General features: G+C 38.6%; 1 pseudogene; it reads right to left on the reverse strand.

The window, feature by feature from the left end:
* Positions 1–37,646: 37,646 nt before the first annotated feature.
* LOC114667479 (tigger transposable element-derived protein 1-like) lies at positions 37,647–38,476 on the reverse strand (annotated as a pseudogene).
* Positions 38,477–72,089: the final 33,613 nt, after the last annotated feature.

The raw sequence follows: 72,089 nt of genomic DNA on the forward strand, positions 1-72,089 counted from the left end.
TTTAAACCTTTTAAGTTCGTATGCATAGCCCCATTTGGCTGTTTTAGTTTTTTTTTTTTCTTTCTTCAGTAATATTTAATCTCCTTAAAGAAAAACAACATATGCATTTTACTTTTTTTGTATCTCTTTAGTAATATTTTAGTGTAAAAGGATATCCAGTATTTAAACCTTTTATGTTACTTTATAAAGTTTTTTTACACAATGTTGAAAAATTAATAAGAAAGCTACATATTTTGGCAGCTGCTGCTTTAATTTTCAATGAAATGAAAGAGAAAACAAGAGAAAACCTCAATGAAGAAGAAACAGTTTGCACTATCTAAAAAGGAGAAATCCTCATTTATAAAGGTTTGCTGCAGATGACATAACTGAAAATAAATGAATAGTTCCTATGTGTATAGTACATATTTATCTATTTTACTTATGCCTTTATTCTAGCAACTTGCAACATCTGAGGTACAATTTGTTACATTACTTTTGTTTTTTGCAGCACAGGCAGGTGAAGTGACTTCCTCAGGGTCACACAGTGGTGTCAGTACCAGGATTTGAACTGACAAGCTCCGGGTTTGCTGAAATATTACTGAAGAAAGAAAAAAACGAAAACGGGCAAATGGGGCTATGCATACAAATGTCCATCCATCCATTATCCAACCCGCTATATCCTAAATACAGGAGCCAATCCCTGCCAACACAGGGCACAAGGCAGGACACAAACCCCGGGCAAGGTGCCAGCCCACCGTAGGGCGCACACACCCACACACACCCACACACCAGGGACAATTTAGAATCGCCAATGCACCTAACCTGCATGTCTTTGGACTGTGGGAGGAAACCGGAGTACCTGGAGGAAACCCACACAGACACAGGGATAACATTCAAACTCCGCGCAGGGAAGCGAACCCGGGTCTCCTAACTGGCACCTTTCACTGCGCCACCATGCCGCCCGCATACAAACTTAAAAGGTTTAAATAAAACAGAAATATATACCTTTATTTTTACTTCCTTAACTTGTGGAGGGTGTATCCTGTAGCAAAGCCCTAAGTTTTTTCATGAAAGCCCCTTTCAGTCAATAAGCCTTAAAAACAGGTGTAAAGCTAAAGTTGCAGCACCACTATTCAATTACACTTGCCAACGCCTCTCCTAAGGGGACATACTGTGGGATCTAGGCATCAGTCAAAGCACCAATCACAGGCCCGATTAGAAAGCGGGAAGCCAATTCATTTTTTTCCTCAGAATTCTACACACAACACCCCATAATGACAATGTGAAAAAAGTTTACTTGAGGTTTTTGCAAATTTATTAAAAATAAAAAAATTGAAAAAGCACATGTACATAAGTATTCACAGCCTTTGCCGTGAAGCTCGAAATTGAGCTCAGGTGCATCCTGTTTCCCCTGATCATCCTTGAGATGTTTCTGCAGCTTAATTGGAGTCCACCTGTGGTAAATTCAGTTGACTGGACATGATTTGGAAAGGCACACACCTGTCTATATAAGGTCCCACAGTTGACAGTTCATGTCAGAGCACAAACCAAGCATGAAGTCAAAGGAATTGTCTGTAGACATCTGAGACAGGATTGTCTCGAGGCACATATCTGGGGAAAGTTACAGAAAAACTTCTGCTGCTTTGAAGGTCCCAATGAGCACAGTGGCCTCCATCATCCGTAAGTGGAAGAAGTTCGAAACCAACAGGACTCTTCCTAGAGATGGCCGGCCATCTAAACTGAGCAATCAGGGGAGAAGGGCCTTAGTCAGGGAGGTGACCAAGAACCCGAACATCACTCTGTCAGAGCTTCAGAGGTCCTCTGTGGAGAGAGGAGAACCTTACAGAAGGACAACCATCTCTGCAGCAATCCACCAATCAGGCCTGTATGGTAGAGTGGCCAGATGGAAGCCACTCCTTAGTAAAAGGCACATGGCAGCCCTCCTGGAGTTTGCCAAAAGGCACCTGAAGGACTCTCAGACCATGAGAAAGAAAATTCTCTGGTCTGATGAGACAAAGATTGAACTCTTTGGTGTGAATACCAGGTGTCACGTTTGGAGAAAACCTGGCACCATCCCTACAGTGAAGCATGGTGGTGGCAGCATCATGCTATGGGGATGTTTTTCAGCAGCTGGAACTGGGAGACTAGTCAGGATAAAGGGAAAGATGACTGCAGCAATGTACAGAGACATCCTGGATGAAAACCTGCTCCAGAGCGCTCTTGACCTCAGATTGGAGCAACGGTTCATCTTTCAGCAGGACAGCGACCCCTAAGCACACAGCCAAGATATCAAAGGAGTGGCTTCAGGACAACTCTGTGAATTTCCTTGAGTGGCCCAGCCAGAGCCTAGACTTGAATCCGATTGAACATCTCTGGAGAGATCTTAAAATGGCTGTGCACTGACACTTCCCATCCAACCTGATGGAGCTTGAGAGGTGCTGCAAAGAGGAATGGGCGAAACTGGCCAAGGATAGGTGTGCCAAGCTTGTGGCATCATATTCAACAAGACTTCAGGCTGTAATTGCTGCCAAAGGTGCATCGACAAAGTATTGAGCAAAGGCTGTGAATACTTATGTACATGTGATTTCTCCGTTTTTTTATTTTTAATAAATTTGCAAAAACCTCAAGTAAACTTTTTTTCACGTTGTCATTATGGGGTGTTGTGTGTAGAATTCTGAGGAAAAAATGAATTTAATCCATTTTGGAATAAGGCTGTAACATAACAAAATATGGAAAAAGTGATGCGCCGTGAATACTTTCTGGATGCACTGTATATATATGTATATATCCATCCATCCATCTATTTTCCAACCCGCTGAATCCGAACACAGGGTCACGGAGGTCTGCTGGAGCCAATCCCAGCCAGTACAGGTACCCCAGGGGGGGGTAAACGTTAACATTATATAAAGTTATTGTCTATTTTTACCTGCATTATTATCAATCTTTAATTTTATATTTTTTTTTGTATCAGTAAGGTGCTGCTGGAGTATGTGAATTTCCCCTTGGGATTAGTAAAGTATCTATCTATCTATCTATCTATCTATCTATCTATCTATCTATCTATCTATCTATCTATCTATCTATCTATCTATCTATCTATCTATCTACAGGGCACAAGGCAGGAACCAATCCTGGGCAGGGTGCCAACCCACCGCAGGACACACACAAACACACCCACACACCAAGCACACACTAGGGCCAATTCAGAATCGCCAATCCACCTAACCTGCATGTCTTTGGACTGTGGGAGGAAAGCGGTGCGCCCAGAGGAAACCCACACAGACACAGGGAGAACATGCAAACTCCACGCAGGGAGGACCCGGGAAGCGAACCTAGGTCACCTAACTGCGAGGCAGCACTGCAACCACTGCGCCACCATGCCGCCCTATATACAGTATATATATATATATATATATATATATATATACAGTATATATATATATATATATATATATATATATATATATATATATATATATCTGTCTGTGTGTGTGTTTGTAACGCATATCAGTGAATGAGTTCCATTCTTCACTTTGGCCTTCAATGGATAATGGAGTTAACTAGACTGTATTTGGAGGCATGTATAGCTTACAAGTGTACGTGAAGCTTAAAAGAATAAATTAAATTGAATATGAAATCAAAAAACAAAAGTGCTTTGAATAAGCATTGAGAGCACTGACAATTATATGTAGGGGAGGTGGTTTTTGCTGAAACAGTGCACATTGTCTGTTTAGGTTAATACTTGCAATTGTTAAAAATTTTCTTTTTGCCTGGGTTAAGGTTGTGATTTAGTGAACATTGCTCCACAATGTCTTTTTTATTCTTTGACTCCTCCAGTGTAGCTTTGGCTATATAATTTTGAATTTTTACAATCAATCATCCAGTTCAGGGTTGTGGAGACCTTCTTCTACATTGCTTCACCAACTGCAAAGCAGGAATAAACTCTGGATGGGAATCAGTCCATCACAGAGGGCACTCACACAGGGCCAGTTTAGACTTGAAAATAAACTTAAAAAATAAAAATATACAGACATCTGGGAAATGAACAGGGAAACCTGAAATACCTGAAAAAATTGTGCAAACGTGGGGATATTATGCAGAATCCACAGGGATAGTTTTCACCTGATTAGAATTTTAGACAGACAGACAAACAGATAGATAGATAGATAGATAGATAGATAGATAGATAGATAGATAGATAGATAGATAGATAGATAGATAGATAGATAGATAGATAGATAGATAGATAGATAGATAGATACTTTATTAATCCCAAGGGGAAATTCACATTTTAGTATACTGAAAAGGATTTTCTGGCAGTAAATATACTGTATCTTGTTCTGTCTAACTGCCCTTCAGTTCTGACTAGGTTTCCCAAGAGAGAAAGTAGTTGAAAAGAAGTGTGACATTTTAGCCATCATACTTACTGAAGACATATTGAAAGTCTAAGTCATAGTCATAATACTTCCATGTATTATTAAATCCATTTTGGCCAAGTCACTCACAGTTTACATCATCTGAAAATAAAGTGTCTCCTAAACCCTTAGCGTGTTCTGTCTCTGGCCATATAAAGTAACTTCAGTGGAACTTTTTTTTAATTATGGCCTTTTTCTGTCATAATATTACACCAATATTCATTTTTTCCTTTATTCTCAAAAGTTATTTATTGTAGAATAGTATTGCAAGAATCACCATGATAGTTTTGCAGCTTGTCAAGGGTTTTCCATGCAGTGCTGACATCCTGTGATCCTAAACTTTAAAAGGGTGGTTGAAAAATGAATGAGTGATGAATTGGAGCTTATCTCAAATGCCTACCTTCAATATTATTTGATCAAAACAGTGACTATTAAATAATTCTTTCATCCATATGCAGAACCCCTTCATACCAATGCAGTTCAATGCTCCCAGTCTTTCTCCAGAATTATCCAAACGAAAGTATTAAAGAAAATACCATTTTAAAATACTTGGAGTTTAAGTAACCATGACTCTTGCCAGGAAAAGCAGATGAGAAGATAAGATGAAGTTTAAATAGCTTTGCAAAGCACTATATGTACTCTATACGTGCTATGTAGAGTCGCAGCAAATATGTCATGTCGAGACACAATAAATTTCAGATGCAACCAACATATTTAAATTTTTTACTGTTTTATTAACATTATTTAAGTAATTGTGTTGTAAGATTTTGAAGAAATTTCTTTAATATAAACAAATATAGCCCAAGATAAGCATTTGAAGCAATGTTACCCCATATCTGAGTATTATTGCAGGACAGCTCTCTCCATTATACAGAAGAAGTGCTGAAATTACCCCTTGGTTATGTGGTGGTATTTCTCCTCTGCAGAAATCCTCAAAAAGTAATGCTTTATGAGGCAATACTAAACAAAATTGCCAGTCCATTGCCAGTGCTCTCTGTCTATATGGAAATTTTTACAGTTTTTGTAATGTCTTCCACAGAGCTGTGATTAAAGAACACAAGTAAGAAAAGTTTTTGATGATGGTCTGTCATTTAGCTCTGCACACTAGATCATTACTGATGATCACTTAAAATAATGAAAGACTTCATCATCTAAAACACTGTTGCTACCAACACCATACTGGTTGTCACATTCCTCTATTCACACAACGAGGTGCTATTTCATGTATGATAAATATGGAGAAGTGGTGCACCTATGAGCCACCGGTATGGAGTGGAGGCCTCAAATTAGATTGTAAAAAACGTGCGTTTGTGTGTATGTGTGTGCATTTGTGTGTGTGCGTGTGTGTGTGTGTGTGTGTGTGTGTGTGTGTGTGTATGTGTGATTTCCAGTTGTACATTATTCTATGGTACATATCGTTATCATTATTTATTTCATTATTTTTCAGTGATTTCCCTTTGCAGGCACTTTTCCAGCTGTCTCATCTGTCTGAAACTCTGTCTTGGAAATTATCCAAAGGGATCCTTGCCCTTCATTTCTTTGTGCTGTTTTTAAAATATTATTGTTTGTTTGCTTGCTGTCCTGAAGCCATATTGAAAAGCGGAGCCACTGCGCCAGAGAAGAACAGAGCGGCAACTTTGTTTCTGATCTGTAGGTTGAAGGGGATGAGAGGGTCAGAAAGGGAGAGTGGAAATGTTTTTAAATAAAGGATCACAGCAATTCCCAGTGAGAGAGGAGAACAGAAAGGTGAGCGTCAATCCCAGGAATAAATAATACCATAACAAAAAAAGTAATACCACGATACCTCTGAAATACAGATACAGCACAATGGTATGCCTGATAGAATTTTAATAGATTTAAACTCTAGCTTTGAGTACCAACTCTTTTCTTTTTAGCCATACCATACATTCATTCAAATTGATTTAATTACACATTTAACCAAGTAAAATCTCAGGCAGTGTCTGAGTGGAAAGTAGTTTGGGCCAGTCACATACTGGTCGGGGTACCAAGGCATGAAGGCCAGATATCATCAGGGCTTTGGAATTGCATCCATGTATCATCCAACTTGCCTAGTCCAGTTCAAGGTTGCGTCAGGCATAAGACAAGAATCATCTTTGCACAGGAGATGCCCCAAGTTACTCACAGCCATGATTTAAATTAACCTGCTTTTTTAGTTATGGGATGACAGTACACAGAGACGTAGGGAGAAGTAGCCAGTTCCAAATGGATCATGACCAGGTTGGGATTCAAACAAAAAACTGCTGTGCCCTGTCATTAAATATTTTAGTAAAGCCTGATTGAAAGGGGCAGCTGAGCAACAGACAATGGCCTTTAATAGACATAGGGTCTTTTTCAATTGTTTCTCACAGGCCACAGTGCCTTTCTAAGCAATTGCTATCACTGGGAGCACTGTAAGCAACACAATGCAATTAAAAGTAGGCCCAGACACAGGCACAATTAATGAAAGTAACCTTTAACTGTGATTATACCATATAAAGTATCTATCCATTTCTGATCTGCTTCTTCCATTTAGAGTTGAATGGAGTCGGAGCCCATAGTATCTCAAAATCTTTGGGCTGAGTGTAAGTACCACCCAGAGCTGAATTGCTAACCCATCATAGGGCACACTTATGTACATAGAACAATCCAACAAACTGGCCCAATTTACAGTTTCCAATTAATACAACTTGCACTTTGGGATATAGGAAGAAAACTGAAATATGACAAGTAATTGGATTTGAACCTAGGCTTCTGGACATCTAAAAAATTATGTGATCAAACAAACGTTCCAAATTACTTTTAAATATAAGTAACCATTGTGAAAGTTCAGCCAGTTAACACAGACAGACACAACACTAGATGTCCAAAACACGCACTTTTAATATCCCCTACTGGTTTTACAATATCACACAACATACTCAACAGCCACAAATTGCTCACAGTCCCTTCTTTCCTTTACTCTCTCAATTCTTCTGTCTCCTCTACTCCTCTCCTTGCAAGCTCCATCCTCTTGCTCCCGACTCCGGCTCAACTAATGAGTGAGGCGGCCCCTTTTATAATGCCCCGGATGTGCTTCAGGTGCTCTGTGACGATCTTCCGGCAGCACTTCCTGGTGTGGAGAAAATGCTGCAGTCCAAGGCTCTGTAATCCTCCGAGCCCCAACAGGGTTGAGCCTCTAAGTTCTGATCCCGTGGCCCTGATGTAGACCAGAGCGGCTGCCCTCTTGTGGCCCAGGGGAGGTATTGTCCCCCTCCCAGTCTTTCCACCTTTCAGGCGTCCCACCTGGGCAGGATCCCCAGCTGTCCGCCACACCATTTAGTAATTTTGGAAAACTGGAAACACTCTGGAAGTCTGGTAAAATCAGACCATAGTAATAAACAATAAAATCTGCTGATAAAAAATACATTAGCAATAGGAAGTTCTTCTTCTTCTTTCTCTTCATCTTTTCTCACTTCAGTGTGGGGTTCATGTGTTTGATCAACCTTCTCCATACAGCTCAGCCCTGCACCTCCTCTCCAGTCAGACCCTTTCTCTTCAGATCTTCTTGTACTTTATCCATCTACCTCTGCTTTGGCCGCCCTAACTTTCTCCTCCCCTGTATTTCTATTCACATCTCTCTTTTGCCCACATATTCTATTCATCACATGTCCATAACACTTCAACCTACTTTCCTGTGCTTTCTTAGATATACTTTATCTCTCCCACTTATTGTTGTATCTCTGATTGTCTTATTTCCTATTCTGTCCTTTTTTTCTAATTCCACACATTCATCTCAGCATTTTCTATAGATTTCTTCCACATCTAACTTCTAATCCTGCACTCCCTTTACTACCCATTTCTCAGCTCCATACATCATTGCTGGTCTTACCACTCTTTTAAAAGCCTTACCTTTAATCTTCACCTTAATTCTTTCATTATGGCATACTTCTGATACCTTCTTCCAATTGTTCCATCCACGCTGTGCTCTATGGGTTATCTCTTCATCTAATTTTTCATCTTGGACTACCACTGATCCAAGATATTTAAATGTATTCACTCTTTTCAGTATCTCTCCCTGCAGGCCCTGCTAACCCTAACCCGAACCCTAATTTTGAATCCTGATCATTATTAAACCTCATACATTCTGTCTTCTTCCTATTTATCATCAATCCTTAATGATGAAATCAATTCAATTACTTTCAGAAAATTAGCACTAAGAACTGATAAAATACAAAACAAATTCAAACAATTAATCTAACCCTGTATGATGTATTATTAAGTGTAGTATTTAGTGCACCATGGGGAAACTTCCTCACATAATGGTTTTTATTTTATTTGCTCTCCAGACAATTTTGAAAACCTTTCTGCACAGGCTTCCATAATTGTTATTGGAGCTCAGTAAAATTAAATAAAGTCTTTGCTTTATGTTTGAGAAATGTTTACATGATGAGCATCTGTAAACCTTGCCCTTAAATAAGATGACATGTTTAACGCTACCAGTTAACACATTCAGAGGCAAACTTTCTATAGCAAACATATCTAGATACCAGTGCGATGTTAACGCAGGATGAAGGTGCCTAAATGAGTGTAAGCAATATATAAAAACTAGCCGAAGCCCGCCGTAGCATACGGCGGTGTAAGAATAGGAACGAAAAAACGGTGAGAAAGGAATTCAGTAATCAAGAAGAAATAAATACTTCTTGAAAGATGCAGTTGTGAATAGGTGTTTTGATGGAGATGACAGATAATGAGTCAAAAGATCTACTCGTACTACAATATCAGGTCTGTGCTCTGGTCTTTGGGTATCCGACAGTGCATGTAGAATTTCCAGGCCAAGCAGGATTACATGTGAAAGTGATAAATAAATCAGGCTTTCCGAATTTACATACTATGGCCATGGCATCCTGATAGTTTTGTTGCATGTATCTTGGACTTCCTGGAAATGTGGACAGTCATATGATCATTTTGCCTACACGTACGTTGTTATTTTTAGCGTTTGCTTGCAGTGCGTCTGATAGTCCTTTGTATTGTTCCGCGCACAGATCTTGTTGATGTAATCTGAGATAGCTGAGACGCGCGCCCTCTGTTTTAACATACGCATCTACAACGTACTGTTGGAATAGTTTGCTGCAGGAGTGCAAAATACTAAATGTATTCCTCATTGCTAATCTGTACGCGTAAAATTGGCATTGAATAAGCCTTATTCGCTTGGCGGTTCTTTTATCGGGAACATGTTGTAAATCTTTGTGCCAGCCAATGTCTCCGTAAGGGAATAAAAGTGGGTAAACCATAGGATCGCAATTCATATTGAGCATGGAAATCTGTTTACAGGAGTTGCCTATGGGATAGATGCAAATGTCCCTTTCGGCAGGCAGTTCGCCATCTTCTCCAACGAAAATCGCTGCAACATCGGTGTGACATGTCAGGGCATTGTATCGTCGTAAATCCTGCCTAGGGTTTTCCTTGAAAACCATTCGTATAGATGCTGTTGGATTGGACTGAGCGATTTCATGCATGTGTTTGTATGATTTAGCGAAGGGGTTGATGGTTATGAGCATGGAATCTAGCTGGAGAAGTAAATTTTCGCTGCATGCAGAGTTTGCTTTATTTTGTAAACATACTTCAGTAGCTTGCGCTGTGTCAAAAACATTCAACTGTCCATATCCTGGAGAGGTAGAAGTGTTAGCGTATAGTGGAGAGATTTGGTGATAAATTTGCCCGTGTATTTTAAAACAGTATGGTCTGTGGCCAGGAGTTTGAGTTATCTGTGCACCCATGGAAGCAAACGCTAGAGAAGAGTTGAATTATCAAATGTCTTCACGATAATTTTTAGCTTCTGATGTTTGCTGTGTAAGAAGCTGTTGTAAAGACACAGGTGGCTCCCACAAAGGTGGTAAAGCTACTTTACCGTTGTGGCAGCACCTCGAGTACTTGTTGGATGTATTACGCTCAGCAGGCCAGTATAGTGCATGACAGTGTTTGCACTGCTGGTCTGGAGTCCCAATGTTGTACTCTTGGATGGGAAGACAGGAATTAGGTGAAGAAGTACCTGTGGTAACGGGAAGAGGATTGTGTGTATGTCTACTGAGACTGCGCTGGTTTGAAAATGTTGCTTTGCAGATGTCGCATTGCAAGAGTTGTGAATGAGTTTTGTTGTGTTTAGTCAGACAATCATTTCTGGCACTGGCATTTCTGGCACTCATATAGTTGTTGGGAAGAATGCCTTTTCTTGTGTTTAGCAAGTGAGGTTTGCGTTTGAAAAGTTTTGTTGCAGGAATTGCACTGGAGGAATGTGGGGAAGGGTTTGGAGGAGGACGAATAGGAATCGAGAAATGCCGTGTCGGCTGCATGTGGGCAGGACCGGTTTTGAAGAGGAACCACAGGCAGTGTGGGGAAGGGTTTGGAAGAGGACGAATAGGAATCGAGAATTTCCATGTCTGCTGCATGTGGGTGGGACCGGTTTCGAAGTGGAAGCAGGACGAACCAGGAGAGAAATATATATAAGAGATTTATTTTTATGGAAAGAATACAACAATAACAACAATTTATTTCTTGCATAGTCTAAAATCACATGAGGAATACCAGAATGGGCTTTAATGGGACCTGTTTTTGACAGCCTCCCCAACGTTGATTCCTTAAGAAGACAAGAAAAAACTTCCAAAGAAGCCCCTTGTAGGGAAAAAAATTGGAAGAAGTCTTGGTAAAGGGAATTCAAAGAAAGACCCCCTTCCAAGAAGGCTAGGCATGCAATAGGCATTAAAAAAAAATGGGGTAAATAAAACATACAACAGAGAACATAAGTAATCATCTTCAAGAGAGCTAGATGGCGAATCAACCTTTGCCACCTCAGAAATACAATAATACAAACTACCAAGCAAAATGCAAGAAGAGATTAAATCACTCACTAAATACAGAACTATAATATATGAGGATACAGATTTGTTTAAAAACATTAACAACAATATCTGTCCATCAGTTAATTGTATAACCACAGTCAGATTTTATAAAAGGAGTCAGACAAGCCGGACACAGTCAGAGTCCAAGAGATTTCGGCCAACAAGACTCCTCCCTTCTACTGGCCCTTCTACAGCTGAGTCACTGCTGGGCCTGTTGAAAGGACCTTTCTACCCCATGATGTCAGTGCTCCTCGGGAAACAAAACTGCCCAATATTTTCAAAAATGTACTTAAATTATCAGAGGTCCAGGCTGATTGACAACTTTAAATTGTGGGTTTGTACATTGAATGTGCTCTTTACTGGCATTCCGTCCAGAACAGTCTTTTATCTTGCATCTCACATTGCCAGACTGAACTCTGGGTGACCAGCTACACTGCTGATAAAACCTAGCTTTTCACTGACTTTAAAAAGTTGTGTTCCGCTGATCAGTGTCAACAAGGCCAAATTAAACCCACTGATATTCAATGACATATATCAGTAAAATGTGAAAACTTCCAAAGGTGTGAATACTTTATACAGCCATTGTACTGGAGAATGTATGCTGATGTAATAGCTACAATATGGCAGTGACCTTCAGTGTCTAAGTGTGGTGGAGACACAATCACATGAGAATAGTTAAGACTAAGAACTTCAACATGGTGAAGTAAAATATTTTCTCATGCAGAAAATTGCCTAAAAATAGTGTCAGGTATTAAAGAAATTGAATTTTAATTTGCACTGGTGCTGTTCTCCTTGAACATTTCACAGAAACTATAGTGGGGTGACAGAGTTGAAACAACCTATTCTGAACACCCTGTTTATATAATTGCATCTGTACTTGCAGTTATTCTTATTATATAAATAAAAAAATATGGACAATGAAAACCATGAATTTGATATTTTTCTGTGCAATCTACTACACGACCATGTTCCATTTATACAATTCATTCTAAACAGAATGATGCTTTGAGTGTTCCTGCATATGAAGGGTGTAAATATATCTCATCTGTAAATCACAGCACTTGTGAAGAAGCTTTAAAATGTATTGAAAGAAATACGGTAAACTGTATTAACAACTGGCAGGCCTCCACAATGAGGTCTTTTATTCGTATAGTCTGTTATTTTTGAAAAGTAGAAAGAGATAAAATATAGTCTTTAGCCACAAGTGCTGTACTCTGTTTATCAGTGGTATACTTTTATTGTTGGGAAAATGTGTAAAATTGTAAGTGGAAGAATAATGTCAGCCACACTGCCCTGTGGATGGGTTCCCAAACTTCTTGGTTGCTAGGATACCCTGGCTAAAAGGGACCTTCTGCATAAATCTGAAAATAAAAAATGTTAACTTACTGCAGTAATCCCAATGATGGAAGGTTAACAATTTATGAACAAATGAAAGATGTAACTTTGAAATTTCCGTTTAGCCATCAGTCCTTTCATTTTGTCAGCCTCATTTTTCCTTTTCAGGGCCACTTGGAGTATCAGTTTCAAGGCAAGAACTGATTTTGAATGGAAGAGCAGTCCATTGTAGGATACTCTACTACACATTGATAAGCGCTTATGCATATTGTGGCAATCTGGGATATGGATGAAAATGTTAATATCTGAAAGAAAAACAAACAATCAAAACATTATGAGAATGTGTAAATACCACACAGACAGTGACCAAGTAGAAAATGGAAACCATGTTCTCGAAACTGTGAAGCAGCATCTGTGACCAAAATGCCTTTCTCTTTGGGTTGGATAGGTTGTATAAAATTTAGTTCCATCTAGAAATTTTGTCACATATTGCATACTAGTAAATTAATTTTATGTATTGCTTTTTTTAGCTGTTGTGTTGATGATGTCATTCTGTTTTTCGTTTGGTATTGTGGGACACTGTTCTATTCCCAAGTGTCATGACACAGGGGTCAATTGATGACGTGTAAGATGTCATCTTATTTAAGAGCCATCATAAAAACAGAAATGGGGAAATTTCATTCTATTCATGACTGGTTTTCAATGAAGTATTTCAAAAATATATTTAAAATTTTAATTTGTGTTTTCAGAGGGTATCCCTTTCCTGGCTGGCTCCTGCCACAACCCAGAACCAAAATAAGAGCGTAATAAATGGATTCATTTTTCAGGAGGTCCCAACACAGCATTTCTTTGTAAACCAGAAAGGAGACAAATTGTGCCGCTCTGTGGGCTGTAATGTATGATCAATTAAAGATTTCTAGGCTTTAATAAGAATGCTTCAGTCACAAAATAACAAATTGGTCAAAAAGCAGACAGAATTTGTGGTAAGCTTACTGCTTAATGCATGTTAATATATTCCATTTGTTTCTTACACACAATCATAACTCAATTGTTATAATCTGGTAACATTGTATTTGTGTTATTTTTTAATGTAATAGGTTTGTGTGTCCATCATATTTAGAAAAGGTTAACATGTAACTTGAACAGGCAGTTACCTCAGCAAAAGTGACACTGGCACTTAAAGATGAAAATAAAATACAACCTGGAAACCAAGCAAGTAGAGTAATAGAGGAAACCAAAAATAAAAGAAAATATATCTGTTTATTAAGAAACTTTATTATAGTGATTGATATCAAGGGTCACACATTTCAAGATTCTAATTCATCCATCTGTTTTCAAGCCTGTTCGCTCCAATTCAGGGTGGCAGTGTTGTTGGAAGCAAGACATTAAGAGACACACTAAGCCACACCAGGTCAGTTCAGAGTGTTCATTCATATTTTTTTGGATGTGGGGTGAAAACCAGAATAACCAAAGGAAAATTGACACAACTACAAAACGGCAACTTGCAAACTCCATACCAGACCAGACTTGAACTCCCAGAGCTGTGTGACTGCAAGGCAAACCTCTGTGCCACTGTGTTTTTCTAAAGTTTTACTAAATATACCGTAATATAATTATAAGACGCTTGATCTCCTCTTTTCCATTACTTTTTACAAGCCACCTGAAGATCTTCTATCATTAAAAAACAAGCCAGCCAGCAGCCATCTTAACAATCACAGGCAAAGCATCTTTAAACTGCTGTTGGCAATCCTTTAAATATCTTTGTATTCTTCTCAAGATAAAATGCTGGATATTACATTAACTGGATGAGCCTATAGCTGACTAAAATAGAAAATTGATTCAAATAATAAAAATAAATGATTATTTTTGTTATATTGTACCTTTTTTGATTTTACCTTGAATGACATTATTATCTGACAGTATTTCTTCCTCAGTCTGGGCTGGTGTGTCTCTTGTAAGGACTACACATTTTAGAAAGTAATACATTTTACCAACAATGCAACATTCAATCCAATAAGCAGATATGTCTGCCAAATAATGCTACCAAAAATGTACAAGAGTCCTGGGTGTCTGTTTCAATGTCTTGATTCTGCAGATCATTCCAGATTTTCTTAACCCTTTGTATAAAAAGCCTTCCTTTTTGCAATCTTCAATGCACATTCTTTTTATTTCCACTGATGTCCTTCATTTTTATTTTGCTGAAATTGGGTCAGCTACATCAATGCCTTTCAAATTTTTGAAGCCATGAGTTGTTCCCTATGGAGCCTTCTCCTTTAAAGACTAATAAGTTCCAGTTCTCTTAACCTGTCACAGTAGGGTGTCCCACTTGAGTCCTTGGATGTACTTTGTTGCTCCTTTCTGCTTCTCTCTCTCGTATTGTTACATCTTCTTTGTAGCAAGGTGACAAGACTGCACAGACTACTGCAGATGCTGTCTCACTAGGACGCTATGGAGTCTGTACATAATGTCCGCTAAATTATACTAAAGGTTCAACAGTTTTCTTACTTTTAATTTTTTTTCTGCTTAATACCTGCATGATAAGAATACTTTGTTCAATTCACTGTAAATCTTCTCTGAGTGTGCTTGTTGTAGGTTACAGTCATCCACTTTCTAATAATGTTCCTTTTCCTGCATGTAGCAATTTGCATTTATTTCCAATAAAGCACTCTTTTGAAGATGGTCTTTCTAAATTGCTTTTGCTTCCTCCTTGTAATTTGTGGTTGTGCATTCTTATGTGCACCCTGAGATAGATGAGTGTCCCTTCCAGCAGACACCTGCTTGTTGCCATTGCTTGAGGCTCTTCTACTTTATAGCCTTGACCAGGGTAAGTAATTCATGAAAATGGATGCAGGCCATGAAGGTTTTACATGGCAGCCACAAGACAACCTCACCACATATTTCCAATTTTATATATACAGTATATATATACATATATCCATTATATATATATATATATATATATATATACAGTGCATCCGGAAAAGTATTCACAGCGCATCACTTTTTCCACATTTTGTTATATTACAGCCTTATTCCAAAATGGATTAAATTCATTTTTTTCCTCAGAATTCTACACACAACACCCCATAATGACAACGTGAAAAAAGTTTACTTGAGGTTTTTGCAAATTTATTAAAAATAAAAAATTGAGAAAGCACATGTACATAAGTATTCACAGCCTTTGCCATGAAGCTCAAAATTGAGCTCAGGTGCATCCTGTTTCCCCTGATCACCCTTGAGATGTTTCTGCAGCTTAATTGGAGTTCACCTGTGGTAAATTCAGTTGATTGGACATGATATGGAAAGGCACACACCTGTCTATATAAGGTCTCACAGTTGACAGTTCATGTCAGAGCACAAACCAAGCATGAAGTCAAAGGAATTGTCTGTAGACCTCCGAGACAGGATTGTCTCGAGGCACAAATCTGGGGAAGGTTACAGAAAAATTTCTGCTGCTTTGAAGGTCCCAATGAGCACAGAGGCCTCCATCATCCGTAAGTGGAAGAAGTTCGAAACCACCAGGACTCTTCCTAGAGATGGCCGGCCATCTAAACTGAGCGATCGGGGGAGAAGGGCCTTAGTCAGGGAGGTGACCAAGAACCCCATGGTCACTCTGTCAGAGCTCCAGAGGTCTGCTGTGGAGAGAGGAGAACCTTACAGAAGGACAACCATCTCTGCAGCAATCCACCAATCAGGCGTGTATGGTAGGGTGGCCAGACGGAAGCCACTCCTTAGTAAAAGGCACATGGCAGCCCGTCTAGAGTTTGCCAAAAGGCACCTGAAGGACTCTCAGACCATGAGAAAGAAAATTCTCTGGTCTGATGAGACAAAGATTGAACTCTTTGGGGTGAATGCCAGGCGTCACGTTTGGAGGAAGGCCAATACCATCCCTACAGTGAAGCATGGTGCTGGCAGCATCATGCTGTTGGAATGTTTCTCAGCGGCAGGGACTGGGAGACTAGTCAGGATAAAGGGAAAGATGACTGCAGCAATGTACAGAGACATCCTGGATGAAAACCTGCTCCAGAGCGCTCTTGACCTCAGACTGGGGCGACGGTTCATCTTTCAGCAGGACAACAACCGTAAGCACACAGCCAAGATATCAAAGGAGTGGCTTCAGGACAACTCTGTGAATGTCCTCGAGTGGCCCAGCCAGAGCCCAGACTTGAATCCGGTTGAACATCTCTGGAGAGATCTTAAAATGGCTGTGCACCGACACTTCCCATCCAACCTGATGGAGCTTGAGAGGTGCTGCAAAGAGGAATGGGCGAAACTGGCCAAGGATAGGTGTGCCAAGCTTGTGGCATCATATTCAAAAAGACTTGAGGCTGTAATTGCTGCCAAAGATGCATCAACAAAGTATTGAGCAATGGCTGTGAATACTTATGTACATGGGATTTCTCCGTTTTTTTTATTTTTAATAAATTTGCAAAAACCTCAAGTAAACTTTTTTCACGTTGTCATTATGGGGTGTTGTGTGCAGAATTCTGAGGAAAAAAATGAATTTAATCCATTTTGGAATAAGGCTGTAGCATAACAAAATGTGGAAAAAGTGATGCGCTGTGAATACTTTCCGGATGCACTGTATATCCATTTCTTTGGCAGATATGAATAGAAATGTAGTTTTATTGAAATCTAGACTTGAAATCTAGATCTCTTTTTTAAACTTTTTTTCCCAAGGAAAAGAAAGATCTATCCACCTTCAGGTAATTTATGACTTTGAAAAGGCTTTAGGAATGCCTTTATGCATCTGATAATTTCATTGCTTTTAATTACAATAGTAATGATTAATTAGCTTTTGTATTAAACATTTAATTAATATGCAAGACCATGAAATAATTAAATGGCTGGTAAATGTTGATGTAAACAAAAATGCACCCTGGGTCATTTTTAATACATTTTTAGCAATTATGTAACTTTTATTTGTGACAGTTTTATGGCAATGAAAATATAGATAGACACAACTGAGATTTAATGAAAAATAAATTAAATATTTTTTCAAGGTAGATTTTTATAAATATTAAATTCCTGTCATAAAGTAAGTGGGCAAAATACGGAATGAGTTTGGTTTCTTATTAAACTCAAATCAGTATTAATTAGAGTTTTTATGAGCATGCAGGACTAATTAATTGATAAGGTTTAATTAGTAAAGCTTTGATGAAGAGTGATTCTCTTTGAGATGTTACAAAACTGATATGTTTCATTCCATTTAATGGGTTTAATGTGTTACCGGAAAACAATTTTGCTAAACATGATGCTAAAATATGCTTATATGATAACATTTGAACAAAAATGATCTTAGAAGAGGTCAGCATCACTGCGAACTTCATGTCAGGTTGCAAAAATAAAGTCAGGCCTGCTGCTAAGGACAATGCTACTTTCTCAAAGATGCAAGGTTCAAATCCCAGGCCGGGTACTGTTTTTGAAGAGCATGCATGTTCTCACTTTGTTGGTGGGATTTTCTCCTGGTGCTTTGGTGTTCCTTACAATTCCACATACGGGATGGTCACTAGACTGTTGTCACTAAATTACACTAGAATGGGCGAGTGGCATATCCAGGTTTACACCCAGTGATGACAGAATAGCCTCCCGTTTCCAGAAACACAAAGTGACTCATCTGAAGACCGAAGTTAGGAACAGATTGTGCAACACATTATTTAGTTACTACAACTTTATACTGTAGAACATCACACATTGACCAATACATATTTACTTTATTGTTACCTCTAATGAATACTTGTATGTTCAAAAGTCACTGAAAAGGTGGCTCACATACTGTATAGTATGGCTTTTATAGTAAACTTTGGGATCACAGACTTTATGGCACACTTAATAAATGAATCCTTCACGTGAAATCATCAGTCAGTTGGTCTTTGAGTTTCTTCAGCTAGCATTCCCTTCCAACTTACAAGCGAGTATCAGGGAATGTTGATATTATGTGCTGAAAAACATCTTAAATTAAAATGCTGTCAAAAATACAAGTTTTCTGCTATGTCCAGAACCTACACCTTACACTGGCCAACATTGCTAGCTCAACGCTGGTAATTTAGGAAGGTTAAAAAATAAAGCATCACCATGATTATGTGAGTTATAGAGCAGCAAGGAAAGAGGAAAATGTTACCCATGTTTCCGATGCCCGTCTTCTATCTCCATCTCAGCAGTGTTGGACATCTCCTCCAAAGCATCCTTCCAATTTCCCCAGATATTTTCAAAGCTATGGGAAGCTAATCAGGGATAATGTAGACGAGTTGCCATTTGACTTTACCCTGACCACTGTCTCTCCTCAAACACAAGATATATTAGGAAGGAGATGTGCATCCTTTAGTAAAGCATGGCCTGATATTTGGACCAGTACCCTTGAGTAAGAACAACTGGTAAACAGTGAAATTCAAAACATAGGGTATTTAGTTACATAAATATGAAAGAAACATAAACAGGCCATAATTGAAGGGCATTTGAATAAGTTCTTAAAAACATGGTGTTACAGGGTCTTTAAATTCTCCATGGGCCTTTCCAGCCAGTTTAGTGTCCAAAGCTGATGGTGCACATTGATTTTGTGTGGATTGTAGGGAATTGAATCGCAAAGCTCACAATGACATTTATCCAATACCACTAGCATATGAGATACTTGAATCAATAAATTCAGCACTAGTATTTTTTCCTTAATATTAAAAATCTGTGTGTGGAAAACCACAGTATTCAGAACACCACTTTAGTCACTGTTTCCACTTTAAGATTATGCCCTTCGGCCAGAGAAATGCAGGTGCCACTTTCCAATGTTTGATGGAGCAAGATCTAAGGGGATTCTCAGACAAAATTTGTTTTGTGTTCATCATTGATTTCATTGCCTTATCTGCAGATATTAAACAATATTTACAGGATTTGAAAGCTATCTCCCAAAGACTTCATTATGCTTGTATCACTACACTGAAAAATATCACTTCTTTCAAACACAGCTTTTCTTTTCTGGGCATGTGGTGTCTCAAAAAATGAGTGGAGTTTGATCAAGCAAAAACCACATCCATCAAGAGCTACCCAACAGCCTCAGACTTTAAAGGTTTACAGAGGTTCCTAGGGACTAGTGGGATAGTACCATAAATCCATTCCTCACTTTTCTAACATCACAATCCCACTCAACCAAACCAGACACAGACTAGTGTATGAAGAAGTTGTCATAATACTGAACTCTGCTTTAATGAAATTGCCCATATTAGCACATCCAGCCCACGGTCTCATGTTCCAGGTTCAGATGGATGCAAATGATATTGTACAAGGGGCAGTGTTGACTCAGGGAAAGAAAGGAATGGAGTGGCTGATAACATACTGTATGTCTTGAGGCATCTGCATGGTGCTGAAAAGAATTATTCCACATTAGAGAAAGAATGTCTTGTTGTGCTATGGGCAATAGAGAGGAAATCACATTAGTTAGAAGGACTGAAATTATAGGTGTATACACACCTAAATGCACGTAATGCTTTAACTGAGGCTTTCAATAACCCAACGACTTCTTTTAGGCTCACCAAGTGTCTGTTACACCTGCAGGATTTTGACTTCAAGGAAGGTACACAATATTGTGGAATAATATCCAGGATTGATGAAATTAATCAAGTGTGACTATGGCCATTGATCAATGGCAATGGATGGACTTACCACTCATCCTGCAAAATATCGCTATAGCACAGTTGTCCAGTCCTGGGTGTCAGGATATTAGAGCAGACTCAGAGTTTAATAAACCTGACCACATTCATTTTAAGGAATTAAGCAGGGTACTTCATTGGTGTGTTGCATCTGAGGTTGGAGGCTGGAAGTAGCAGTTGGTGATTCCTGAAGAATGTGTCCCAGAGCTTCTCATATACCATGATAACCCTTTTAAAGGATACTTGGACAAAATGAAAACATTGATGCAGATTCTTGAAGTTTCCTGGTGGCCTTCCATTACATAAGATGCATGGGTCTTCAAGGTTTCTCAACAACTTAAAAGCCTTCCCAGTGTTGTATACTAATTAAGTAGAAATACCATGTTACTGTACTTTAGTACATTTAGTACCTTTATTTGAAAAAATCTCTACTTTATAGAGTATAATCTTTTCTGCCTACTTTTACAAATGGCTACTTCTGCTTCAATATTCTGTATTTTGCTGCCACCGTACAAGAGTTTACCATATGCAGAGAGTTTGCAAACTCTTTATTATTTGAAGAGATTTGAAATCTACCTGACCTCTGATTGCGTTCATGTAAACCATCCTGAATAGTAGACCCAGCATTAACCGGTGATGAGTTCTGTTTGGATGAGAAGTGGAAACTAATTTGGATTGCTGCAAACCCCATTAGTGCCCACATCATCAGTGATCCGACTACGTGATTGTCTGGATTTGAGCTAAGATGACGTGAATGAGCACTGCTAAATAAAATTAGAATGGACCAAGGAAGGTGTGCTTATCTCATGTATAAATGAGAGCATCGCTGAAACACCATCGTGGACTGTGGAGCCTGAGAAGCAGACAATTCAACACATATTAGATGCATATCCAAATAGGCAATTTAATGGTAGTTTAACTATCCTACATCAACTTCCATCCACTGCAAAGGATTATCTGCAGAGTCTAAATATAAATATGTACTAGTCATGTTTAAAAGTCCTACAAATAAAAAAAAAAGTGTTAGTGTGTCAGAGAGGGGATGTGCAGCATTGGTCACAATGGCACTCGGTTATAACAATAATACTTAATAACTCATTATATTTATATGGTGCTTTCCTAAATACTCAAAGCACTTCACGTCGACAGTGGAAAGCCACTTCAACCACTAGCAAAATGCAGCCACTATGCCAGTACAATATGCCAGTACACTTGATACATATTAGCTACTATTTGAAAAAGGGGTGAAAGACAAACGAAGTACTGTACCATCTCAGAAGGGAAAGTTCTACGTGGGACAAAAGTTAAATGGGAAGTAGGAAGATCTGAACAGTTTTGGAGCAGGAATGTCTGATATGAACAGATTGAGATTTGTAAAATAGAAAGATTATCTTGAAAGTAAAGAGAAAGGTCTGAATCTTTTTCACAATTGCTGAACCGATTGAAGAAAGTTATTTTCTTTGTTACTTGTATTATGTATGTAATTTTTGTCTTTGTATTTTATTTTTGCGTTTGAATAAAGAAAGTCAATTCTTTTAATATTACATTTTTCTGGTCTCAGAGATTTGGGGGGAGGGGTAGTTGGGGTGTCAACTTAGGGGTTTCATTGGAGGGCTAAACAGGGTTAGGGATGTTATATTAAAGTCTGTGAGACAATGGCCTTTAACAGATACCCAAACTGGTTAAATTCTCAACACTAAATGCTAGCACCAAAGATCTGGAACTGCTGGGTGGACTTTACAGACCCAATTACCTCCATATCTCTTACCTCTCAGCTGGGGAAAGAGAGACGGATAACCTGGGTATCCCTCCAGGCCCAGATTTGGACATTGATGTGTACCTTATACAACACTGAGCCTCACAGGAAAACTAAGTGTGTATCTACAGTCTACCAATGTAACTGGGAGGCGGGGTGGGAATGCTAGGACTGGACCTTATGGAAGGAACCTTTACAATCAAAAACATCTAGGAATGGTAATAGTAGTCATTACAACTTTAACAACTTAAAAAAAAAAGACTCTGAGTAAGACGGCAAGCTTGAAGTACAGATAAGCAGGTATTATGAAGATAACCATAAGGCTGTTTGGCTTTTCCCTGCCAGCCTGGTTAGAATTATGACTGTGACAGATAGGGGGCGCTCTCGACCCCTTGAACCCTCAGACCACACGTCAGACAACAAATAAAAGTCCAATAATTATTTATTTGAACTATAATGTGCACAAAGCACCACCACTCCACAATACTCCAATAAACCAATACAATAAATAGCAATACACAATCCTCCACTCCCAGACGCTTAGTCACCCTGCCTCCCAACTCAGCTCAGCTCGACGTCTGGGATCTCCCACAGTCCTTTTATAGTCCGTGACCTGGAAGTGCTTCTGAACCCTGAGTCCATGTGACTTCCTAGCCAGATCAGATCAAAAAGTCTTCTTTTCATCATCATTCGTCATCATCATTCCTCCTATCCATGTTACTAGGACATACTTCCGGGTTATAGGGCACGTACGAGTCTCTGGGCCTCCCTGCAGCGTCCTCTGTTAGCCCCCAAGGTATCCAGCAGGGCTGTAAAGGAAAACTCCACCGTCCATGCTTCCCTGCTGGCATTCGGGGCACCTCTATACTGCATGGAGGGCTCCACCTGGCGGCCTGGGGGTATTGGCTGAGATGACTGGCCGGCCATATTCCACAGGCCCATCATCTGCCCAGGTCAAGTGAGTATTTTACATTAAAGTTTTCTCTGAAGTGGTTGGATACAGCAAAGAAACTTTTTAAATGGGTTCTGTAAAGCATAAAATACAGTGGGGAGAAGGGACAAATGCTAGAATTGCACATGGTCTGAAGGTGCCCAATAATGGGAGCAGGAACTAAAGTAGCGTTGCCACATTATGTCTGACATGTTTTCTGTTACATTGAATATTTTTCAAATTATTTCTTGATATAGTAGTGGAAATAATTTCTTTTTAGATTATTACCTTGAGGTTTTTTCAAGTAAGAAATTTTTTAAACATCACATTTTTGGCCTACAGGGCTTGCCATAGTTCTCCCAGTGTCAGCCATGCTTCTTCTGGTGTGATGTCAGTAAATGAAGTACACCTTTAAAAACGAACAGAAATAAGGTTAAGAAAAAGAAAAAAGCCGGTTGGAGGTGCAGGGGAGGATTGCAGCCTGTTCCAAGTTGGGGGACTGGTAAATTAAAGTCAAATTACTGTGAAGAGAGAGGCAATTGTGAATGAATTTCATAAATGATGTCAGAATTGTGACCAATGCTTTTATTCTGGATCTCAGTTTTTGGCCAAAGTTGGAATAAATCCATTTGGAGGACTGGTGAGAAATTTTTGTTTATGGGTCAGTTCTGCTACCTGAATTACTTTTTCATTTGTCTAGCTAACATCATGACTACAGCCAAAAGGAAGGAACTGCATGATTATAGCAGGCATATATAAGCATAATATGTAAAGGGTTCTGTGGTAGCTTTGTTGACGGTATACAGTATATGAATTATGGTCTGTTATTTATTTGGTTTTCTTTTTTTCTTTGGGGCATTACTTTATTGTGTGGGGATATGGTAGGAGGTGCTGGATAAAGCTACAAATGTGTATGTTAATTATTATAGCAGCAGTGGATTGTTAAAGGCATTGTTTGGATGTTTGATATGTAAAACCCATGATGAAATTTACAGTCAATCCATAATATTAATGACTTAATTATAGCTTTTCTTATTATTGAGGAAGTGCTTTAATTTGGTGATTCTGGGCCAGATAACACTGGGAGTGATATACAGTTAGTCTACCATAAAAATATCTGAGGAAATATATCTGAGGTAGAACTTGCTAAGGTTAGCCTGCTGAGCCACCAGGCGAAGATGACCATAAAAGCATGTACCACATAAACTCTGTCAGAGTAGCCAGCTCATGTATAAGAAATGCAACACAAATGCTATGTAAACCTCCATTAGGCCAGCTAGATTAGATCTACAATGAGAACCGCAGTGAAAATGCGGCCTGGATAAACCACCTTAAAACTGACTGGCAGACAGGAATGACAAAGAAAATATCAATCAGATACGACTTATATGGGCATTTGTGAACAACTGTAGCTGAGAAGTAACAAAGAAAAATATTAAATCCTGGGAAATTGTTAAGGACACCAGCCATTACTTACATAGACTGAAATGACAGAGAAACACATCCTGTGACATCCATTATTTTTATAACCTGCTTATCCAGTTCAGAAAACTGGGCTTCTAATGCATACCTGGGAAAACAGTCAGAACCACCCATCATAGATCACACTCATGCTCATATTTACAATATGCCATTTCAGAAATCCCAATTGACTTACCTTTGGAATGCGGGAGGAATACATGAGTATGTGCCAAAAAGCCCTCACAGACATGGACAAACTGAAATTTCCACACTGACAGTATTTGTGTACAGGACACAAACCCAGGACTGAGAAGATGTGATGTAGCATTTCCGGCCTTCCCACCAGCATGCCACTCTCTCTTCTGGAACATCCTCAGCTGACATATTTTGCACAGCCTTAATATTCAGTGATGGTAGAGAGTACTGTGGCTAGGGTAAACCTCAAAACATACAGATTAAACGCCCTAATTATTGTTCAAAAATGGGAGAGGAAAGATATCTTACACTTAATGGAACAGCCAAGGACTGATAAAGTCATCCATAGGGTGAAATATTAGCTAAAACACCAGCTTGGTAAGCTTTTATCGCACAGCCTCTTCTCAGACACTTTTGTCTAAATTAGCTTAGCAGGAAAAAATGCTCAGCTATCCATACATCCATGCAATGAACCTGCATAATACATTTTCATAGTGAAAAGAAGCCAGAGTCTCAGCAGTTTTAGGTGCGAAGCAGGAAGCAACCCTGGAAGAGATGCCATTGCATTGCAGGGACATACTCACACACATGGAGCATTATTTATAAACTGACAATTTGGATTTACCACTCACCTAACATTCACATCTTCAGAAAGTGGCAGGAAAAGTGAAGAGCCTGGAAAAAATGCACGCAGATTATGGGGTAACATTCAAATTTCATATAGGCCCTGGCCAGGCCAAGATTTAAAGTTAATCTGTTTCAGCTATAAAGAAAAATCAGTAGGGTACACGCACATTTCACATAGCTATGTCTTATTTACAGGTTTCTGTTTGTCATGAAGTACTGTAGTATGTACTAATAAATTATTTGTGTGTTTGCATTTTTTGTGTAGTTTGAGGTTCATGGTACCTGTTTCACAGTATCATTTACACATTTTAAGGCCTCCAATACTAAGTACTCTATTCAATTATTGCTGGTTTATTTAATCAATTTTCATCAGTCCGTTATTAATAAATGTAACAAAAAACAATTGATATTATTGTTTGTAAATTTTATATCTGTTTTTTAATGTATTTGCTGCTATCAATATCGTTAATCCAGCAGTGTGTCAGAATGCCTTTAAGTTTTAAGGTACTGATAGTGGCACTTAAACTGAAGAATTATTTGTAATGGAGAAAGCAAGCACAGACCTTATGTTAGATTCTTTGAGGGAACAAGACAGGTTTTCCTTGGGGTTGCTAGGGAGGAAGTCAGAATGAGTCCCTTGAGATGCCAAAGCATAAAAAGTTAACTAAATTCCTTTAATCCCTCCTCAATGTCTCCCTTAATTCATGGTAATATGGCATTTAGACTGAATAATTGGGGCGTTCTTTAATGAGTTGATCTGGTGCTGCTTGTATTTCCCCTTAATTCCTGTGCATAAATTAAAGAATTTCCAACTCACAGTAAAGCTCTGATATAATGATATTCATATTGGTTTGAAAGTAGGAAATCCACTTTAATAGGCAGAAAAAATTAGCAATATAGACATGGAATTTTTTTTAATTAAATCCTCCTGAATAAAAGACTATTGCAGGTCTTTTAGTCAAATCAGCTTTTTGACATTGTGTTCTGAGGCCAGTTTCTCAAAGACGGCACGCTTCTTGGGTAATCCATGCAGGGCTTTGCTCTTTTCCATTTGTGGGAGCAAAAATGTTTTGTCCATGAAAATAAATTGATGATTGATTGTATATTTTGTTGTCCTTTGGATATTTTAAGATACTGTTTCCAATCTTCTAAATAATGAAATAAAATGCAAGGGGTGTTTATTTATAAACAGGAATTTTTATGCTCTGCTTATACGTATAAAAAGGGTGCAAGGTAGACATGATTCATTGGACAAACATATGCATTTTTAAGCTTGTCATTAGGAGTGCTAGCTGCTATTTTCCCCCTTCCTGTCAGTTGTAATCATCATGTCAGAACAGGAGGTGCACAGTTGTGTTGCACAGCAAATTATTATTACATTTTTGACAAATGAAGGAGTCATTCCATCTCAGATTTATTCGAGATTTAAAAATCAGTTTGGGAATGAGTGTCTCTCTCAGTCTGGAGTGCATCATTGGTGCAAGTCATTCAGAGAAGGACTGTCATCTCTTCGGTCTACTTAAGGAATTTTTATAAGGGAAGAAATTCAAGTCAAATGAGGATGTAATTGATGCTGTAGAAGAATGGGTCAACATGCAGGCAAGAGACTTCTATTCATGGAGATTCCTGAGCGCTGGAACAAGTGGATTGAAGTGGCAGGAGTCTACATAGAAAAATAGTGTATACGTTGTTTCATCATATTCAATGAATATAGTGTAGCTCGTAAATTCCTATTTATATTTGAATGCTCCTCATAGTACAGTATATGATAGTAGCTCAAATCATTAAGGAGAGCAAAACAACCAGAATGTATAATGTAGATCTGTTGGAAAGTTAGCATAAAACAAGTTACCTTATTTTACTGCAATAACAAATTCAGTTGCACTCAATTTGATTTTTTGAATCTCACACAAATGAACCATCAATACAATCATGTAATCAAAGAAAAGCAATAATCATTAATGCACAAAAGCCAACAACCAATTTAACAAAAACCCACTTCAACACATTCATCAAATTACTTTAGAAATCTCAAAAGGTCAAGATGTTAAGTTAATTTATGTTACAGCTTATAAGTACAGTTATGAAATGTAGTTGTCATGAAATTCACTGTCCTGACCTTTTTACCAAACAGATAAAAGATTAATATAGGGTGTGTGAGGTGCAATGGGTTGGAAACGATCTTAATCTTAATGACTTTACCTTTCAGTCTGCAAAAGTAGAGAGAATCCACAATGTGGAGACAGTAACTAATGACGACAGAAACAGCACACGAGTCAACTCTATTGAGCTGCTTCCAGTCCACTTTGGAGTGATTGCTATTTTAAGGCCTGAACACTTTCAATAATGGACATGTAAAATGAGTCCGTGCTTCCTGGGACACTCCAAATTTCTTTAACTGTTACAGAAAGAACAATATACTGTATGGTGAGATTTCTTCAGTATAATGGATCCAAGGTTAGAGTTCCTGAAATGGTGAGGCCCAGAAATGTGAAGTCCCTCATTCTGTGTTGTATGTATGTTTCATCATTAATTTACAAGGGTGACAATAATCTCTTACCTTCTTTAAAACCCATCATCGATTATTTCACCACAAGAGTTGTGTCATCAGCAAACTTGACAATCCATATGTGATGTGCAGTACTTCATACACAACAAATAAAAAGAGTGGTGATAAGACATAACCCTGTGGGGTTAGAGATGTTCTCTAAATTTTAATTTCATTGGTTCTGGAAAAGATAGATAGATAGATAGATAGATAGATAGATAGATAGATAGATAGATAGATAGATAGATAGATAGATAGATAGATAGATAGATAGATAGATAGATAGATAGATAGATAGATAGATAGATAGATAGATAGATAGATAGATAGATATTTCAGTGTTTCACTGTATTTTGTTCCTACAAACCATAATAATGATTCTGCTTTTTGAAAAGGCTGGATAAATTGATACATTAGTGTTTGTATGTGATGAGCTCTCATTAGTGCAAAAATAATCTGTCAGTTATGTTAAGGAAGTGTCTGACACACAGCCTATTTTGTGAGTGCCATTTGGAAAAAATAAGATTACAGTCATAGGAGCTAAAAACCACATGCAGCAATAAGATATAATTCATTATGAGTATTTTCTTTGTTAATGAGGTTTGACAAATACTCTTTTCTGAAAGTGTTTATAATATACTGCATTTGTATTTAAACAAGAACCTTTGGTAAATGAAGGCTGAGGTGTTGATGCACTTCATGTAAGAAATTGGCACCTTTTTATTCATTACAGTGCAGTCACTTCTTAAAAGACTCCTTTCCTGAATTATGAAATATCCATGTTATAATTACAGTGTTTGAATAATATTTTTTTTCAGTGCCTTGAGTTTTCTCTTTAGAATTTTTATATAGTAAGATTATAATAAAGTAGGGTAGAAATATTGCACTGTAGCTTAGTAATGAAGAATAAAATCCCTGAATGTGGTGTACATTACAGGGATAGTATTTAATTAATGCATAAATAGTTGGATGGAAAAAGTAAGGTTTTTGTATATTGTTGATTATATTTGTGTAAAGAAAGAAAGAAAGAAAGAAAGAAAGAAAGAAAGAAAGAAAGAAAGAAAGAAAGAAAGAAAGAAAGAAAGAAAGAAAGAAAGAGACTGCAGCATTATGTAACTACTGACTGTGGAAGCTATCACCTGATTAACTTGTGAACTCCACTCGTCCGACTGATTTGAAAAGTGTTCTCCATAAACTGGAAGCAGGAAAGGAATTCAGATGCTCCGTAGAGGGGAAAGGCAATCTGTCATTGTTCTAAGGAAACACTGATGGATGTTGAGTTGAATAGGTATTGGTTTTAGTTAAACATGACAAAGTGAAGGATAGTAGACCACTCATCACAAAGGTTTTAAGGTCCTGTAATGCTTCAGTGCTTTTTTTTTATTTATTTTTTTAGAGGAGGTGACCCCTTGATCTTTTCTGAAAACTTGGCCAGATGCTAAATTAGCAGTTTTTTTGTGAAAAGTTTCCAATTGTTCCTGGAGACGTAAAGAAAGGAAAAATGCCATGCAAACCAACTAATGGGAGTCAATGCTTATTTTTATTTATTTATTTATTTTTTTTCAGTTTTTTATTCCTAAACATACTGAATAGACACACAGGAATCAAAGGCAATGTATATCAAATGAGGAAGGGGATGGATGGGTGTAAGGAGGTGTGGATTAATATGGTTGGGTTCAGAGCATGATGGTCATAAAGTCTTTTTTATTATTTAGGTGTTCTATTTTTTAAGCCTGCATATGCTCTCTGGCACTTTTAGTATTAACCCTGAATTTTACTTGCACCTTGTCCTAGTTAAACAATTATCTAACTTGTATGAACTTTACAGGGATAAAGTGTGTGGTGCTGATATACTAATTTTAGAGTACAGATGACCTAGGGGTGGCCTGTGCTTTTAAGGGAGAATAGGGGTGCAAGACATTTGGAATACATGGGGTTACTTAGCTGCATTTAGGAGGATAACCTCAGAAACTCCTTAAGCAATTCCTGACAATAAAATTGACTTGTAGGCTTCTCCCAGAAATAATCCCTAGCTGAGATTCAAAAACCCTTAATGGCTATCAAACCAGTGAGCTTGGAATTGTAAGAGTAGTGTAAGCAAGAAGTCAACTACTTATAAAATGAAAGGATAGACGAAGAAGAAACAAAGAAAAGAGCAAGTAGGAGGAAACTTAATAAAGCACAAAGCTCCTGCCTTGCACCTCTAAACTGGATTATGTAGTTTGATGGTGATTGAGAACGTAAATTGTTAAGTCTTCTTTGAATAACTTCTTCATACAGCTTTTATATAGCCATTGAAATCTTACTCCAAACACTCATAAATCAAACAGGAAAATAAAAAGCTAAGTTGTTCATTGATACATTTTCTTGTATTCAAAATTTCAATGCTCCCCTACACACACAAACACCAGCGTTACATCCAAGCATCAAACAAGTGCAGCCAAACCAAAATAGAAACAGACTCCCATTTCTGGTGCAATGTTATTTTTTATATTTTAATGTCATAAAAGAAAGAAAAGAAACTCACAACATTGTGTCGATACTGGATAATTTTAGTTGTTAGCACAAGAGCATCCAGTACCTGAAAAGTATCTGTATTATGATACATGGTAGATTGAATATCTTTTTGATCTGGATATAATACTAGGTATTGTTAATTTTTTTCTTTATAAGCAAACAAACTGAAGTACATTGCCATAATGTGTGAATATAGAGGTTCCAGGAAGGCTCTTATTGTGAATCAGTAAAGGGAAAAACAAGATGAAAGTTTTTTTTTAAACATCTATCTATCTATCTATCTATCTATCTATCTATCTATCTATCTATCTATCTATCTATCTATCTATCTATCTATCTATCTATCTATCTATCTATCTATCTATCTATCTATCTATCTGTCTGTCTGTCTGTCTGTCTGTCTGTCCTTGAACTTTAGACATTCACCTCAAATATATTACATATAGCTTTTTCTATATCTAAATTTAAAAGACAAACAAGGGAGAGTGAACACACTTACATAAAAATAATGTAATTATTGACAAAAATACGATATAGTATAAAGATCATTTTTCAGTGAACAACATATTCTGTAATGAGATTGTACTAAACTACAAAAATAAAAAAGGGTTATTTGCATCTCCCTGTGTCCCTGATCTAGAACAAGCCAGTCAGTCAGTAGGTGGATGCATGGATGGTCAGATAAAAAACATATTTTCTTCTTATAATCACAGCTTGTAATCTCTTTGTTATAAGACAGCCTGAAATCCAGTAAGAAGAAAGAGTTGAGAGGAGCTGCAAAACACAAAATGTGTGACTGTAAATGAAAATACATTGTATCAAACATTTATAAATAACAAAAAGTTTATTTACTAAAGCTCCCCCACATGCAGCACTTCTTAATTATATCCTATGGCAATGAAAGTGAGGCCAAATAAACAAGGCAATGTATTACATGGGATAGAAAGTTCATGTAAAATGAGTGCATGGCTGCTGCTGTATTATTTGTTAAAGAATGTATGCCGCACAGAATTTTGACTCTTTCAGATGCAGGTTCAATGCTTGTAGGCGGCAATTTAGAATAAAGTGCAATTTACATAATTCCCCATGGGTAACTCTGCAACCATTTAAGCAAAATTCTTCTGTCTGGTTACTTCTATTTGGTCAGTACTTATAAAAGAAGAAAACTTAGTGTGACCTTCTGTGATCACATTTTTTTGAAGAGAATAATAGGTTAAATTCAACCCTGCGGAAACACAAGAATGCTACACAAAAGATACCACAAGAGACACAGCAGCAACCAATAAAGTCAAGTCGAGACATGAGGTTACCTCCGGTCATTTATACACAGTCTGGACGCTAGATGAAGTCTCTGAGGCATACAATGAATCCACATACTGCTGACATTTGTTCTGTTCCTCCCACCCCTATCAAAATTCAAACCTGTTTTAAAGTACAAGAAGATCCTAAATGTATTCAATAATAAAAAATACCAGTGCAAGCTTTTCACCTTGTACGTTTCTGGTAACAACTGCTTAAATTACAGAAGACTGCTTCTTTATCTTATAGAAAAAATAAAGATCACTGGCATCCGCTTGTATGCCCGTGTGTATGCATGTTTGTTCTGGCATCATTCAAAAAACAGTGTACATATTTTCAAGAAAATTAGAGATACTCCAACTTAGAATTTAGATGATATGGTATCTTAATGCAATGGTGGATGGAGAAGGCTTGATGAATGAGATATCATCGATTTTGAGTCCCTTCCTTCTCTACGATGCCAGGAGCTGTCTTAGAAGTTGATTGGTCGAAGGCAAAAGACAGTCAAAACCAGAGCAGCTCAGAAGTAGAATGAGCAGATATGATCATAATGGGATGCGCTAAAGGAGAATCTATATTTATACAATGGATTACTCTCATCATCAGATACTTGGAAGTCCATGTTTTGCAGCCATACATTTCCATTCAGACTGTTTCTCCCATGTGCAACTGTTTCTCACTAGCTCAGACGAGTTTAAAGTAAAACTTTAAAAACAATGTTTTGAGATAAAATCCAGACAACACAAGAAACACGGCAAGTTTAAATATTTCTGCATCTCAAATGGAAAGAAAGCAAATAACCTAAATGACAAAATATCATCACATAGTTATGCTTAGCTACATCTGCTGTAGCATATCTGACCATCATTGTTTCCTTAGCTCTCTCAGTCTATCATGGACTTGAATTAATAAATTATCCCTATACTTTAATAGATTCTATTATTTGACAATGTTAAAATTGAGGGTGGGGGGATGGTGATCACCTAAAACACCTGGTCAAACAGAATTTGCCCAATTCAATTCAACTTGGCATCTGCCAAAAGCACCCAGTGCATGCTACTTACTGAACCTTCAACCCTTTTACTGAATGCTAACAGAATTGTGGTCTGCCCTGTAACTAAATATGTACCATATTCTACTTGGACCCCGCATATTTGAAATGTGTCTTTGTGTCCAGTACGTTTTTATATGCTATTTATATTATCACTTATCATGTCTTAGTAATGAGTGTTAAGGTTTTTAACTCTACAATCCAATAAAAATTAAGTTTTCGAAAGGAATACTACACCCAAAAATTATAGTTTTTATACATTAATAATAATAATAATAATACATTTTATTTATATAGTGCCTTTCCCATGCTCAAGGCATTAAGTACCACATGTAGTTTGTAGTTATGACTGACAAAATTTTTGTTAACACTTTAGTTTAGGTGCTGCAAAAATGCAATTATTTCTTATTTGCTGTTATGTACCAGGACCTTAACAAAAGCTTAGTTTGGTGTTAAAGACATTTAGAAAACATCAGCAAAATGGTCATTCATCTGTGCAAAGTGACCTATTAAAATAAATTCACTTTGGAACAGTCAGAGATGGCCTAAGTGATCTATATGTCTCTTGATATTGCATATTCAGTATAAAATCTGTGAATCCTTCATATTCATAAGTAATTTTACAAGAATATCAAATGCCATACTGCGCAGAGATGAATAACCAGTTTACTGATGCCTTAAAACTGTAGTTAAAACTAAAAAAGCCTTTTTTTAAGGTCTACCTACTTAAGAGTAAATGAGTAATAAATGCATTTTTGCATTATCTTAACTAAAGTCTTACCACATTTTTAATGGATGATCAGCATACATTCCCATTCTATCTTATTTCCATTCTCCATGAAAATATGAGACTGAAAATTTTCCTCAGCCATCATTACCAACCACATGGGGTAAGAAACATTCTTTTTCAGTGGAGTATTACTGGAAGAAGTTTAAGTCATACAATCATGGCCCTATAATTAGAAAGAGTATCACAAGACTTCTTATATGAAAACATCTCAAAAACAAAACAGTGATCACAGACAAAGGCAATAAATCACCAGTGATGTTTGCTTTAAATGGCTTTACAAATATTTATTCATCATTTACCGGTAACTTGCTGACTACGCAGAAAAGTACAACTTTTTAAAATCGATAGGGAATATGAGATTAGAATCTGGGTAACTTACCATGTTTGCATCCTGTAGGCGTTATGTTTGACCTGAATCTTTGACATTAGAGAACTGTGGGCTGAGCTGTAGGAGTGTACAAAAAGAGAATGGCAGCAGTTTGGGAGAACTGAAGACTTCTTTTGTAGAGTTTACACTTTGAATATGAGGTACGAGTTAAGTCGTATCTCATTGAGGCCGACAAGATGCGACATAACTACAGAATTTGTATCTCAGTATACAGCAACCCAGCTGCCAAATTTTGCTGCCACATCTCAGTTATCTACTATAGTGCTGCCATCTAGTGGATAGCCATATTATTTTCCTTTTTTTAGACACAACAGTTTGTGGAAAATTGTTTTATAAATAGACAGTCTGTAGTTATGCTGTTGCGAACAAAGCTGCTGATGTTTTGAAGGAACTAGATTTGTTGTCAGATGAATAATTTGGTGATAACAGTGATCCAGATAGTGACAATCGGTTGGATGATGTCAAACCTGTAAGCTCTAGCGTTAATGTGGATCTCTGCCCCAAAGGTGTTTCTTCATCTCAAGGCATCTGACGCAACAACAACAACATTTATTTATATAGCACATTTTCATACAAATAATGTAGCTCAAAGTGCTTCACATGATGAAGAAAGAGAAAAAAGACAAAATAAATAATTAAAATCAGGGAACACTAATTAACATAGAATAAGAGTAAGGTCTGATGGCCAAGGAGGACAGAAAAAACAAAAAAAAATTCTAGACGTCTGGAGAAAAAAAATAAAATCTGCAGGGGTTCCAGGCCACGAGACTGCCCACCCCCCTCTAGGCATTCTACCTAACATAAATGATCTCACAATCAGTCCTCATTGTATTCAGGGTTCTTGTGGAAGAACTTGATGATGACGGTAATGTGGACTTCTGGCCTTTAATCCATCAATGTAGGGACATCACGGTGCTTTGATCAGGTGATGGTGGCGCAGATCGTCACCACAGAAAAACGGAAAAAGAACAGAAGAGAAAGTAGGGGTTACTATGGATTTCGGAGCCACCATGAATAATAATGATAATTAATTGAATATACAGAGCATCAGGATTAAACTAAGATGAAGCTATGAGAAATCCATGTTAAAGTAATGTGTTTTCAGCAGTGTTTTAAAGTGCTCCACTGTACAGGGGGTCCTTGGGTTACAACACAGTTCCGTTCCTACGACAGGGATGTAACCCGAATTTTGGTATAAGTCGAAACACACCCTAGCCTAAGTCACTTACCTATCCTAACACAGTTGTAAAATTATAATCTAGAACATAAAAACACAACCCCAAAAACACAAACACAACACAAGCCACAGAAAAAGGAAATAATGATATACTGTATTGTACACTGTACTGTAGTAACAGAAAAAAATGACAAAAAATGAGTGTAAAAAATTCCTTTATTCCTGTGGTTGTTTTGCACACTGGAAAGGGGCATTGCAAGGTGGGAGAGAGTGACCTATTGGGAGGAGGAAGCTGGAGATGATTCTACCTGTACTACAGGTGTTTCATCTCAAGAAGCAGCTGATGTAGATGGTACAGGATCTGTTGCAGGCCTCTCTACCTTCTTAAAGAATTGTTCCAGGCTAGTCTGGAAGGGTGATGACTTCTTATCTTCTAAAATCTGCCTATAGCATTGCAAGGCATCCATAACAGCTCTGTAGACCTTACTGAATCTGTCATCTCTGAGGTCCTCAGTCTGAAATTTTGCCAACCCATCCTCTATCATAGAAAAACCTTCTGCCAAACCCTTGGTGGTAAATCTCTTGGGATCTGGGGTTTCTATCTCTTCCTCCTCAATCAGTTGCTTCTCCAGCTCAATGAGGTCCTCGGCAGATAGCTCCTCTCTATGTGATGCCAGTAGCTCTGTGACATCCTCAGTCTCCACATCCAAATTAAGCTGTTTACCCATGGCAACAACCTTCTCTGTTACAGCCTCCACTGACTCCTCAAACCCATGGAAGTCATACACAAACTGGGGGCACAGTTTTTTCCATACACCATTTAAGTTTGTTCGCCTCACTTCATCCCAAGCAAAAGAAATGTTTTGTACAGCAGGCATGTCAAACATGCGGCCCCCGGGCCGCATGCGGCCCGCAACAGAAATCTGTGCGGCCCCCATGACAGATCCTAGTTAGCACTGAACTTGTACAAAATGATTACTATCATTTGTGATTGAATCATTCTGCATCTTTGGTGTTACTTATTGACTTTTCTTTCTTCTGCCTTCTGACAAAAGCACGTTTTCCTATGGCATTACGGTACCGGAAACGTCATCTGCTAGTATAGCCACGAGCCTTGACCAAAATTAATGAGCCGCAGTGTCACAACTGAAGTGCTAGGCTGCAGCAGCGGGCAGCAGGGGCGGCCTTAGGCATGTGCAAACTCTGCACCTGCACAGTGCCGCCAAATCCCAGGGGCCACCACGCCAATATATATTGAATATAAAACAGAGAAAATAATGACACAGCTGACGGCAATGTGGCCGAAAAACATTGTGTTTCTTGTTAATTGGTATGCTGTATTTACTAATATAGCTTACTGCTCCTACTCGAGCGACATGTAGTATAATAATGTTCTGCCGTAATGAGAATATCATGGGCCGCCACTTGGTTTTCAAGTTACGGACACACGCATATACAAGCATGTCATGAGCACGAGGCGGCTATGCAGTGTCCGCAATGGATGTGGCCATCCGCCGTGCATAAAATACCGTATTGACATTGCCAGGCGAAGGGGCCACCGATTCTTTCTCGGCCCAGGGCCGCCACGAGCCTAGAGCCGCCCCTGCTAAGGCTACACTACTGACTGGGCTGCTGAGACTGGCCACTGGGCAGAACTGACCATCACGAGTAGTAATAGTTTGCATATTTTCACGTTTTTTTGCTCTAGTTTTATGTAATTTTGTGCAAGTATTGTAACAAACAGTTAGTGCAGACTACAGCTGAAGATCTGAAGTGGACGAGAGAAGTTGGTGAGTTGTTAACATATTTTTGTGATTTTGAGTTTGTAAAATTATTGTAGGTCAGGTGGCTTATTTTACAATATAAACTTTGAAGTAAACTTAGTAAAGTAAAATTTGATTTTTTGGAGGATTTGTTTTCCAACTTAAATTACTGAGCAATGAATTCAGTGAGCATTTTCATGATTTCAGTTCACACAAACAGGGCATTGCGCTGTTCTCTTACAACGTTGAGAATGCGCCTGAGAATATCCAAATGAAATTGATTGAAGTGCAATCAGATTCTATTCTGAAGGCAAAATACAATGAAGTTGGTGTGCCAGGCTTGTATGCTTACCTGCCACCCTCGTATGTGCAGATCCGTAAGTTGGCATCGAGAGTACTGTATGTTCTGAAGCACTTACCTTTGTGAGCAATTGTTTTTGTTAATGAAAGCTACCAAAACCCCACATTGCTCAAGACTTACCGTCGAGCACCTTTTATCCCTCATAAAAGTTGCAGCTGCACAAGATTTCAAGCCTGATATTGACGAACTGGTTACTAACAAGAGATGCCAAGTGTCGGGACAAAAGAAATAAATCTCACACTGTAAGGCTCCTATATAAGCAATGAATATAATATAATGAATATAATAAGGGCCTAGCTAAGAGGCTAAGACTCTAATTCTACACTGTTGTATGGAAATAAATTGCTTTTCTTTAAACTTTAAGTGTTACATTTTTTAAAGTTTTCAGTATTGGAAAGAAAGCTACAGTAACTTTGTATAACAGTATAATAGTATTTGTTACAGTGCGGCCCGCTGATGCATGTATGACAGTCGAAGCGGCCCACCAATGGTAGTGAGTTTGACATGCCTGTTGTACAGCATTGTAAATGTTATAAGACTTCTAAAAGTCTTTGAGTGTCAGGTTCTTGTCCTTCTCAGTTGCATTAAGGGCCATAGCAAATGTCCTCCGGAGGTAGCAGACCTTGAAAGAGGCAATGACACCTTGGTCCATGGGCTGTAAAAGGGCAGTGGTATTAGGTGGAAAGTAAACCACCTTGACATTAGGGTTAAAGTCACTCGAGTGGGCAGGGTGACCTGGCATTGTCCAGCACTAGCAACACCATGAAAGGTAGTCCCTTGCTAACACAGTAGTCCTTCACTGCTGGCACAAAACGGCTCGAAAACCACTCCTTAAAAATCTGAAGTGTCACCCTTGCCTTCTTGTTAGACCTCCAGACAACAGGCAGTTGACCCTTCTAAATGCCCTTTAGTGCCCTTGGATTCTCTGCCTGGTACACCAACAGAGGCTTGAGTTTGAGTTCACCTGCAGCATTCCCTCCAAGAAGCAAAGTCAGTCTCTCCTTGTCAGCTTTATGGCCTGGTGCTGTCTTCTCCTCCTTGGCGATATAGGTCCTGTTAGGCATATGCTTCCAAAAAAGGCCTGTTTCCTCAACATTAAACACTTGTTCAGCACAGTAGTCCCCCTCTTTAATTAATTCAGCCAACCTATTAGGAAATGTGCTTGCTGCTTTCTCATCCCCACTAGCAGCTTCACCCTGTACATTAAGGTTATGCAAGTTGGCACGAGCTTTGAAACGCATGACCAAACTCTTCACTTTCACTCCCTTCCCCCTTTTCACTTTTTATTGCCTGAAACAATCGTTTAGCCTTCTCCTGAATCAACATTAAACTTACTGGTATACGCTGCTGATGCTGGTCTTTAAATCTCATTCATTATGCCACTTCACTGTTTAGTAATCACAGTCAATTTCATAGGGGTTGATCCCTTTACATGCTCTAGGATATCGTCTTTATCCTTGATAACTATAGCTACAGTAGAGTGGCTAAGGCTTAGCCTGTGGCCGATGTTTGTCGCTGATTCTCCTTTTTCTGATCTCTTTAAAATATCTAATTTCACTTCCATCGTGATGGCTTACCTCTTTTTCAAAGCACTACCATTTGAAGACTCTGACTTTCGTTTAGAAGCCATGATAAGAGCCAAAAAGTCACCAGTATACACTTGTGCCACACTCAACCAAACTATCTGTACTTTGCCGACTCCCTCACTCATACAGCGCATATTTCCACTGCACGCAACCAAACTACTGTACTATAGTTCACCGACTCCCTCACTCATACGGCGCGTACTTTCGCCACCCGCAACCAAACTAGTTCGCCCCCGTAAGTCTATAAGTATGATGCTAACAGCATAATCCAAAACACTCATGTCTCATTTTTTTTAAGTCTTTATGGGAGTGAGCGTTGTAAACTCGAAACGTCGTATGTCGTGACGTTGTAACCCAAGGACCCCCTGTATTAGCATGGTGAATTCCTATTGGCAAGCTATTCCAGATTTTAGGCGCATAACAGCAGAAGGCCGCCTCACCACTTCTTTTAAGTTTAGCTCTTGGAATTCTAGGCAGACACTCATTTGAAGATCTAAGGTTACAATTTGGAGTGTAAGGTGTCAGACATTCCGAAATATAAGATGGAGCAAGATTATTTAAGGCTTTGTAAACCATAAGCAGTATTTTAAAGTCAATTCTAAATGACACAGGTAACCAATGTAGTGACATCAAAACTGGAGAAATGTGCTCAGATTTTCTTTTCCTAGTTGAGATTCTAGCAGCTGCATTCTACACTCGTTGCAATCAATTGATGTCTTTTTTTGGTAGTCCTGAGAGGAGTGTGTTACAGTAATCTAGCTGACTGAAAACAAAAGCAAGAACTAATTTCTCAGCATCTTGCAATGTTATAAGAGATCTAGCTTTTGCTGTATTTTTTAAGTGAAATGTGCTGTGTGCAGTCCAGTAACAGAAGACTAATGATAAAGTGATCATTTGGTTTTTATCCTGTTATTTGCTATTGATATGTTGCAACAGTGTGACTCGTCACAACTGTCAGGACAGCATCACATGGACATTCTACCGCCGACTGACTGCAAACAGACATCAGCTGCCAAATATGTTGTGTACAACAAGCATGAACAGTGCAAAGAAACATTTTATATTTATGGCACATGTGCTCCTAAGCCTGCACTGTGTGAGGTGCCATACTTGGAGGACTTTCATTCAAATGTTTTTTTTCAGCTTTAATTTTTAGTTTTCACATTGGGCAACAATGTCAGGGGTAAAACATAAAAAGTAATGTTCCTTACCTAATCAAATTACTTTTTAAATTAACACGCAATGTAACACAATACTTATTTTATTGAAGTTACTGTGTTACTACTGGAGCTTCTTGACAAAACAAAAGTATATATATATATATGTTTGAAAATAGTTTACTGTCAAATAATGCAAAGAGTACGCGACACGTGTTTCGCCCTAATTCTGGGCTCATCAGGCGTACACACTCACTGCACTCCCTTACGGGAATCGAACCTTGGACGTCAGTGCTAGAGGCAAAGCCCCTAACATTGCGCTACGGCGTGTGGTTCATTTATTTGACAGCATGTAGATCGGGGTAATTACATTCACGGCATTCGTAGTCTGAATCACAATCTGATTGTATGGGTGGTTACCTACCAGGTAACGCTTGTGGTTGGCCAGCAAGTCAGCTAACATCAGCCACGGTGCCTTCAGTTGTGAGAAGCAGATCATAGAATGGTTGAAAATAGTTTACTGTCAAATAACACGTGTCGCGTACTCTTTGCATTATTTGACAGTAAACTATTTTCAACCATTCTATGATCTGCTTCTCACAACTGAAGGCACCGTGGCTGATGTTAGCTGACTTGCTGGCCAACTATAAGCGTTACCTGGTAGGTAACCACCCATACAATCAGATTGTGACTCAGACTACGAATGCCGTGAATGTAATTACCCCGATCTACATGCTGCCAAGTAAACGAACAACACGCCGTGGCGCAATGTTAGGGGCTTCGCCTCTAGCGCTGACGTCTGAGGTTCGATTCCCGTAAGGGAGTGCAGTGAGTGTGTACGCCTGATGAGCCCAGAATTAGGGCGAAACACGTGTTGCGTACTCTTTGCATTATTTGACAGTAAACTATTTTCAAACATTCTATGATCTGCTTCTCACAACTGAGGGCACCGTGGCGGATGTAACTGACTTGCTGGCCAACCACAAGCGTTACCTGGTAGGTAACCACCCATACAATCAGATTGTGATTCAGACTACGAATGCCGTAAACATATATATTTATATACAGTATATATATATATATATATATATATATATATATATATATATATATATATATATATATATATTGCATTATTTTGCAGAAGTTTTGTGTTTATTCTGTAACACCATAGGTTGTCTGGTGACAGCTAGTGAGGAAGCCGTTAAGCATGTGCATAGCATGAAATCAAATGAAAAGAACTGAATAAAAGTCATAGGTATACATTTAATCCTACATGTGCTGAGGGGAAAATTCAATTGGGTCAAGGGAGCCAGTGATTATTGTAGCATCACTGAGTGTAAGGCAAGAAGCAAACATGGTGGACATTACACTGGTACCATTGCAGGGCTCAATCACACTGGGAAACAGCAAAGAGTGTGCTGTGTGCAGTCCAGTAACAGAAGACTATTAATAGAGTGATCATTTGGTTTTTATCCTGTTATTTGCTATTGATACTGTATGTTGCAACAGTGTGATTTGGTGGCACAACAGCCAGTGTTCATACCACAAATGTTTACAGGCTCCCTTTGGGGATGAAAAACAGGATTGGTGTTATTTACTTCACAAACATGAAGGACTAAACATATTTATAAAACAGAAGATAATTATCACTTTTGTCATGTTTTTGCTTGTGTTTTTGGTCAGTTTCATTAAGGGACTTGTAAAGGTGTAGGATTTAATAACAAATGCTACACTACTTGTAACGCATTACATTTTATAATAAGTGACTATTGCGTCACTAGAAATTGTAGAACACCACACTGGCTACTATGGACTGGTTGAACATTTCCAGCAGCCTGTTGTACATATCAGAAGGCCTGAGTCTCCTTAGCAAGTGTTTGTCTTGTACAGCACCACTGTGTCATCAGACCAGTCCAGTTTGTTGTTGATGTGAAATCCCAGGTATACTTGTAGCTTTTCACCACTTCCACTTCCTCCCTGTGAATGGTGACTGATCTCAGAAGACTCTTTGGCATGCCGGCAGTCCACCACTAACCTTTTTGTCTTGCTGATGTTGGGTTGCAGGTTGTTGCCCCTGCACCAGTAGTATAAAGGCCTAACCTCAAGCCTCCTGTACTCCGACTCATTTTATTATTAATGCAGCCTATGATGGAGGAGTCATCTGCAGATTTCTGTAAATGGCAGGCGTTGGTATTGTCTGGAAGTCTGTTGTATGCAAGTTGATTTGAGGTTTTAATCTCTCAGAGGCGGATACTGTCAAGAAATTGTTTAACTTCTTTATGATATAAATTTGATTTAAGCAATTTAAGGCATGTAGTTTCAACGACAATACATATTGGCTTTTAATGTGATGATGTTGGTACTTTATGTAAATTAGTACAGGTTTTTAAAATAGCCATTTGATTTGAAGTGATGTATAAAGTTTTTTTTCTAAAAATAATTAATTTTACAATTTAAAATCTCAAACCATAAAATATGAAAAAAGAGTTTAGAAACAGAAAATCCTTTCACGGCATTGTATAAACACAGACAGCAGATATTCCACTTCTTAACAAGAGTTTAAAATTAATCCAATGAAAGCATTTAGCATTCAAACTGTAATCCAAGAAAGAAATCTTCAATAGGACTCAAAAGCGTTATTATTTACATTTCCACAGGTGAATTTTCTTATTATTCACTAATGTATTTATTTATTCTTCTCTGCTTCTTTCCATTTAATATTCAACCACATACATTTTAAAGAACTTTGTGTTGCTGGTTGCTTTAAAAACACATTATAAAGGAAATTCTGATAATATTATAACTGAATAGTTTCAAATTACAAATACAATCAAAGAAGTATGTTCATTACTGCTACTCCGCATTGCTTTTTAAAGGTGATTAATGCTTTTATTAAATAATTCTATTTGTTATTAACAATGCCATGGCATTTAAGTAGTATCACAAGACAGAATTGATTCTTTCTGCTGGGAGTTGCTGTATTTGTCACTATGATTAATATAACTGAGCTAAAGCAAATATATATATATATATATATATATATATATATATATATATATATATATAAAACTGTCATTCGCTGCCTAGGAGTCAAAATCTGTGAATAGAAATGCAGTCGATCTTTCAATAGGTGTTACTGCCCTCATCAGCAGAAGCTGGTTTTGTTAGTCCACCACTGGTCTGAAGCTCTATTACAGTTCCATCCTAACAAGTAAGCAATAGTATAAATATGCATGGATTTCATTTCTTTTCAGACACCATGTAGCTGTATATTATCTTTAAGGTTGAGCCTGGGGTTAGTGTAAAAGGTTAGTTAAATGTTAATGGATGTTAATGCCGCAATTAAATTGTTAGTCTACTTGAAACTGTAGTTTGGCCTCTTTCCTTATTAACAGGACAGACCACCGCAGGCATGCAAATTGCAAGCTGTAAACCTAAAAACAGTAATTGGAGAAGAATTTGCGTTGCCATGTATCATATTTTTAAATATTTTCAAAGGTAACAGACAATTAGCTCCAAGGAAAAAAAGGGAAAAAAACAAGGCAAATTTATTTCTGTGGTCTATTTCAGAAGACTCTTTGTTAAAGATTTGAATTTATGTAGTGCCTATATCATAATATCTTGATTGAACATTGTACATTTTTCCACTACAGGTTAATATGTACATTGTATTAGATCTTTACCTTCTCTCCCTTTAAACATAGCCATTTATATTATTTGTGTGTGAAAGTAACACAGCCTTAAGCCTACTTAGTCCAATGAAGGGTTACTTGAAGCCGGAGCCCATCTTGGTAGCAGCTTGATACAACTCCATTGACATGTGGCCAATTTTGAGTATCTTTTGATGTAGGGGTAAAACTAACTCAGACTTCAGGAAAATATGTAAACTCTGACCACTCGATTCAGGCCCAGGATGATGGATCTATGAGGCTGTTGAACTAACCACTATCCTACACTTGGTGTGCCAGTAAGTTTTAAATAATCACCTGTTCAAAATTAATTCATTTAGGTTTGCTTGTTGTCATCTAATAGTAATGGTGTCAAATGATAATAAAGATGCCTTAAACCCAATGATGTTTTAAATTTGGGCTGGTACAATATGGATGCATAGTGTGTATAGCGTAATGATATTTCAAAAAGCTACATACACTTCTATAAAGTGGCAGATTTATTTTTTTTTATATTGAAATGCAAACTGTACATGCTTTCTTTCTGGAGCACTTTAGTGGCAAGCCCACACCACTAAAAGGCAATAAGTGAACAAACCGTAATTTTTAATTTCATTTCCATTTTTACAAGCATTCTACAAGACATGAAGGCATAAATTAATATTTACCACTTGGATATACAGTAACCGATAAAAAGATAACATAGTTACAATTTGCTGAAGCTGCATTTAAATAAGATTCAATCTGCAAACCACCTGAGAGTTGTGTAATTGGACCAATTTGTTTGTGTTAGACGATGCACAGCGACTGGAAGCAGCAACTAATGCCTCCTATAACTCCTGTCTTCATTTGAAATATGCTACTGCATAAAATATTAAAGCTGCAATCACCCTAACAACCATAAAATGCATGATTTCAATAAGGAAACAATTTAATGGAAATATATATATATATATATATATATATATATGTGTGTGTGTGTGTGTGTGTGTGTGAGAGATGGATACAGTATTTAGTGACCACTAGGGTCACTAGGGACCTGGGGTGCCTTGGGTCAGTCTGAGCCTAGTATATGTTCTAAAGAGACCAAAATAGTATAAAATACATGCATTTATTATGCAATGGGGGATAAATGCTAGGGGTCGCACAACATACTAAATAAACACAATTAAACAAATAATGTACAGGCCCTCTGGGCCAATCTAAAAAGGATTTTGAACTTCTCTCTCAAAGGGCAGTGGCACAGTGTTAGCTCTGCTGCCCAGCCTTATGGAGACCTGGGTTTTGTGTCCCGGGTGGAGTTAGCATGCTCTCCCTCTGTCTGTGTGGGTTTCCTCTGGGTGCTCTGCTTTCCCCCCACTGTCCAACAAAATATGGATTTTAGGTGAATTGGTGAGGCGAAATTGGCCCTATTATATGTTTGGTATGTGTGTGTGTGTTTGTGCCCTGTGATGGATTGGCACCCTGCCCAGGGTTTGTCCTACCTTGTGCCCTACCCTAGTTGGAACAAGCTCCAGTGACCCTGGTCTGGATTTAGAGGGTTAGAACTTCACATGAACCCTATCTCTCATGTGTGGTACTTTTTGCACTCCCCCACGAAAATTTCCATCAAAGTAATCTTTTTTCTCATTTTTCTCACTTGATTTACTGAAGGCTATGGTCTGGCTCTCCACTTACAACTAACTGTTATGGATATTTCTCTTTCTCTCTGTCTCACCCAGTATATATCACATTATACCATTTTCATGCTCATTTAATTCTGAGGAGAATCACACGGGGCTGGAGCCTGTCTCAGCATGAATATGGGCCCACTGCTCTTCTCAATCTACATGCTTCCATTAGGTCAGATTATCTCAGGGCACAACGTGAGCTACCACAGCTATGCTGATGACACACAGCTGTATTTATCAATTGCGCCTGATGACCCCGATTCTCTTGATTCACTAACACAATGTCTAACTTGTATCTCAGAATGGATGAATAGTAACTTTCTCAAGTTAAATAAAGAAAAAAACTGAAATCTTAGTGATTGGCAATAATGTATACAATGAGGCAATTAGAAATAAACTGGATGCATTAGGATTAAAAGTCAAAACGGAGGTAAATAGCTTAGAGGTAACTGTTGACTGTAATCTAAATTTTAAATCGCATATTAATCAGATCACTAGGACAGCATTTCTTCACTTAAGAAACATAGCAAAAGTTAGACCTCTTATATCATTGAAAGATGCTGAGAAATTAGTTCACGCGTTTGCTTTCAGTCGACTAGATTACTGTAACGCACTCCTCTCAGGACTACCCAAAAAAGACAAAAATTGTTTGCAACTAGTGCAGAATGCAGCTGCTAGAATCCTAACCAGGAAAAAAAAATCCGAGCATATCTCTCCAGTTTTGATGTCACTACACTGGTTACCTGTGTCATTCAGGATTGACTTTAAAATTCTGCTTATGGTTTATAAAGCCTTAAATAATCTCGCCCCATCTTATATATCGGAATGTCTAACGTCTTATATTCCAAATCGTAACCTCAGATCCTCAACTGATTGTCTCCTTAGAATTACAAGAGCAAAACTTAAAAGAAGTGGTGAGGCGGCCTTCTGCTGTTATGCACCTAAAATCTGGAATAGCCTGCCAGTAGGAATTCGCCAGGCTAATACAGTGGAGCACTTTAAAAAACTGCTGAAAACACATTACTTTAACATGGCCTTCTCATAACTTCACTGTAATTTAAATCCTGATACTCTGTATATCCAATTCATTATAATAACTATTCATGGTAGCTCTAAAATCTGTGCTAACCCCTACTCTCTCTTCTGTTTCCTTTTCCGGTGTCCTTTTGGTGGTAAGCCACCACCATCTACTCAAAGCACCATGATGTTCCAACAATGATGGATGGATTAAAAGCCAGAAGTCTGTATGACCATCAGCATCAAGTGACTCCGTGAGAACCCAAACTACAAAGAGGACTATTTCATTTATGTTAGGTAGAATGCCCAGAGGGGACTGGGCGGTCTCGTGGCCTGGAATCCCTACAGATTTTATTTTTTTCTACAGCCTTCTGGAGTTTTTTTTTTTTTTTTTTTCTGTCCACCCTGGCCATCGGACCTTACTCCTTTTCTATGTTAACTAATGTTGTCTTATTTTAATTTCTTATTTTGTCTTTTATTTTTCTTTTCTTCATTATGTAAAGCAGTTTGAGCTACTTTTTGTATGAAAATGTGCTATATAAATAAATATTATATTGTTGTATTGTATATGGCACAGGGTAGGAACAATCCCTCAACAGGGCACCAGTCCATTGTGGGGTGAACACACATGCCAGGGTGAATTTAATATCGCTAATCCACCTACCTGCATACCTTTAGACTGTGGGAGGAAACCCGAGCACCACACAGACACAGTTAGAACATACTGCACAAACTCCACACGAGGAGGACCCAGGATGTGCACCCTGGTCTCCTTACTGTGTGGCAGCCTTCTTTCAGTCTATGTTGTTTAGTTCTCCTGAGCACTGGAAATGTTCCAAGTACTCCCTTTATTTTATACACATAGAAAGTGGATGCAGCTTTGTATCTGGTAGCCGGAAGTCTTTACAAGGTTCAGGGTTTGATTGTCAATGATGATAAAATAGACTTCTACATCAGCTTAATAAAGCAGTCCATTTTTGGCTTCCCATCAAATTGTCCTTATACTGTATGAATATGCATGGCATGTAAAAAGATAAAAAATGAAACATTTCTTCTGTAAAGTTAGGCTCCCTCTGCCTGACATAGTGAAAACATTTTAATTTTGCTAAATCAGAGCCTCTACTGCTTGAAAGAGACTGTTGTCATATTTATAGAATTTAAGATGGATTCCTACTAAGAATTCTTGCCTAGGAGAATGCCTTGGGCATGATGCAGGAATTATATACCTTTATTACAGCAGGAACACCTTGAATTATATAACGAGAGGAAGAGAGAGTGTAAAGCTGCTAGATGCTATGGTAAAGTAGACACAATTGTTTACTTTATTTATGTTAGTGAATGAACTGACTGGTTCCTTACTCAAGAAGAACCTCATGTTTAGTCAGTCAGAACAACAGGTTCATGCTAGAGTAAATGATTCAAGGGAAGACCATGTCAATCCTTACCTCTGATTCTCATGCTAGAATTTTACAAAGAAAAAAACAGGAAATACAAAGACAGTTCTGCATTCATTCATCACTGTATATTTGGCAGACACTTTTACAATCATACATTTTCGTACAAAGTAGCTGATTATTAATAACTTTAATAAATAAATTACCACACAAGCAGTCTGGCTGACTTGCTAAGCACCTGTCACTTTGTGGTTTAAAAGTCCAGTGCCCTACACCGCAAGCTTTCAAGTACATCAGGAAAAAGGGGTGCACATTATTTTGTGGCCTGGATGGCCCAGAATTTCGTGGGGTAGCCTCCAACAATGAAAATATCATCCAAGGGTCTAGATGTGGACAGTGAGTTAAGTAATTGGTTCATGGGCTAGAAAATGGCATTGTCTGTGATAAATGGAAATAGCTGTTAAGAAACACGTTTTGTAATTACAAGTGGGCAAGCCACTGCCCCCTATAGACAGAGATGAGTTTAACCGACAACATATTGTTCTATAATTTTGTACCCACAATTGCCCATAATAGGCTATATGAGGCTCTGTTGGCATCTTCAAGAGTTTCAATAGAGTTGGCTGTTTACTAACTGTGTTAGATTTAAAAATATGCAATCAACATAAAATAATTTGATCCAAAGATATTTTGCTCCGGAAAAGGGGGAATAAATATGGTCAGTGGAAATCAATAGACACATAGGGCTGAAGCTTTTATGTCTAATCTTTCTCAAACCCAAATATGGACAATTAAACCAGAGAACTGGCCGGGATAAGTTATTTTTTGCTTTACTGTACTATAGGATTATGAACCATAAGCTCAGTGGAATTTACTAGCTTACCAATTATTCCAGTTATTACCCTTAAGTCTAAACTTGGTAAACAACTTGCCTGTGATTTGTGAGGGCAATGTGTTCACTTCGCAAGGCGCATGGAGCAACTGAAAGGAAAACTTTATAAGGGTTATTCCTACACTGAAAAAATAGAAAGGAGGGTTAGAGACACATCATTTCAGCTGTGTAGCCTTCATCAAGTGTATGCCTGAAAAGGAAAATATCGGTTACATATATAGGAGGAGTGGGAGGGAACAAAGCCAGAAAAGATGAAAGGAGTGAAAGACAAGAGTAGGTGCAAAAAGCAGCCATTAGAGAAGATGAAGGAAGAGTCTGAAAGGTTACTTGGTCATTTAGTGCTGGAGAACTGTGTGATCCATGCTTGAGAATGAGCATAGCTTCTTCTATTTTTCTTCGAAAGATCGTGATGAAGATCAGTGAAAGATCACAAATAGAGAGATTAGTGTGGCAGTGATTAAGGGAAGTGAAATGGACTGCAACAAGCTTAGTAAGGTGTTTGATCTCAACAATTGAAACGCGCTTCCTCAAATGATGTACAAGGTGTTTACCTGTGTCACCTATGTAGATGGAAGGACAGTTTTTACAAGAAACGTAGTAGATACAATTTTTGGGCTGACAGCAGACCCATTGTTTAATTATTAAAATTTCCTGAGGGATTAGATATGATCATATTTGGGGTGACATAATTTCAAGTGATGGAGTGGTTCCTGTTACAACATTAAAGTGCCTAGTGAAGAATATGGTCCTTCTTTGTAAGTTGTGCAGTGACAAAGAAGAGATGGCCAAGGTAAGCAAACAGAAAGCAGTACTCTTAAAGTCAAATCTGTCAAACAGTTTATAGAATGATTACGGTCTTCTAAATATACAAAGGCCACTTTCAAACAGTGGTCTCATTAGCCTGACAAGAAAAGCTGAAGTACATGTTGTGGAGCAGGCTATGCACAAACGACAGGATATTTGCTGACAAGAAGAGAAATAGCAGATACTGTATAACCTCCTATTGGTAATCATCTGTGAGGGCAAGACTCTTCTGCCAGAGACCACCACTGTTCGATCTTTTTCTGCTAGATTGATGACAATGTCATCTTGGTGGTGTGGTAACTGGTGCGCCTGCAGATTACCCATAGAAAGAGTTTGCAGGGAATTTGGTTGGAACATTGGTTAATGAATTAATTGACAGATACAGAATGTACAGCTCTCAGGGTCCAAGCACTTTACTTAAAGTTAATAAAGTTGACGGTGTCAGAGAAAGTATCATTCTCTCACAGAATCTCTCCTGCAATATTGTGCTGCTCCTGAGTTGAGGATCGTTCGTGTACAGTATGTTGGCTCAGGAGTAAAATTCATTGCCTTTATGGGTAATGATCATTGAACTTGTGATGGAGGCAGCCCAGCAAAAGAGCAGGAGATGATTCATTAATTGTATAGGGTTTCAATAAGGTGGTAGGTGTATTTGTAGTGTTCTTGAAGAAGTCATAAAACTTGGAATTCAAAGGTTTAATTGTTACATTTGCCATAAAAAGGAAACAAACATTGAATAATCAATGCGACGTGAGAAGAAAATGTCAAAAAATACATGGTAAAAATTGTAATGGACAATTCATCCTATCTGTCGAATTGTAATTCGAAAGTCAAAGTCATAGCCAAAAAATGTCTACTAACACTAATAAAGTAAACAACAACAACCACAGAGGTTTTTGCTTTATCCACAAACTAGAACAAGGAAAGGTTGTCACAGGTGATTTTTTTATTCCAAAGGAGTCAATGCCAAGCCACCGGCAACAGGGAATGTGTCTTGACAATGGGACTTGCAAAATGATGGCACGCATGAAGATGAAGATGGCTCCAAAAAAAGATGCAAAAAAATGATAACTATTCGAAAATAATATTTTAGTAAGAAAACAATGGCAGAAATTAATTCCGTGACCCAAAAAATTACAATTGCATGTAAAGAACAGCAAAATAGGTTCAGAATAACTTGTAAAATTTAATAAAAAGTACCAATCATAACACTGATGATGTTATTTATAAAGGAAAGGTATTGTACTTTTTCTGTCAGTGGGTGTGGTGAGAAGTTAAGCAAAATGACACCTTAATCTTTCTAGTTAGCCAATAAAAGGTGTCATTTTGTTTAACTTCTCACCTCATCCATAATGGCTAACATGGCACAACACCCTAGTACTATTATCAGTGGGTATATAGCTGAGAGAATAAGATTGTGAGAAACCTAAAGAAGGATACTGTGCATATTTTATTTTTATTTCTTTTGTATGTGGCAGAACGAAAGGATGCTGTGTTGAAATTTTGTGGAATCTTTGGGGAGGACCTTGTAATAATTCTATCATTCCTTGACATCAGACTGTCTAACAACTTTAAAGGATTTTAAATCTGTTTATTACAAGCCAACTGTCTCACAGAGTTTACCTTCTCTACAGCTCCTTCCTTCATCCTATACATGCAGCATGTAACTTTTTTCCCTTTTATTCATCATTAATGATGGGTAATTCACAAATGGTTTATTCTTTTTGAGTGGCTCTTTTTAGTGAATAATATGAATTTATCCATGACCACGAACAAATGTATTCAGTAGGAGCTCAACAGGAGTTTGAAAGTGCATGCATGTCCTGTATGATTTCATGATCATCTTTCATTTCCTCTTTCATTTTGCAAGTGCTGGGTAATGAGTTAGGGAGTATCGCCACGACTGCTGAAGGTCTGTGCATCGGAGCTGGGGGGTCCTCTACAGCGCATCTTCAACCTGAGCCTGGAACAGGGGAGAGTCCCGAGGCTTTGGAAAACATCTTGCATCACCCCAGTCCCAAAGGTATCACGTCCTAGTGAGCTGAATGACTTCCGGCCTGTTGCTCTGACATCACATGTGATGAAGACCATGGAGAGGCTGCTGCTTCACCACCTGAGGCCACAGGTTCAACACGCCCTCGACCCTCTGCAGTTTGCATATCAGGAGAAAGTGGGAGCGGAGGATGCCATCATCTATATGCTACATCGATCCCTCTCTCACTTGGACAGAGGCAGTGGTGCTGTAAGAATTATGTTTCTAGACTTCTCTAGCTCCTTCAACACAATCCAACCTCTGCTCCTTAGGGACAAGCTGACAGAGATGGGAGTAGATTCATACCTGGTGGCATGGATCATGGACTATCTTACAGACAGACCTCAGTATGTGCGTCTTGGGAACTGCACGTCTGACATTGTGGTCAGCAACACAGGAGCGCCACAAGGGACTGTACTTTCTCCGGTCCTGTTCAGCCTATATACATCGGACTTCCAACACAACTCGGAGACCTGCCACATGCAAAAGTTCGCTGATGACACTGCTATCGTGGGCTGCATCAGGAGTGGGCAGGAGGACGAGTATAGGGAGCTAATCAATGACTTTGTTAAATGGTGCGACTCAAACCACCTACACCTGAACAACAGCAAATCCAAGGAGCTGGTGGTGGATTTTAGGAGGCCCAGACCCCTCATGGACCCTGTAATCATCAGAGGTGACTGTGTGCAGATGGTGCAGACCTATAAATACCTGGGAGTGCAGCTGGATGATAAATTAGACTGGACTGCCAATGCTGATGCTTTGTGTAAGAAAGGACAGAGCCGGTTATACTTCCTTAGAAGGCTGGCGTCCTTCAACATCTGCAATAAGATGCTGCAGATGTTCTATCAGACGGTTGTGGCGAGCGCCATCTTCTACGCGGTGGTGTGCTGGAGAGGCAGCATTAAGAAGAAAGACGCCTCACGCCTGGACAAACTGGTGAAGAAGGCAGGCTCTATTGTTGGTATGGAGCTGGACAGTTTAACATCTGTAGCAGAGCGACGGGCGCTCAGCAGGCTCCTATCAATTATGGAGAATCCACTGCATCCACTTAATAGTATCATCTCCAGACAGAAGAGCAGCTTCAGCGACAGACTGCTGTCACTGTCCTGCTCCACTGACAGACTGAGGAGATCGTTCCTCCCCCAAACTATACGACTCTTCAATTCCACCCTTGGGGGGTAAACGTTAACATTATATAAAGTTATTGTCTGTTTTCACCTGCATTATTATCAAACTTTAATTTAATATTGTTTTTTTGTATCAGTAACTTGCTGCTGGAGTATGTGAATTTCCCCTTGGGATTAATAAAGTATCTATCTATCTATCTATCTATCTATCTATCTATCTATCTATCTATCTATCTATCTATCTATCTATCTATCTATCTATCTATCTATCTATCTAATGTTTAAATAACATGCACAAGAACTGCCTGACAGATGAATCTCAACTCATTTATTAACAAGTCACACTACCTGAGAATCAGTCTAATGATTCTCATTCATTTGATTCGTGAACAAATCTTTACAAGTTGCACAGTTCTCATTCACTTGTGATTCTGTAATGAAATGTCTTCGTTTAACTATGCATCTTAAATGTTTTATCATGCTTTGTGTATAAAAACAGGAAAATGGCATATGAATTTAAAATATTAAAATTATATATAAATTTAATTATAAATTATATGATATTGAATTGCTTCTTTGCTTCCATTTGGGAGACTGACGTCATCTCAACTGACTGGAAAACAGAACTTGTCGTCCCTATCTGAAAAGGGAAGGGCGATCGCCTGGATTGCGGCAACTACAAGGGGATAACACTGCTCTCTGTGCCAGGTAAGGTCCTTTCATAGGGTCTTCCTCAATAGAATCCGTGATCACTTGCTCACCTACCAATGACCAGAGCAGTCTGGTTTTACACCTAAGAAGTCTACTATCGACTGCATCCTGGCACTGAGGGTTCTCATGGAGCGCAAACACGGATATTTTCGTAAAGCTTTTGATTCAGTTGATCGAGCTGCCCTGTGGGACATCCTGAGACTTCACAGGATCCCCTCAAGGTTGCTGGATATCATGGCCGGCCTGTACACTGGTACTGTGAGTGCTGTGCAGAGTGGAGGCAGAACCTCTGTGTTTTTCCCAGTTGATTCTGGGGGTCATCAGGGGTGTGTTCTTGCTCCTGCTCTGTTCAATGATTTTATGGACTGGGTTTTGGGCAAGGTCATGGGGTCCAGCAGCTGTGAGGCCTTTGTTGGTAAAGAAAGATTCACTGATCATGACTTTGCTGACGATGCTGTGATCTTTGTGGAGTCAATGGAGGCACTGATCAGGGCTCTCGAGAGACTGAACGAGGAGTCTGAGTGTCTGGGCTTGCAAGTGTCCTAGATAAAAAACAAGATCCAGGCCTTCAATGACATCTTAGGCACAGCCATCAGCAGTGTGTCTGTGTGCAGAGAGAGCGTCAACCTCGTTGAAAGGTTTACTTACCTCAGCAGTGACATTCATGTCTCTGGTGACTCTTCCTATGAAGTCAGAAGATGGATTGGGAGAGCATGGGGGGTCATGAGGTCACTGGAAAGGAGTGTGTGGCGCTCCCGATATCTATGCAAAAGGACGAAGGTCCAAGTCATTCAAGTTCTGGTGCTTCCTGTCTTGCTATATGATTGTGAGACACGGATGTTATCCAGTGACCTGAGACTAAGAATTGACTCCTTTGGTACTGTATCTCTTTGGAGAAACCATGGGTACCACTGGTGTGTCAAATAAGCGGTTTCTCATGGAGTCCCAAATGAGGCACATTACCTGCATTGTGGGGAGTGTCAGTTATGGCACAATGGCCATGTGGCATGATTCCCCGAGGGTGATCCAGCTCATAAGATCCTCATTGTGGAGGACCCAAGTGACTGGAAAGACCAAGGGGATGCCCTCATAACACCTGGCTGCAGCAGATAGAGGGTCATTTCCAGAGGGTGGGACTGGATTGCAAGTCTGCCTAGGGGGTTGACAACCAGGATCCTGAGCTGTTTCGTCGTGTGGTGGGTACAGCAACGTGCCGTACCAGTGCGTGCTCCCCAACCTGACCTGACCTGATAATGAATTGAATATAAATTAACAAGAAATAATATGAATGATATATTTATATACACAAACATACATATAGGTGAAAATAATATACAAATTATGAAATTATATATTTGTGATGTGACTTCCCATATACAGTATGCTAGATTCTAAAGAAATGAAATGAATCAAAAGAATTGATTCAGTTAAACAGGTATTGAAGGAATTGAATTAATGAAGTCAAAATGACAGTCATTAGTCATTATGACATCTGGCAAACGCTATACAGCTGAAACATCCTTCTTTTAAGGAATACTCCTTAAAGTGACCATTTCTGTATCTGTTAAGGCCATGTCACATTACATTTTCCAGATGTAGACTTCATTTACATAATCTTATTGAGTCTGGAGTATTTGTGACACGCCCCCATGGCCCTCCAGTCATGTAGTGTGGTTTACCAAGAGGCTAGTCCATGACACTCCACGATTTTGTCTTAAGTTGGAGGACCAGGCTCTGTGTGCTTGCGTGAGAGCTGACAACCAATGAACAGTCACCAAAGTACAATGCATGAAATGCAGCAACACAAGGTTGTTTTGGACATTGCAAACAAAAGATACACTCACCTGTCTTATCTTTCATGTTTTATGTGTTTTTGGCTGTCAGAAAATGGGGAAAGCTTGCAATTCTTTGGAAATACGAAATACCCTTCAACTAGAAGTCATTTAATATAACATAAGCTTTACTCACTATCTGTTATCCATAGTAGTGTTCGGGAAAATTTTTTAATCTTAAGTATTCATGAAGAATGGAGATAACAAAATTCACTGGGCTTCAATAAGGGGTCATCTTAAGCACCACAAGCAAATCATGCTTCTCAGTAGTACATCAGAAAATATTTTAGAAATGGTTTATTTAACATTATTTAGCAAAAATACATTTTGGAACACTGTGCTCATATGACTGGATTTCTGAAATTTGGATTATGCAACCTGAGTAATTTGAGATTTTTCATGGATGTTTTGGTGTTGTTTGCTTTTGTTCAAGATGGGTCACAATGGAAGTTTATTGTATCTAGAATGTTTTTATCTTTGTTCTCCATGAAAAGATGAGATTACAATTTTTTATCAGTCACCAATACAAATAACGTAAAGTAATAAACATAAAAAAACATAATTTGTGGGTGGAGTGTTCCTTTAACCTTCATTCCTATCTTTTTAGTGTTGGAATGACCTTTACCTGCTTTGTCCTTTAGCAGAGGCACAATGACTCCGACCTTAACTATCTCAGTTAAAACAACCCAAATGTCAATGTAGCCCTTTACCTCTGAAACTATAAATGTTGACCAACACATCACAGAGGAGTAATACTGCGATGAAGAATTCTGAATAACAACATCTGTTAGGAAAAGTGAAAGAGTTCTAAGAGGTTAAAAATATACATTTTAAATGGAATACTAACAAAATATCTTACAGATAAATGTGCCTCAGTACTTAATATGGGTGCTGGCTTTTTATTGGGACTGAATAGGAAAAAGTAGAAGCTTTTCAGCCCCGCAGGCCTCAGACAGACAGGCTCTTGGGGATACAGCAGAAAGCCATTAACTAACCACAGTATTATTGTGATCCATTCACAGGAATAAGCTATGGACAGCTAATGAACTAGCCTTAACGTTTTTCAAGCTGAAACACGCCACTGGGAGCTTGGTAAGTACAAACAACGTGACAGATCAATGCCGATTCCTGAATCAAGGGAAAAGGTTATTTTCGCATTTCTTTGGGATTCCTCCAGCCGATAGATCTCTGTAAATTCTAACCCCACTCTCCGTTTAAAGCCAACCTTGTCTCTTTTTCTGTTTTGTGCTAATTAAATGTTAAACAGGGTATTTTTTCTGGTTTCATTAAGTTCCCTTTAGTTACATTACCAAAAGCTTGGGCTTACAAGTGAAGATTCACAGCCTCTGACCAATGCCTGTAGGTGACTGAAGTCTGTAGAATGGAGTAACTTACATATGGAGCTTCATGAGGAAAAGGGGGTGTGCTCATTTCAGAGATAATTATAAAGAATTATTTTAGAAAACATCTATTTATTTTCTCTGCCTACAATAAAATGTTAAATGTTAATGGTTAACATATTAACCAAATACTTGCACATTTGCCTCGAGAATAATTCATATAGAAAAAGTGATAGACTCACATACAATCAGACACACACATAACATACAGTATCTGTAGCAGGTTTATTATTACTATTAGGAGCTTTAATAATTTCATTAAAATGAGTATCTATGGATATACCATATATATGCATATCGGTTTACTAATATACTGTATATATACATTGGATGGATATTTTAATTTTGTTATATTTGTGAATATGTGAGACACTGTGAGACTGTACAGTAAAGGTGAGTAAAGTAACAAAGAAAGACTACTTTGTTGCTTTACTTAAGTACATTTTACATCTGTTTGCACTTTACTAAAGTAAATTTTATTTAGGACCAACCCAGCCACAGGGGATGCACAAACCAGTGTGTTTCTTCGTGCCAGTCCCAGTGTACCCAAAGGACAGAAAGTGTCGATTGGAGCGGATTTTAATGGACATGTTAGTGAAGGGAACAGGGGAGACGAGGATGTGATGGGTAGGTATGGTGTCAAGGAGAGGAATTAAGAAGGTCAGAGGATAGTGGATTTTGCCAAAAGGATGGACATGGCTGTGGTGAATACATATTTTAAGAACATAGGGTGGCGTACAAGAATGGAGGAAGATGCACACAGGTAGATTACATCCTATGCAGAAGAGTCCATCTGAAGGAGATTGAAGACCACAAAGTGGTGGCAGGGGAAAGTGTAGTTAAGCAGCATAGGATGGTGGTCTGTAGGATGACGTTGGAGATCAAGAAGAGGAAGAGAGTGAGGGCAGAGCCAAGGATCAAATGGTGGAAGCTGAAAAAGTAAGACTGCAAGGTTGAGCTTAGGGAGAAGGTGAGACAGGCACTACGTGGTAGTGAAGAGTTACCAGACAGCTGGGAAACTACAGCAGATGTAGTAAGGGTGACAGCAAGAAGGGTGCTTGGAGTGACATCTGGACAGAGGAAGGAGGAAAAGGAAACCTGGTGGTGGAATGGGGAAGGACAGGAGAGTATACAGAGGAAGAGGATGGCAAAGAAGAAGTGGGATAGTCAGAGAGATGCAGAAAGTAGACAAGAGTACAAGGAGATAAAGTGCAAAGTGAAGAGAGAGGTGGTGGAGGCTAAAGAGAAAAACATATGATGAGTTGTATGAGAAGTTGGACACTAAAGAGGGAGAAAAGGAGCTGTACTGATTGGCTAGACAGAGGGACCGAGCTGGAAAAGATGTGCAGCAAGTTAGGGTAATAAAGGATAAAGAGGGAAACATACTCACAAGTGAGGAGAGTGTGTTGAGCAGATGGAAAGAGTACTTTGAGAGGCTTATGAATGAATAGAACGAGAGAGAGAAGAGGTTGGATGATGTGGAGATAGTGAATCAGGAAGTGCAAGGAGTATGTAAGGAGAGCTATAAAGAGGATGAAGAATGGAAAAGCTGTTGGTCCAGATGACATACCTGTGGAAAAATGGAGGTGTTTAGGAGAGATGGTAGTGGAGTTCTTAACCAGATTGTTTAATGGAATCTTGGAAAGTGAGAGGCTGCCTGAGGAGAGGAGAAGAAGTATACTGGTGCCGATATTTAAGAATAAGGGGGATGTGCAGGACTGTAGTAACTACAGGGGGATAAAATTGATGAGCCACAGCATGAAGTTATGGGAAAGAGTAGTGGAATCTAGGTTAAGAAGTGAGGTGATGATTAGTGAGCAGCAGTATGGTTTCATGCTAAGAAAGAGCACCACAGATGCAATGTTTGCTCTGAGGGTGTTGATGGAGAAATATAGAGAAGTGCACAGGGAGTTGCATTGTGTCTTTGTGGACCTGGAGAAAGCATATGACAGGGTGCCTCGAGAGGAGTTGTGATATTGTATGAGGAAGTCGGGAATGGCAGAGAAGTATGTAAGAGTTGTACAGGATATGTACGAGGGAAGTGTGACAGTGGTGAGGTCTGCGGTAGGAGTGATGGATGCATTAAATGTGGAGGTGGGATTACATCAGGGATCGGCTCTGAGCCCTTTCTTATTTGCAATGGTGATGGACAGGTTGACAGACAAGATTAGACAGGAGTCCCTGTGGACTATGATGTTTGCTGATGACATTGTGATCTGTAGCGATAGTAGGGAGCAGGTTGAGGAGACCCTGGAGAGGTGGAGATGTACTCTAGAGAGGAGAAGAATGAAGGTCAGTAGGAACAAGACAGAATACATTTGTGTAAATGAGAAGGAGGTCAGTAGAATGGTGAGGATGTAAGGAGTAGAGTTGGCAAAGGTGGATGAGTTTAAATACTTGAGGTCAACAGTACAGAGTAATGGGGATTGTGGAAGAGAGGTGAAAAAGAGTGCAGGCAGGGTTGGATGGGTGGAGAAGAGTGTCAGGAGTGATTTGTGACAGACGGATATCAGCAAGAGTGAAAGGAAAGGTCTACCAGTGAGACCAGATATGTTATATGGGTTGGAGATGGTGTCACTGACCAGAAATCAGGAGACAGAGCTGGAGGTGGCAGAGTTAAAGATGCTAAGATTTGCATTGGGTGTGACGAGGATGGACAGGATTAGAAATGAGTACATTAAAGGGTCAGCTCAAGTTGGACGGATGGGATACAAAATAAGAGAGGCGAAATTGCATTGCTTTGGACATGTGCAGAGGAGAGATGCTGAGTATATTGGGAGAAGGATGCTAAGGCTAGAGCTGCCAGGCAAGAGAAAAAGAGGAAGGCCTAAGAGAAGGTTTATGGATGTGGTGAGGGGGGACATGCAGGTGATGGGTGCAACAGAACAAGATGCAGAGGACAGAAAGGTATGGAAGAAGATGATCCACTGTGGCAACCCCTAATGGAAGCAGCCGAAAGAAGAAGAAGAAGCGGAAGAAATTTTATTTTGGACCACTTTTAATTTTACCCTGTTCACTTTAGGTCAAATGGTGTATGTTTTTCTTCATTACATTTTACAGCAAGCCCTCATTACTCATTACGTAGTCCAAACTGTTTTAAATTCATAAAAGAGACCTTTCAGATGTTTTGTCAATATAGATTATAGTTCAAGTTGCTCAGTTACATCCAATAGAATGCTGTATATCATTCAAAAATAAAAGTACAATCAAATGCCTTCTAATTCTCTTTTGGCGGGTCATTCCCATGCCTCCTACTCACTGTTGAGACATGGAAACTGAATATGTTCTTTCTCCATGGTGTTATTTGGAAGCCGTACCTAAAGAAATCTCTGCTTTCAAGAATTCACCCTAAAATTTAAATAAGCATGTTGAAGTAAGCATTTTTTTCCTCTTAAACTATCTTATATGGGGCTCCTGAAGTGTCAAAAAGCAGTGTCTTTTTAATCTTATGCAAACAAGCAACTTGAGACCGCAAGTTACATACTGTGCAAATAACAGCCATTATGTTATACGATGAGATATTGTGGCAGATTTTTACAAGCCCAATTAATGATGCAGTAAATGTAACCTTTAACAGTCACTAGTTAACTAGAGAAGACAAAGTCAGGATTCCAGCAAGATCTTGTGGCCTGCGAGGGGTCTTGCTGTCTCTTGTTATATGTTTTCTAATAAAAGGGGTGTTAGCTTTCCTACAAGCAGAGATGTATTTTTGTTGCTAAGTTATGGAATTTGAGCTTGGGGAAAGCTAACAGAACACTGTCCTGCTTAACAAAATCTACCAGAGCCACAGTGACTAAGGAAAAAATAGGTAGTGTATTAAGTGAAAATTCTGATTTTGTGTATAATTTTGTGTATACTTTGAACAGCAATGTTTTAACTTGGTGAATTATTAAATAATTACTGCACATCTGTTTTTCTATCTTCCATTGAATTGCAAAGTGTGTGACTTTTATTTTCTCTGAGCTATCCTTTTTAGTAGTTCTTTATGTGATTCAGGAGAAAGCATTTAAATTTAACAGAATTGACCCATGTCCAGATAATTCTACTGTATAACAGAACATTGACTTTCAGATTTGTTATTGCCATTTTACTATGTTGTATTGAAATTTAATTATTGTAGCGAAATATTAATGCAAGTCTGTGTAATGCTTACATGTGTGGGAAAATATCATTTTGTTGAATTCAAATTGGAATGCATTAAAAATATGAATATATATATATTATGAGACAACCAACTGGTATACATCTTGTTATGCTGGGTAGTTAATAATATGCCTTGTGTTTAACTGTGGCTAATCCTATAGTCCACATGAGTAAACGTGGACGACATTGTCATATTTGGTCTAACTGAAGAACCGGCTCTTCAGAATGAATCGGAAAAGTGGGGATTGTGTATAAGTAGAAAAAAGACGAGAGTCCTGCAGATGTGAGTGCCCATCACGGTGGGTGGACAGAGGATTGAGGAAGAAGATGACTTTATGTACCTCGGGAGTGTTATTACCTCTGACGGCGACGTTGAGCGCAATGTGATTTGTTGAACTGGAAAAGCGTCGGAAAAGAGGACAGATCTGGTTGAAATCAGCTTTAAGTCATCTGCCTCTAAAGCATCTTTTACTTTTTTAAAAGAGCCAGTAAGCAACAAATTGAAGATAACTGAGTCTCATTCAAAAGCTTGTCACCTGTGGCATTGAGAGCTATAAGTTAATATATTATAATATGCATAACTACAACAATAACAACATTATCACTATTATTCTTGTGATTATTGAACAGGTTATAAAAGAAAAGTCTGTGAGCTGAGAAAAAGGTTTAGGGTTCCAAGATAGGATAAAGAGTACCCCATTTGTTGCTTAGATGTAGGCGATGTCCATTGCACAAAATGTCTTTTAGCACGGATGAGCTCTTCTCCAGTTGTCAAGCTTAGGCAAGAAAGAACAGGAGACGTTTTATACAATGGGTTACAGAAGGAGGAGATTCTTAGGGAAGAGCCAGGACAGGTCCTTTGCCCTTATTAGAACATTGGAACAATCCTGATGAAAACAGGCCATTTGGTCCAACAAAGCTTGCCAGTCCTATCCACTTAATTCTTCCACAATGACATCAAGTGTAGTTTTTAACATCCCTAAAACCCTACTGTCTACCACACTGCTATGGGTTTCTGTGTAAAGAAAAACTTTTGTGTGAAATTTCCCCTTAACAAGTTTCCAACTGTGTCCCGGTGTTGTTGATGAACTCATTTTAAAAAGTCTTGATTCACTTTTAATCTTCTTTTTCCTAATTCTGAGTCAGCAGCTTCCTGAGTGTAGATGAGGCAGGCGGACACTTTACTTTCCTGGGCTCCTTTGCACCCAAGCTGTGTGCACCGGTAATTTAGTCCCCTTTGATGTTAACAACTGCTCACGTTCATGACAAGGCATTTACCAGGATCTGTTGTATTTTCACAATGTGAGAGTGGAACTGAAAAGACAGTTTTAATCAATATGATACTCCTTTGCATAAAACATGAGATGACTAAAATATGCTTTTGCTTTGCAAAGAAACTGTTTAAAGATTATTTTTTGACACAGACAGTGAGTCATAGAGCACTTTTATGTTATGTGTGTGTATGTTTAAAGTAAGCAGCATCTCTGAATGCTACTAATAGAAAGGCAAGGACACGAAAAACTGCTGAACAATGATAAAAGTTTAACAACAAATAAAGAAAAAATTCAAATACGCCACTCTCTTCATAAAGTACTACTGAATTAGGACAACGTCTACACACATGCATGGGCTTTACTTTTTTCTTGATGGTTTTAAGCATCCTTCTGCAAGTACTTGCCTGGCATTTTATATCAGAGAGTAAAGCATGGTTTGCCTTTTTTACAGTGTTTTCAGGTACTTTGTATGTCATTTTTTTCAAATCCATCTAATGCTATTTATAAATTAAAGACTACCTGAAGCGTGTAGGGTTTACTGCAGATGAGGCTTTCCATTCCAACTCCATTTTTTGATACAAACCTGACATTTTTTCACTCAATCCTGCTTTTGGTGAAACAAATATCAAGCCCATACAAAAACATATCATTCTCAGAGCTGAAAATATAATTTATTTAATTGCTGTTACCTAGGGTGTGGACCTGCTTGCCTGCCAAACTGCTCTTTACATCTTTGCCCTGGATAATAGATGGATGTTTAGGTTTTCATCTGTCACGTATAAGAGGCTCATTTACTCAAACACAGAATGCATCAATTCATCAAATGAAAATTGATTTTTTTGTTTTCACTTTAACCCTCTCCAGTTCCCACTTTTCTATTTGCAATTAATTACTTCACTTTACCCTGCTCCTGTCACTATGAGACTGATGATCAGCTTGTATGCACAGTGTTTATTCTCTTCTGGCCCCTCTTTCATCCTCAAGGGTGTAGCTGTGCTCCTGTAGATAGAAACCCACAAGAAGACACCACTATGCACATCAAGGTCTTATTATCCTAATCAAATAGCTTGAGAAGAGGTTTGTACAGTGACGTTTTCATCATGGTGAATGATAATATTGTTTTACAACAATAACAGATTGTGTGGGTAAAGACACAAAAGGGACTGATATAAAACAGCGGGAAGGACACAAATTAAGACCAGAAATATTTATAGAGAGTGTCCAGCCCATAACTACTAAGTATTACTGCTGTGAAAGGCCATGTCCATTTTGTTGCCAGACTGTCTAGTGGAGTATGCACTGTGACTTAGGCTAGAGTTCAGACATTTCTGGTGAGTGGAACAGGGCTCCCAAAGAGTCTTACATGTAGCAATGTACACCCAGTTCTACAACAAGATTTACATTCAAAGGATCTAACTCCAAGGAACACAACAGCAACATACTGTATTATAACAGTCTCAAGCTGACTTAATCCAATTGAGGGTAACGTCAGGGTCTGTCTACCTTGGTAGAATTAAACACAAGGCAGAAAACAGCTCTAGATGGGCACCAGTCAACGACATGGTCTTTTCACACATGCACACGCCAATGATCCAATCTGGGAACATCAACTCATCCAAACTGGCATATCTTTGGGGAAATGGGAAGAAAACTAGAATACCCATTTGTTTAGTCTTGGAAGAGTGATATATTACTCTACTTTCCCCTTTTGTATTATTAATATGTAGCCTTTGTCAGAATGCCTCAAATCTCACAGACTTACCACTGTTTATAAGGTATTGTACCATATGATCTCTCCTCAACTTCCCTTCTAGATTTATAACCTCAGGCAATTAGGTGTAGTAAAAGACAAGCAGGAGTTAAGTTACAATTTAAATACTGTATTATTGATAATATTCATAAATAATAACAATAAGCAAAGTACAAGTGAACACTGGAAACCATACAACCTGATAAATGCTAATGTGTAGTTTCAGTCGGCACACAGACTTGTAGTTACTTTAAATGTCTCTAGTTAAGGCATCATTTTTGGTCAGCTTTCTTCAGAACAGGCTGCGTGCCTGTCTCAATATGGCCGCCGAGTTGTGCTCCTCATGGCAATGGTGTGACAGAAAAATGCTTCTTCATTGTGATGTTTGTAAGAGAGACCTAGGAAGGGTAAAGCAAGCAAATTTATAGATTATCTGTCTAAACCCTACAGGTAATCGGGCGCCGTGGTACTTAATGGCTTCTGATACAAGCCAAATCCAAACAGTCATATTTCAGACCAATGGGGCACAGAATACCTTTCACACCTGCCCCCAAAACCATTTGTTTAGGTAAAGCTTTCCAGCTAGGTAATCTGGCTTTCCTGTTGGGGTTGGCTAAGAGAGTCCTGCAGAGAATCACTTGCCAAACTGATTTGAGGTACTTCTCCCCACCCTGTCGTAAAATTACAAAGAGACTCAGTCCTAAAAGAGGGAGGGGGTTTCTTAACCATCAAACCATTACTGTTCTTATCATTGACAGGCATCATTGTTATAAGTTACAAATAAACACATACAAAATATTTATCAACTTATATGCAAAACTAGGGGGGCAAGCCCCCCCTGATGCCTTTGGTGCCCAACTCCCAGTTGTGGCCAGAATATTAGTAAAATCTGTAAATGTACAAAAGAAAAAATATTATTTGGAGTCAAAATCATGAAATTCTATGAATATAAAAAGAAAAATTAATTATTATTTAACGGAGTAAACATCATGAAATGAGAATAAAATATTTACTCTCTTACCGATTGGAGTATTCCCGTTAAACTGAGGTCCACTATGCTCAATGCACGACTTTCTTGATATTATAGTTTATAATTTAAAAATGGAATAACAATCTGAAAATCTAACAACATCACATTAAAGTTCGATAAATTCTGAAAAGAATGATACCAAACATATGTATGTAGAATTTTAAATAAGCCCGATTTAAAGAGTGACAAAAAAATGACATAAAAATGTCACATAAAATCGTTGCACTTTTAGGCTTAGGATTTTATATATAGAGAGTAGATTTCATACCACAACATCGTTGGAAAAGACTTGCATCACAGGATGAACATGCACACTCCACATGGACAGAAAATGTGGACAACAAATTTTAACCCAAACCACTAGATCCATGATGTGACACTTCTACCCTCTGTGGCACTCGGAACAGCATCACACTGTAATACACTGTGAAACAAACTGGTGTGTTCATGAATCCACCATAAGCAAACTTACGGAGATATTACTTTCTAGAGAACATGAAGAAAGCTTAACAAATTCCAAGTTGTAATATTGTAGCAAATTACAATATTAAATTTACTGCTTTATGTTAGTTTAGTTGCTTCTTTTCCATATGCCAGAAAGATAATGGAACTCTCATTTACACTTAGAAATGGTAAAGTAAGTAAACATGTAACTTATAACAGAAGAATTCTACAGACACATTTCTAAACAAAATACAGCATAAATGACTTAATTATTCAAAAGTATAGTATAAACTTTGCTGTTATTGTCAGGCAAGATCCAAAGGCAGCACACAGGCTCACATAAAATTGTCAGGTTTTTGAAGCTCATCCAACTTGGAGGTTCAAAAGCTGCCAACCATGTCGTCAGGTGAAGCTCGTCATAGTAGTCACGAGGACCCAGGAGAAATTATGCACCAATTTTGAAGCCAGCTGCCAAAGCAATGTGAATAGTAGTGTAATTGAAGCAGACAGATTACAACACAGGTGGCAGCTTTGACGATTCAAAGAAGGATGTTCAGAGTCACTGCATTATGTCAAGTCAAGCCATCTCCCTAGGCCATCACAACAGGCAGCAGCATTAGCTTAGCGCTTGGAGTGATTCTTACATGACTTACATAGCTATGCTACTGTGCAAATGTTGTAAGTACCTGTAAAAGAATCTGTAAAGTGAAGATACTTCTAAAAATAATAAAATGTAAAGTTTCTAAATATCAAAAACACCAAAAAACACACTATAAAGATCAGCAAACTTTAAAACCTGACTTCAAATCAATATTTTTTATGACAATCATTTGTTTCCTACCATAGAGTGGTAATATGGCACACTGCAAGGGTAAGTAAACAAAGGAGCAGAAGATGAATCATTAGCTAGAAACATGCAGAGTCAAAACCAAAAAGATCATCAAAATGAAAGCACACAAAGTTGAGAGAAAATCAAAAACTTAGTGAGAGTGTGTTTTCAGAATTTATCCACGGTCTTGGGTACAGAAAGACACGTGGTGCCAGCTTATATGTCAAAAATATGTCATACCATGAATGTTCTGGAACTGGGTGATTGCAACATAGACAACAGTGCCACACAATGGTGACAACCACTAGAAAGAAAAAATGGCATAGTGGAGAATTTTAAAACATAATGTTAATTAAAGTTATAATATTACAGTAAAAAAATACAAACAAAACAATCAAATAATCTAATTCTGTAATGTTCAAAACTTAAGTAAGAGATTCTTTGAGACCTGGGAGAAATTTATTAAGATCAGACAAATTTGTGGAAATTTTGCCTTTAAAATTATATCAGTTTTCTTAGATATACTAAGGAAATTAGAAAAATTAGCTGGTCGTTTGTTCCAAGCACATCTCCACTGCAGACTTTGGATGTCTTACTTGCTTCTGTCTCTCCAGGTAATCCCAGACAGCCCTGATGATGCTGAGATCGGGGCTCTGTTGAGGCGATATCATTGGTTTTGGTGATAGTAGTGCATTGTAATCTTAACCATATGCATGGCATCATTGTCCTGCTGCAGAATGCTACGACTGATCAGATGCCTACCTGATGGTATAGTATGATGGACAAGAATCTGCATATATTTCTCATTATTAAAGATTCCTATTAATTCTAACTAGACCACCAAATACGCTTGCAGAAATGCAGCACCAAACCTGCAGGGAAACTCCATCAAGCTTCACTGTTGGATGCAGACCCTCACTCAAGTAGCACTCTCTAGCTCTCAAGCTTCCATTGCTCAACACCCCAGTCCTTGTGTTTTTGAGTGTGTTTGAGTGTTTTGGTTTATTTTCCATTGCACAGAAATGGCTTTTTGGCAGCAACTCAACCTTGATGACCATTTATGACATGCATTCTCCTAACTATAGAGGGGTATGCTTCAGTTCAAGTGATTTCTCTGAGTGAAGAGCTGATAGCAATGCTGGACTTTTTCTGATTTCAAAGAGTCATCACTTTGAAATGTTTCTCATCAGCCAATCTCAGTTTCTGTGGCTTCACATCTTCAGTCTTGCTGGATCCCTTGGGCTTCTCTAGACGAGTTTGGACAGCATATCATGAAACACCTGTCTACCACCAAATTTCTGCTTGACAGAAAGTTTTCTGATGTTGGATGACCACCTTGTGTCTTGCCGCTCCGCTCACTCTTCCCATGGTGCAAAGATTGATGATATGAAGGTTAATCTGTCACATCTGCCACCTCATTACCTTTTAGTTTGGTTATCAGTGGCCCTGTTTGGTTCCTTGTTATTGGTTATTAGCAACTGTTTGTTTTAATCATGCAACAACAACAACATTTATTTATATAGCACATTTTCATACAAATAATGTAGCTCAAAGTGCTTTACATGATGAAGAAAAGAGAAAAAAAGACAAAGTAAGAATTAAAATAAGACAACACTAATTAACATAGAATAAGAGTAAGGTCCGATGGCCAGGGAGGACAGAAAAAACAAAAAAACTCCAGACAGCTGGAGAAAAAAAAATCTGCTGGGGTTCCAGACCATGAGACCGCCCAGCCCCCTCTGGGCATTCTACCTAACATAAATGAACAGTCCTCTTTGTATTTAGGGTTCTCATGGAAGGACTTGATGATGATGGTCATGTAGACTTGTGACTTTTAATCCATCAATGTAGGAACATCATGGTGCTTTGATTAGGTGGTGGTGGCACAGGTCGCCACCACAGAAAACCGGGAAAAAAAACAGAAGAGAGAGTAGGGGTTAGTACATATTTTAGAGCCACCATGAATAGTTATGATAATTAATTGAATATACAGAGCATCAGGATTAAACTAAAATGAAGTTATGAGAAAGCCATGTTAAAATAATGAGTTTTTAGCAGTTTTTTTTAAAGTGCTCCACTGTATTAGCCTGGCGAATTCCTACTGCCAAGCTATTCCAGATTTTAGGTGCATAACAGCAGAAGGCCACCTCACCACTTCTTTTAAGTTTAGCTCTTGGAATTCTAAGCAGACACTCATTTGAGGATCTAATGTTACGATTTGCAATATAAGGTGTCAGACATTCCGATATATAAGATGGAGTGAGATTATTTAAGACTTTGTAAAGCATAAGCAGTATTTTAAAGTCAATTCTGAATGACACAGGTAACCAGTTGTGACGATGTGGGTTCGTTGCATGCTCCCTTCTGCTGTCCGGGAGCCCTTAAACCCAACACCGTCGGTAATGTTACCGATGAGCTAGACAGTGAGGCAACAATAGAGCAAGAGGATGGTATACAAAAAGTGTCAAGTGCTTTAATTTAAAATCCAACAGAAACAAAATGTCCAAATTAAATAAAGTGTAGTGCTTCATAGTTTTCAATAAATAAATAATCCATAAAAACAGAAGTGAAAAGTGGAGCTTAAAAATATAGAAAAACAATCCTTTAAAAACCGAGGTTAAAACACTGTAGGAAGCTGTCCTTTTAAAATACAATCCAAAGCCTGGTGTCTTTTCACCTGGTGGCTCCCCTACTTCTCCCATCTGGACTTCTCAATAGGGGAGTCGCCCTACATGCAGCTGACCTTCTCTGTGCCTGCTTCAGCTGTTTGGATTGCCTCACCGATCCCTGGCTCCGGTAGGCTCCTCCTGACAGTGACTTGAGATTCCCCAACGACCAGGGCTGCCACGCTGGGGAAACCACGTCCCAAGTCCCAACTCCCGCTGCCTTACGCGGAGAGTCATCCGCCCTGCATCACTGGTCACTCCCGCTCCATGATTACTCAGCGGGAGCGTCCATCACTACTACTCCCCGGGTGTCGGCCCAACACCGAGGCTCTCTGTTCAGCTGCATGCGAGCCTGCACTCGCTCTACCGCCCCGGCTTTCTCTATCTCCACTACTTCCTGCTTTCTCCTGCACCCTCCGTTCATTTCTCTTCCATTTTTTTCCCTTCTTAGCCGACTCGCACTTCTATATATTAAGAGGGCATGGCAGCTGTGGCAAATCAACAGCCCCAGGAACAATCACGGATGCGGTCCGTTTCTCACCTGTGCACTAAGGTGAAAAACGCCCACATCGCGAATTGCCCTGAGAACCGCTTCAGCCACACTACCACCACGCCCCCTCACCAAGCCGTGAGCGTGATGCTTATTTATTTAAAGCTGGCCTTTGACGGGAGCTGTGGACCCACTATACCACACCAGTGTAGTGTCTATCAAAACTGGAGAAGTGTGCTCAGATTTTCTTTTCCTAGTTAGGATTCTAGCAGCTGCATTCTGCACTAGTTGCAAATGATTTATGTCTTTTTTGGGTAGTCCTGAGAGGAGTGCATTACAGTAATCTAGTCGACTGAAAACAAAAGCGTGAACTAATTTCTCAGCATCTTTCAATGATATAAGAGGTCTAACTTTTGCTATGTTTCTTAAGTGAAAAAATGCTGTCCTAGTGATCTGATTAATATGCGATTTAAAATTCAGATTACAGTCAACAGTTACCCCTAAATTCTTTACCTCCATCTTGACTTTTAATCCTAATGCATCCAGTTTATTTCTAATAACCTCATTATATCCATTATTGCCAATCACTAAAATTTCAGTTTTTCATTATTTAGCTTGAGAAAATTACTATTCATCCACTCAGAAACACAGTAACACATTGTGTTAGTGAAACAACAGAGTCAGGGTCTATCAGTTGCTATTGATAAATACAGCTGCGTGTCATCAGCATAGCTGTGGTAGCTCACGTTATGCCCCAAGATAATCTGACCTAATGGAAGCATGTAGATCGAAAAGAGCAGCGGACCCAGGATAGAGCCTTGTGGAACACCACATAGAATATCATGTGTCTTTGAGTTGTAATTACCAAAACTAACAAAGAATTTTCTACCTGCCAGGTAGGATTCAAACCAATTTAAGACACTGCCAGAGAGACCCACCCATTGACTAAGGCGATTTCTAAGAATATTGTGATCAATGGTGTCAAATGCGCCACTCAGATCTAAGAGGATGAGAACAGATAAATGGCCTCTGTCTGCAGTGAGCTATATGTCATAATATGTTACTTTCTTTAACAAAAATAAAAAAATTCTAAATATCATTTAACATTTTTGAAAAATGAATGGAAATCTGAAATTTGCTCTTTTCTACTGACACATTACTACAGATGCCAAAAATAATTGTCTTAGACAAAATGTACAGTATATAAAAAATCTAGGGTGCCTAAGACATTTGCACAGTATTACATTTTTAAATCCAAAGAAAACTAATATCAAATTTTGGTACAACTCTCTCTTTCTCCAGATGTCTGCAACAAGCCCTTTATTTGATGGTGTTTAGAGGCAGGAGAAGAGACATCAGGAAAGAGAGAGAAAAATGGACATAGGTAAAGAGAAACACAGAGAGATACACCATGGTATTAAACTAGAACAAAGTACATTGAAGTCCACTTTTACCATAAGAAAAGCGTTGCTTCAGAGACTGCTTAGCAGCACAAATATTTCAATTATTATAAACTAAACCCTGAAATGCAAAACAATGCAAAAACTAATAGCACTTAAGTCACAAGATGTGATACATTGCCACCTAAACTTTCATTTTGAATACATCACACTAATTTGAGGATTATGTAAATCAGCAGGAAAAGGAGGCTGCAGATGTTGGGAGTTGGGAACCAAATGGAGGATGACGCTGATTCTCAAAGGTAACGTCACCTAATTGTTCAAGGTCAAATTTTCTCCTTCCTCTTTTCAGAAAATGTGTTTTTTTCAGGGTATAACATGACAACGTTCACCCATTTTTTAGTCGAGGGCCATGTGTCAAGTGATGCATTTTTAGAACTGAAATTTTATTTTCAGTGAAAGATTCACAGCCAACACATGATCAGCTCCTCAGATTAACAGTATATAATATTTAAAAGTTTTTCTAATAGTATTCGTTCATATCTTAGTTTATAGGTTATGGTTATTACAGATAGAACCTGAACCTTACTTGCATATGGCCGAATTCTGTATTTTGACACACAGTAGATGAGCCAGCTGTCGGTACAGCTTCGTTCACGTTTGAAGAGCTTTCTAATTTCCTGCAGATACTGGAGATAAAGATGATAAATGAATTCACTTGGGCAGCAAAGAGGCCAACTTACTGACCCATACCTTTAACGCACGTATCGATGCTGAACTAATGAGAAATCAGAAGTACAGATTTCGACAGTGTATTCCAATTACCAAACAACTTATCACAATTAAATTTAGCAGTTATTAAGCAGCATCACAGAATATTTACTGTGCAGTTATTTTTTAATTACTCTATTACTCTAGCAGAAGGCAAACACAGCTTTAATGAACACTCTTAAAATGTGGAGATAATCAAAAACTGAAAGCAAACATGTTAACCAGTACTGTACATTTCAAAATAACAATTCTTAAATTTTAATGGTAAATCAAAATGGCTTGGAAAGGCTCACCACAGATGTCTGTTTTGGTCTGTTGCAGTTACACTTTTTGTGCTGTTGGCTTTTATGCCTTGCCTTACTATAATTCTGAAACGATGCACACTACCGTAAACACCAAATATCAGGTGTTCAGTTACTTTTGATTGTTGTGAGAAAAGAAAAGCCTATAGGGCAAGCAGTACCCTGACTCAATTCATCCATTACAAATTTACTTCCAGTAGGAATCTGTGCCAGTACCATCAACTGCAGAGCAGGAACCAACCCTGGACTGGACAAATTTAAATTGGATGGCACACACATGCTCACATACTCGTCATTATTATTTTTATTCTGCTTTTAACAAGACAATCTGGGTTGCTCTATCATAGCAACTTCCTCCATCACATTTTGGGGACAATCCATGTTTGGGTGTGCCCCTCTGTTTTCTTCCAGTGGGCCTTGTAAACCTCCCAAGGGAAGCGTCCAGGGGACATCCTAGCTACATTTTGAAACCACTTTAACTGGCTTTTTACAATAAGAAGAAACAAATAAGCACCAACTCCCTGCAAGCATGACTAGAATGGTGGGGTAGAAAATTAAAACAAATCATGACTACATCGGAAGAAATCAC

The sequence above is a fragment of the Erpetoichthys calabaricus genome, chromosome 17 (assembly GCF_900747795.2).
Source record: "Erpetoichthys calabaricus chromosome 17, fErpCal1.3, whole genome shotgun sequence".
In the NCBI taxonomy this organism is placed as follows: domain Eukaryota; kingdom Metazoa; phylum Chordata; class Cladistia; order Polypteriformes; family Polypteridae; genus Erpetoichthys; species Erpetoichthys calabaricus.